Source organism: Spinacia oleracea, chromosome 3, assembly GCF_020520425.1.
Source record: "Spinacia oleracea cultivar Varoflay chromosome 3, BTI_SOV_V1, whole genome shotgun sequence".
In the NCBI taxonomy this organism is placed as follows: domain Eukaryota; kingdom Viridiplantae; phylum Streptophyta; class Magnoliopsida; order Caryophyllales; family Amaranthaceae; genus Spinacia; species Spinacia oleracea.
The window spans coordinates 97,478,431-97,550,519 of NC_079489.1; the positions used below are offsets into that span (position 1 = coordinate 97,478,431).

General features: G+C 39.9%; 2 protein-coding genes and 1 non-coding gene across 3 annotated transcripts in view; 2 read left to right on the forward strand and 1 right to left on the reverse strand.

Annotated features, from left to right (window-relative positions):
* The first annotated feature begins 27,984 nt into the window (after positions 1–27,984).
* Positions 27,985–28,317, forward strand: LOC130469907 (uncharacterized). Its single transcript, XM_056839428.1, has one exon. It carries the CDS (start codon positions 27,985–27,987, stop codon positions 28,315–28,317), a length of 333 nt encoding a protein of 110 aa, XP_056695406.1.
* A 6,249-nt stretch (positions 28,318–34,566) lies between these two features.
* LOC130470978 (small nucleolar RNA R71) lies at positions 34,567–34,673 on the reverse strand. Its single transcript, XR_008931687.1, has one exon. It is a non-coding gene; the product is annotated as a small nucleolar RNA R71 (small nucleolar RNA).
* Positions 34,674–69,374: 34,701 nt separating this feature from the next.
* LOC110795928 (LOB domain-containing protein 41) overlaps positions 69,375–72,089 on the forward strand; it is a 4,997-nt gene continuing 2,282 nt past the window's right edge. Inside the window, exon 1 of the mRNA XM_022000964.2 lies at positions 69,375–69,853. Coding sequence (XP_021856656.1) covers positions 69,664–69,853 — 190 coding nt within the window. The 5' untranslated portion in view covers positions 69,375–69,663. The remainder of the gene's footprint in view (positions 69,854–72,089) is intronic.

The window sequence follows — 72,089 nt, forward strand, 5'->3', positions numbered from 1 at the left end:
CCTGACCCATCATTGACCTGACCATATCGAGTAAGATCCTGTTTCTCCGTTCCGACACTCCATTCCATTGAGGTGTCCCCGGAGCAGCCAATTCAGAAAGAATACCGCATTCTTTTAGATGGTCATCAAACTCGTGGCTAAGATATTCACCTCCTCGATCCGATCTTAGAGCTTTGATTTTCTTGCCATGTTGATTCTCTACTTCATTTTGAAATTCTCGGAATTTCTCAAAGGATTCAGACTTGTGCTTCATTAAGTAAATATAGCCATATCTACTGAAGTCGTCTGTAAACGTGTTATGAAATAGCTGAACTCACCTCTAGCTTTCGTACTCATAGGCCCACATACGTCCGTATGTATTAGCCCTAGTAGTTCGCTTGCTCTTTCTCCCACCTTTGAGAAAGGTTGCTTTGTCATTTTGCCAAGTAAACAAGATTCGCAATTATCAATCTTCTTTAAGTCGAATGATTCTAAAATTCCTTTCCGTTGAAGTAATTCCATGCGCTTTATGTTTATATGGCCTAATCGACAATGCCACAGAAATGTGAGATCCGAATCACCAGTTTTAGCCTTTTTGGTATTTATGTTATAAATGTGTTTGCTCGTATCCAGCACATAAAGACCATTTTCTTGTTGTGCTGAACCATAAAACATTCCATTCAAAGCAAAAGAATAACTATTGTCTTTAAATTGAAAACTAAAACCTTTAGAATCCAAACTTGAAACGGAAATGATGTTTCTGGTGATACTAGGAACATAGTAACAGTTTTCTAGTTCCAAAACAAACCCACTAGGCAAAGAAATAAAATAAGATCCTACGGCTAATGCAGCAATCCGTGCTCCATTTCCCACGCGTAGATCCATCTCGCCTTTATCAAGCTTTCTACTTCTCCTTAGTCCCTGCGAATTGGAACATAAGTGTGAGCCACAACCAGTATCTAATACCCAAGAAGTAGAATTAGCAAGATTACAATTTATAACATATATACCTGAAGGAGAAGCAACTTTTCCGTCCTTCTTCTCTTCCTTTAGTTTGGGGAAATCTCGCTTGTAATGACCAATTTCATTACAATTGAAGCATTGCGATGTAGATGGAGAACGATCCTTCTTCATCTTCTTCTTGCACTACTACAAAAATGGCCAAAGAGATCTATAAGAAGAGACCCTTGCCCTCCTGAAGTAGATGGAGATGCACCCTTGCTTTGGATCTTCCCCGTAACCTTTTTCTTGATTTTCTTACTCTTTACTTTTAGTGATGCTTGCTTATCACTTAAAAAATCCAATTCATACTGATGAAGCAAGTAAATTAGTTCACTAAGAGTATTCCCCCTTTTCTTGGAAAAATAGAGTAGTTTGAATTTCTTATAACCAGGGTGAAGAGAATTCAAAAGTATTCCCGCAGCTGCAGAATCTGGGAATGGATCACCAAGTAACTCAAGCCGGTTGAGAAGCCCAACCATTTTCTTTGTATGAGTTCTGATTGGCGTCCGTTCTGTCATTTCAAGATCAATGACCCTTTCCCTTGCTTTTTGTCTTTGGACGTCAAAGCAACAACCCAGTGGAGCATTAAGCTTTAGATCCTCACATGAATTTACCAATTCAAAAACATTTTGGTCGACATGTTGACCACCATGTTCGAATCTACCACGACATATATCCCTAAGATGCCTTAGGAGTGCCCATGGCTCGTATGCAACGAACCTTGCACTCCAATCTTTGGGGGTAGAGCCAAGAATAAGATCCATCACTAGCGACATGTGGTTCGCCCACGCACAGTGCTTTTCTGGAGTCATATCCTTTGAGTAATAGTTGGGGATGGGATGGTCAACTACATATTCAATGTTGTTCCACCTGAGGACTTGCCGAAGCTTCCTCTCCCAATCAAGAAAGTTTGATAGGTTCAATTTTACATCCAGAATTTCAGTTACTTTGAGTTGTGTTTTGATTGCGGCCATTTTGATTACTACAATCGAAAAGAATATGCAATAAATAACCATTCATAGAATTCAATAACTTTGAAATAAAAGCAAACATGCAATCATTAAAGCTATTAAAACATTTCATTCATGTAAAAGCAAAAACATGGTCCAAAATGAATGAAACGATTCCAAGACCCCAAAAGTCCTAAATCCTTAAGCAGCTTTAGCATGTCTTAATTAGTTTAAGATTTTAGGTAAGCAAAACCTATTGCTAGTAATCTACAAATTACTCTTGGTTAATAAATTAATGCCATAATTTATCCCATTGCCACAACTTAATGCCATTGTTGTTTAAGTTGAAACCACAATCAACGTGCTCCTTTAGGACGCCTTACCACCTAAGTCAACTAAAATAGCACCTTGCTTTAGCGTAAACCTATTATCTTAGATCCCTAGATTTTTGTAAGTGCTTCATTTGGAAGGCAATTTTTAAACTCAATATTACTTGGACCTAGTTGTAACTATGTTGGTTCGATTATTTAGTGAACTTATTCTAATCGATTCATAGGAAACAACCTGTTCATGCAAAGCATACATACATTCATACATTCACGCATAATATATATATTAAATTGCATAAAGAAATGGTGATCTAGTATGGCCCAAAACATCTTTTCTTGAAGCATCCAATCTTCATCACCTCCTTGTTAGCTTGGCATCGTCTTGAATCTTCGTTCAAATGCTAACTTAAAGTTCTAAACTTAGAAATACTTGAAAATAATAAAATTACATCAAAATTTCCATGGTACGCAGACCATATTTAAAACTTTACATTCAAAGATAGAACGGTACGCCGACCGTATTTAACTATCCTAAATGGCCATACTAGTCACTTGGAGTACCTGCATTACATAAAATATACATTCTATGCATTCATCCATTCGTGTACTAAAACGAATGGCCCATGTAAATATGCAAGTATTTACGTGAATTAATTAAAATTCACGTTCACATAAACGCGTCCTAAAAGATTAATCAATTTCCAAATTATTAATCCTTAGACTTTATTCTAATTAAAATTGAATTTAATTAAAATAATGCGACCTACGAAAATAATTAAAAATAATTATTTCATTTTAATTTCATTTAGTGGCTCCCACTCAAACCAATAATTATTTCGGATAATTAATTAAGAAATATTAAATTAAAACTCGCGGCCCGGCCCAAGCAAATAAAATATTAAATTAAATATCCCGTTAGCCCCAATTAATGCAAATATACGAAGCCCAACGAAATAAACAATTTTCAACGAAAAAAGTCCGATTACGTAGTTGGGCTTGGCTTGCGCCCAGCCCAATCCCTTGCGTGTGGCCTATGAGGCGCACGAGCAAGCTCGCACACCCCCAGGCCTTCGCGCGCGCGCATGCCCGCAGCTATCGCTGCCCCTGCGCTGCGTCGTTGTGCCTTCGTGCGCTGGGCGTCGCATGGCCTTGTGCCTTGCTTCGTCGCAGCCCCCGCAAGCAATCGCCTGCCCCTTTCCTCGCCCAGCGCGCACGAAGCACGCAGCAAGCTTGCTGCTGCCCGTGTCGCTGCGGCTCGGCCAACCATAGCAGCCCGTATGGCTCGACGAGCCATACGTCCACCACACTTGTGTTCGTGCCTTTGGTTCGTGATACGGACCAACTCAATTAAAATTAATATTATTTTTGAAAAGTTACGATTTTTATTTTCGAAAAACAACGATTTTTAACGATTTGATAAACACCAACGACAATCCAATTTCGTAAAATTATTAAATCAAGGGCTAACATTATTCAAACTTTTAAGAACGAACGAATCAACATTAAAGTTTAAACTTTTAATTAATAAAATCCGAAGCTTTAAATCGTTCATTAAAATTTAAATTTCAGATTTTTAATAATTTGGTTTAAGTGCGATTAAAATTAACGAAACCATTCAAAATTTTAATCCAATAATTTTAAAATTAGCCACTGACCCATGCAATTATATACCCTTTCCCAATTAACCGAATTATTAAACCAAAATTAATTAAAATTCAATGAGGGTTTCAAATTTTACGAATTGGGGAAAGGCAAAATTAGGGTTTATACTTATCGGAAAAATCTGAAATTTTTACTATAGATCAAGAATATACCCAGTAGCATTGTGTCAAAATGTCAAGAAATTCCGAGTAGTTTAGGTCCGACACTTTTAATTGTTAATGAAACGTTAACAAAAACGCCGAAAAAACGACACTTCGAGGCCTGTTTTTGCAATTCCGTTCTCATGAGTTGATCTTAGAAAATCCTTTTCAATCAGATTAGGGTTTTAAAACTCGAAAAAACGAATATTTTTTATTTCGGACCTGATTAGTACGCAATTCATCCAATAATTCGTAAAAATTCCGAAAATTCAACAAAAAATTCAAAATTTTCGACAGATGCAAAAACAACAAAATCATGCTAATTCATGCTTTGAATACATAAGGCTCATAATACCACTGCAGGGGAATACAGTTAAACATAATAACATGTGCGGAAACAATCCCCAAAGCCAGGAAACATGTTTAAAGCACAGATTAAACAAACTTACATTCGAAGCGTGTTTTCCACAATAATCTGTCAACGAACACAAACTTAGAACTCTAGTTGTCGTTCCTCTACTTGGTTCACCGACACGATCAGATCCGTCTTGATTATCGTAGCTTAGACAATCGATCAAGATACTTTGCTTTTGGGATGAACACACTGTGGAGGCACAGAGAGAATTAGGGTTCCCTGTTTTTCTCCTAGGGTTGTGTGTATGAATTGTGTTATGTTGGAAAAGAGGTTAGAAGGTTATTAACATAACCTTACTAACCGACCAAGCCATAAGGCAAGGACGGCCAGCAAGCCCCGCGTGAGACAAGCACAGCGAGCTGGGCCATGGGCCTTGCTGTTGTGGCTGTGTCGCTGCTTCGGCCCGCGCGCACACGCGCAGCTCGCTCGGCCATGGGCCAGCGCTGCCGTGGCCTTGCTTGCTTGCCCAACGCGGTCCCATGGGCCTCGAGTGCTTCGTGCACTCGGCTCGTGGGCCGCTCTTCGTATCCGCGTTTAAATATATTTCCGAGATATTATTTATCGTTTCCTATACGACGAATCACCGTCGTACGATACGATTTAAACGTTTCGCCTAGCTTACGAATATTCGCAATACGATATACGATTCCGATGCAAGGTCGTATCGTATAATTCGTTTTCCAACTAATTCCCGAAAAGCTATTAAATGAATTTCCGATTCACTTAATCCGGTGATCTGTTACGTGTCATTGTTGTGACCTTGTAGGTTCAGTCAAGAGTAAGCTGTGAGTTCAATATCCATTAGAACTCACTGATCGGAAGCATTTCTCCAGCTAGCTGTTCCAATCACTTGATCTCACTGAATTAATTGTTCGCAATTAATCTGAACCTTGGTATTAGACTTAATGCACCTTGGGTGAAGGACATATTTCCTTCACTAAGAGCCTCTAAAGGCCGAGCTTCAAGTCAAAACAGTCGATGTAATGATTGTTGATTTCAATAACACTTCAATTTCTACTTACTCTTCGAGTCCTAATTCTAAACACAATCCTAATCCAAACAACTTTGCTTTACAAGAAACTGACTTTGAATTTCTAAAAGATATCGAAAATCATGAAAACAGGACACCCATAATTGAGGAAACAGAAAAAATCAACCTTTCTAACAGCAGTGATTCAAAACTAGTTCAGATTAGTTTAACTCTTTCGCAAGCAGAGCGGGACGATCTTATCAAGCTACTTTCAGAGTATGTAGACGTCTTCGCATGGTCCTATCATGATATGCCAGGGGTTGATCCAAGCATCGGTCAGCACACAATTCCCCTTATTCCAGGTTCAAAACCCATCAAGCAGAAACTCTGTCGCACGAAACCGGATGTTTCCCTCAAAATTCAAGAAGAGGTCTCCAAGCAGCTAGAGGCCGGGTTTATTCGAGAAGCAAAATATCCAGAATGGATCGCAAATGTCGTCCCAGTTCCAAAGAAAGAGGGCAAAGTACGAATGTGTGTGGACTACAGGGATCTTAACAGGGCCAGCCCTAAAGACGGTTTTCCATTGCCTCACATCGACATCTTGGTCGACAACACCGCAAATCACGCCTTACTCTCTTTTATGGACGGGTACGCGGGCTACAATCAGATTTCCATGGCAGAGGAAGACATGGAGAAGACAACCTTCATCACTTATTGGGGTACATATTGCTATACAGTTATGCCGTTCGGACCAAAGAACGCAGGAGCAACTTATCAATTAACAGCCACCGCCATCATGGGCGATATGATTCACAGGGAAATTGAGGTATATGTCGATGACATGATTGTCAAATCCAAAGAGAGACACGAGCATACCTCAGTACTTCAAAAGTTTTTCAACAGGCTCAGACAATACAACATGAGGCTCAATCCTCAAAAGTGTGCATTTGGGGTAACGTCAGGCAAGTTACTCGGATATGTTATCAGCTCTCGAGGCATAGAGGCTGATCCTTCAAAAATCAAAGCAATTCTCGAGATGCAACCACCAACGAATGAAAAGGAAATTCGGGGTTTTCTCGGCAGACTACAATATATCAGCAGGTTCATTTCAAGACTCACAATGATCTGTGAACCAGTATTTCGAAAGCTCCGAAAAAGCGAGCCCAAAGTGTGGGATGTCGATTGTCAGCATGCCTTCGACACAATCAAGAGCTACCTTTCCAACCCACCAGTACTAAATCCATCCATGCCAGGGATTCCCCTCAGGCTCTACCTCACAACAACCGATTCAGCAGTGGGGGGTATGCTTGCCCAGGAAATTGAAAGCAAGGAGAACGCCGTATACTACATAAGCAAAAAGATGATCGAGTACGAGACCAAATACACTCAGCTCGAGAAACTCAACATCGTGTTGGTTTGGGCCACAAAGAAACTACGGCATTACATGCTCTCCCATACAATACATGTGATCAGCAAAGCGGATCCTTTCAAGTATCTATTCGAAAAACCAGCACTCAACGGACGGTTGTCCAGATGGTTGGTCATGCTAGCATAATTCAACCTCAAATACATTCCACAGAAGTCTATCAAGGGTTCAGCAGTTTCAGATTCCCTAGCCGACTGTCCTGTCGAGGCAGAAGAGGAAGATTACGACTTACCCGACGAGTAAATCTTAATGACCAGTGATGACAGTTGGTCAATGCATTTTGACGGTGCTTCCAACCAGAACGGATGTGGTGTTGGAGTAATCTTAGTAGCTCCAGACGGCACACACATTCCGATACCAGCAAAACTGCAATTCAACGTCACAAACAATGCGGCAGAATATGAAGCATGCATCATGGGCCTGGAAGCCGCCTTAGCACTAGGCGTCCAGAAACTTCGAGTGTACGGGGATTCCTCCCTAATCATCAATCAAGTTTCCGGCAAATGGAAAGTAAGAAGCGACAGCTTGGCCCCATACCAGTCCTACCTCGAACAGCTGTCTGAACAAATAAAAGAGCTTCTCTATACATACCTCCCGAGAGAGGAGAATCAATTCGCCGATGCACTGGCAAAACTGGCTTCAATGATTAACATTCCAAGCAGCATGGCTGAAATGCCACTTACAATTGAAACACGTCAAGAAGTAGCATGTTTCCATGCTATTGACAACGTCGAGCAAGACGAAGATGAGCCTTGGTTTACAGACATTCAAAGGTATCTACAAAATTCAGAGTATCCCCCACACTTTTCAAGCAAGAATCAAAGGGCTCTACGATTACAATCAGCCAATTTCGTCATGGAAGGCGACATTCTATACAAAAGGTCCCTTGGCGGTCCTAACCTCCGATGTGTTGACAAGCACGAAGCTCAAAGAGTCATGGACAACATACATGCTGGAGTCTGTGGCACCCACATGAATGGGAAAATGCTAGCCCTCAAGATCACCAGGGCTCGATACTACTAGACTACCGTCGAACACTACATGTCAAAAGTGTGCGAATCTGAAGCACATTCCTCCATCAATTCTATACTCTCAATCATCATCGTGGCCGTTCTCAGCCTGGGTATCGATGTCATCGGCAAAGTTACTCCAACAGGCACCGGGGGTCATGAGTTCATACTGGTCGCCATCGACTATTTCACCAAATGGGTCGAGGCCAGGTTATTCAAGGCATTGGGTTCCAAGCAAGTGGCCCAGTTCATACAAGAAAACATCATATGCAGATACGGCGTTCCTTACGAGTTCATCAGTGACCAGGGAACCCATTTTCAAGGAGAGTGTGAAGATCTATTCACCGAGTACAAGATTCAACATCATCGCTCTTCGCCTTATCGCCCACAAACCAACGGGGCAGTCGAAGCAGCCAACAAGAATGTCAAAGCCATCATCATGAAAATGACTACCAATTACAAGGACTGGCCATAGAAGCTGCATTTCGCATTGTGGGGATATCGAACTTCAATTCGCACTTCAACTGGTGCAACTCCATTCTCATTGGTCTATGGAATGGAAGCAGTACAACCTATCGAGCTGGAGATACCTTCTCTAAGGATAGTCCTCCAAAGCAAAATCCCAGAAGCTGCATGGGTATAATCAAGATATAACGAGCTAGTCATGCTCGATGAGCGTTGGCTTCAAGCCGCTCACCATGTACAAGTCTATCAGCGCCGAGTGGCCAGACATTTCAACAAACGGGTCAGAAACCGAAACATCAAGGAAGGCGAGCTTGTCCTAAAATCCCTTCGCAAAAGCACCATGGACCCAAGGGGAAAGTTCAAACCCAACTGGGCAGGCCCATACATTGTCAAGAAGATCCTCTCCGGGGGAGCAGTCGAACTAACAGACATCGACGGAACAGAATTCAGATCTCTGATCAACCTCGATCAACTCAAGAAGTTCTATGTCTAAGTTCCATGTTCAAATTCAAGAATGCAAATTCGAGTCCTGTAAGGTAGTCAGAACTACGTCCGGCCTGATTCCCTAACGGGACACGTAGGCAACCTCATTTCGAGGCCCTAACACATTAATACAAAAAAATTCAAAATTTCCTCAATTAAGGGCATCCTAAAAATCAAATCAAATCTAAATTCAAAACTAAAATTGTTGTTGTCTTTATTCCAAATGTGCCAATTCAAAGCAAAGCATGTTCAAGCGGAATTTAACACAACAACTTTTTTATTTGGGCCCTAAGGTCTTCAAAGCTAATTCAAATACAAAGTCAGGATCAAGTGAAGCAAAGTTCAAAAGCCTTCTCACTTCCTAAACACATCTCCTAAACACATCTTCTAAACACATCTTACAAACACATTCCAAACACAATTCATTCCAATACAACTTCAAACACATTTAGCCTACAAGGATCTAGGGTTTGGCGACTATGCTCTCGAGTCTTGGCACCTTGAGTACTATCCCCTGACTCCTCCCGCGATTAATCATAAATCTTCCCCTTGCCCAAGCGGCGGGAGAAGGAACTTGCAAGCCTTCCAAGACGGGAGGACGACGAACCTCCTATTGATTCTGAACGGTCAAGCACCGGATGGGCCACACTCCCGTCACCTTCCTCATAGTCAGTTGATGCAGGACGTCTAGCTCTAGAACCTGAGACTCTAGCTGGTCTAGAGAAAGAAATGTCCCTCTGGCTTAGGCCTCTCATCCATACAAGGTACCCCGCAGACAGAGTACCTGACTCAGGTGGGGACTGGATACTCAAGAATGGTTTGGCAACCCAATACCGCCTCCAAACTCCAAGTCGATTTGCATTCAACACAACAGGTTTTGGGTTCTCTTCAGTACAGTCCGGGATCTCCTGTTTCAAGCCATACTGTCTCATCACTCGAGCAGGCGAGTAGAAGACCAGCATTGTGAGGCTTAGCACCCTCAAAGCAGTAGAACCAGGGGCATGTCTCATGGCAGCAATTCCCCACCAAGGAACTACCCACCTTATACAAGATTCAATCCCACAGAGTACGCATCTCCACTCGTCTAATGAAAGTCCGCCATACAACATGGGTCGCACAGTGAATCCTTTTCTATTATAGCTCTCCATGTTCTCCGGCGGTGTCACCAACATGAGCCTCTCCATAAGCCAAACCTTAGGGAGTATACAAGAGACACGTTTCAAAATTCAACATTCAAAATTCAAAATACAAGTACAAATTCAACATATAAGAAAGCTCCAGATCCTTACTTGGAGTAACACCGTGTTAGGTTATGATACATATGACATTACATAGATCATGCGGAAACAACCATTAACCCAGGACAACATATTATTTACACATAATCATATAGCATAATTTAGATGCATACTCTTTGTTGCGTGCCTTCCCTAGCTGCGCCCGAACCGAACAAGAACAAGTCTTTAGGACTCCAAGTGTCGTCCCTCCGTAGATAGTCCACAGAACGTCCGGATCCGCCTTAAGATTGACCAACTAGAATCGCCCTTAAGGTACTATTATTTTCGGCACTTTATAGGCAAATGTGTGACTGAATTTTTCTCTCAAAAACTCACTTTGAATACTTTTTAAACTTGTTATAAATTGTGAACCCAGGCCACATATTTATAGGGGTATGGAAAGGGAATTGGAATCCTATTCAGATACAAATTAATTAAACCTAGAATTCTACAAGAACTCTAATTTAATTAATTTATCAATTAGAATTAGGAATTTAATCATTAACCGAACTCTGCATGTTTTAGGAAACGTGCACGAACACAAACACTTGCACACACACGCACGGCAGCCACGATGGGCTCCCATGCGTGCGCGCGAGCAGCAGCCCACGCAGCGCCCGCGCGCGCTGCGCGCTGCGCGTGCTTGCGCGCGCTGTGCGTGCTGCGCGCGCTGTGCGCGCTGCGCAGCCTGGCCTTGCGCTGGGCCTGGCGTGGCTGTTTGTGCGGCGCGCTTGGCTTGCTGGGCGATGGCCTGGCTTCGTGCTGGGCCTCGTCCGGCAGGCCTCGTCCGATGCTTTTTCGTACGATGCGCTTCCGATTAAATTTTCCGATTCCGGAATTCATTTCCGATACGAACAATATTTAATATTTCCGATTCCGGAATTAATTTCCGTTTCGAACAAATATTTAATATTTCCGTTTCCGGAATTATTTTCCGATTCCGGTAATATTTCCGATTCTGACAATATTTCCGTTTCCGGCAATATTTCCGATTCTGGCAATATTTCCATTTCCGATAATATTTTCCGATACGTACCATGTTTCCGTTTCCGGCAACATCTACGACTTGGATAATATTTATATTTCCGATACGATCCATATTTCCGTTTCCGGCAATATCATCGTTTCCGGAGTATTCATTTCTTGCCTGTGACGATCTCAGCTCCCACTGAAACCAAGATCCGTCGGTTCCGAATATTCATAGATGGAGTATTTAATGCCATTAAATACTTGATCCGTTTACGTACTATTTGTGTGACCCTACGGGTTCAGTCAAGAGTAAGCTGTGGATTAATATCATTAATTCCACTTGAACTGAAGCGGCCTCTAGCTAGGCATTCAGCTCACTTGATCTCACTGAATTATTAACTTGTTAATTAATACTGAACCGCATTTATTAGACTTAACATAGAATGCATACTTGGACCAAGGGCATTATTTCCTTCAGTCTCCCACTTGTCCTTAGGGACAAGTGTGCATTTCCTAATTCCTTTGTCGCTCGATGCTTGCTCTTGAACATAAGGTAAGAGTTGTCATCCTTATTACGTCCAGAGGTGTTCCTCGGTTTCAGAGTTCAACTGATCAAATAAACAGATAATCATAGCCTATGATTCATCCGAGCACGGCCATGCATTTCACAGTTTCTAGCTCTCCGAGTGGCCTTGTACAACTTTTAAGCATCTCATCCCGATTTATGGGAGGACAATCCCAATCTTGCGATCTTGAGATTAGACTTCGTTTGATAGGTGATTACCTGAGCGTTGCCTTTATAGCCTCCTTTTACGGTGCGACGGTTGGTCAACGTCAAAGCAACCAGTTCTCAAACAAGTAATCTCAAATCACTCAGGTATTGAGGATTTAGTGTCTAATAATTTAATGAAATTTACTTATGACAGACTTTCATCTCTTACAGTAAAGTTTCATAGGTCTTGTCCGATACTAGTCTTCCCAAAGTAAGTATCTATGCAAATGATTATAACATTGCCATGTCCACATAGTTCAAGAAACAGAACTACTAGTCATCTTGCATTCTAATCGTCTAACGTTTTCTATGCGTCCAATTTTATAGAAAACTCCGACTAGGGACCATTTTCAACCTTTGACATTCAAGTTCACTTGATAGACATTTCTTAGTCACAGGACTGGTCCTGACAGTCTATCTTGAATATATCGTCAAATTGAAGGGACTCATCATTTAATAAACCACAAATTAAATGGAAAAATGAATTCATTTCATTTATTGTGAATGATTAACCAATAATGTTTTACAAAGATTTAAACTCTAAAACTTTAAAACATTAAACAGAGACATCAAAGTCATTCTCCAATATGCTTGATTCCCATAGCTGCAGTGTGCGAGTTGTGCTTCGCCTGCGGCAGAGGTTTAGTTAATGGATCTGATATGTTGTCATCAGTTCCAATTTTGCTTGTCTCGACTTCCTTTCTTTCAACGAACTCTCGTAGAAGGTGAAATCTACGAAGTACATGCTTGACTCTCTGGTGGTGTCTAGGCTCTTTTGCCTGTGCAATAGCTCCGTTATTATCACAATACAGGGCTATTGGTCCTTTAATGGAGGGGACTACACCAAGTTCTCCTATGAACTTCCTTAGCCATATAGCTTCCTTTGCTGCTTCATGTGCAGCAATGTACTCCGCTTCAGTTGTAGAATCCGCAATGGTGCTTTGCTTAGCACTTTTCCAGCTTACTGCTCCTCCGTTGAGGTAGAAGACAAACCCAGACTGTGATCTGAAATCATCTTTGTCGGTTTGGAAACTTGCGTCCGTATAGCCTTTAACAATTAATTTATCATCTCCACCATAGACCAGGAAGTCATCTTTGTGCCTTTTCAGGTACTTCAGAATATTCTTGGCAGCAGTCCAATGCGCCTCTCCTGGGTCTGACTGGTATCTGCTCGTAGCACTGAGTGCGTACGCAACATCTGGGCGTGTACATATCATAGCATACATTATTGAACCAATCAATGATGCATATGGAATCCCATTCATTCGTCTACGCTCATCAAGTGTTTTTGGGCACTGAGTCTTGCTTAGAGTCATTCCATGAGACATGGGTAGGTAGCCTCGCTTGGAGTCCGCCATCTTGAACCTATCAAGCACCTTATTGATATAAGTGCTTTGACTAAGTCCAATCATCTTTTTAGATCTATCTCTGTAAATCTTGATGCCCAATATGTACTGTGCTTCTCCTAGATCCTTCATCGAAAAACATTTCCCAAGCCAAATCTTGACAGAGTTCAACATAGGAATGTCATTTCCGATAAGCAATATGTCGTCGACATATAATACTAGGAAAGCAATTTTGCTCCCACTGACCTTCTTGTATACACAAGATTCGTCCGCGTTCTTGATGAAACCAAAGTCACTGACTGCTTCATCAAAACGTATATTCCAGCTCCTGGATGCCTGCTTCAATCCGTAGGTTGACTTTTTTAGCTTGCATACCTTTTTAGCATTCTTTGGATCCTCAAAACCTTCAGGCTGTGTCATAAACACAGTTTCTGTTAAAACGCCGTTTAAGAAAGCAGTTTTGACATCCATCTGCCATATTTCGTAATCGTAATATGCAGCGATTGCTAACATTATTCGAATAGACTTTAGCATTGCAACTGGTGAAAAGGTTTCATCGTAATCCACACCGTGGACTTGCCTGTAACCTTTTGCGACCAATCTAGCTTTGAAAACCTCAAGTTTCCCATCCTTGTCCTTTTTCAGTTTGAAAACCCATTTGCTTCCAATGGCTTGGTAGCCATCTGGCAAATCGACCAAATCCCATACTTGGTTTTCAGACATGGAGTCTAATTCAGATTGCATGGCTTCTTGCCACTGCTTGGAGCTAGGGCTCGTCATAGCTTGCTTGTAAGTCGCAGGTTCATCACTTTCAAGTAATAGAACGTCATAGCTCTCGTTCGTCAAAATACCTAAGTACCTCTCCGGTTGAGATCTATATCTTTGCGATCTACGCGGGGTAACATTTCTAGATTGACCATGATTCTCACCAGATTCTTCTAAAGATCTCTGAGTTTCATCCTGAATGTCATCTTGAGCATTCTCTAGAGTTTATTGTTCGACTCGAATTTCTTCGAGGTCTACTTTTCTCCCACTTGTCATTTTGGAAATGTGATCCTTCTCCAAAAAGACACCATCTCGAGCAAGAAACACTTTGTTCTCAGATGTATTGTAGAAGTAATACCCCTTTGTTTCCTTTGGATAGCCCACAAGGATACATTTGTCAGATTTTGGATGAAGTTTGTCTGAAATTAATCGTTTGACGTATACTTCACATCCCCAAATCTTAAGAAAAGACACATTTGGAGGCTTTCCAAACCATAATTCGTATGGAGTCTTTTCGACAGCTTTAGACGGAGCTCTATTTATAGTGAGTGCAGCTGTATTTAGTGCATGTCCCCAAAATTCTAATGGAAGTTCGGCCTGACCCATCATTGACCTGACCATGTCTAGCAAGGTTCTGTTCCTCCGTTCTGACACACCGTTCCATTGTGGTGTTCCAGGAGGAGTCAATTCTGATAGAATTCCACATTCTTTCAGATGGTCATCAAATTCATAGCTCAGATATTCACCGCCTCTATCAGACCGCAGTGCCTTAATCTTCTTGCCTAATTGATTCTCTACTTCACTCTGAAATTCCTTGAATTTGTCAAAGGATTCAGACTTATGCTTCATTAGGTAGACATAACCATACCTACTGAAGTCATCAGTGAAAGTGATAAAGTAGCTGAAACCACCTCTAGCATTTGTACTCATTGGTCCACATACATCTGTATGGATTAAACCCAATAGTTCATTTGCTCTTTCTCCAACTTTAGAGAAAGGTTGCTTTGTCATTTTGCCAAGTAAACATGATTCGCATTTACCATAATCCTCTAAGTCAAATGGCTCTAGAATTCCTTCCTTTTGAAGTCTTTCTAAGCGTTTCAAGTTTATATGGCCTAATCGACAATGCCACAGATAGGTGAGATCTGAATCATTCTTTTTGGCCTTTTTGGTATTTATGTTATATACTTGTTTGTCGTGATCTAATAAATAAAGTCCATTGACTAATCTAGCAGATCCATAAAACATCTCTTTAAAATAAAACGAACAACTATTGTCTTTTATTATAAAGGAAAATCCCTTAGCATCTAAGCAAGAAACTGAAATGATGTTTTTAGTAAGACTTGGAACATGGAAACATTCTTCCAGTTCCAAAACTAGCCCAGAGGGCAACGACAAATAGTAAGTTCCTACGGCTAATGCAGCAATCCGTGCTCCATTTCCCACTCGTAGGTCGACTTCACCCTTGCTTAACTTTCTACTTCTTCTTAGTCTCTGTGGATTGGAACATAAGTGTGAGCCACAACCTGTATCTAATACCCAAGAAGTTGAATTAGCAAGTATACAGTCTATAACGAAAATACCTGAAGATGGAACGACTGTTTCGTTCTTCTGATCTTCCTTTAGCTTCAAGCAATCTCTCTTCCAATGCCCCTTCTTCTTGCAGTAGAAGCATTCGGATTCAGAAGTGGGTTGACTGACCTTCCTCTTTGCAGATTTGGCGCCAGTTTGCTTAGTTGGGCTGGCCTTGTTGCCACCTTTCTTAGCATTCCTCTTCTTTCCAGATTTCTTGAACTTGCCCCCACGCACCATAAGCACATCCTGCTTATCACTTTTGAGCGTCTTTTCAGCGGTCTTCAGCATACCGTGAAGCTCAGTGAGCGTTTTGTCCAGACTATTCATACTGTAGTTCAGTTTGAACTGATCATACCCGCTATGAAGAGAATGGAGGATGGTGTCTATAGCCATTTCCTGAGAAAATTGCTGATCCAGCCGACTCATATTCTCAATGAGTCCAATCATTTTGAGAACATGTGGACTTACGGGCTCGCCTTTCTTAAGCTTGGTCTCAAGAATTTGCCTATGAGTCTCGAATCTTTCGACTCGAGCCAGATCTTGGAACATGTTCTTTAACTCACTGATGATTGTGAAAGCATCTGAGTTGATGAACGTTTTCTGCAGATCCGCACTCATGGTGGCGAGCATTAGACATTTCACATCCTTGTTGGCATCAATCCAACGATTGAGGGCTGCCTGAGTGACCCCGTCGCCTGCAGCTTCGGGCATCGCCTCATCCAGGACATACTCCTTTTCTTCCTGCATAAGAACTATTTGCAAGTTCCTTTGCCAGTCAAGGAAGTTTTTCCCGTTCAACTTCTCCTTTTCGAGAATTGATCGAATGTTGAATGAATTGTTGTTTGCCATATTAAAAACTACAATTGAAAAGAATAAACAAATAAATAACCATTCACAGTTTCTCTTAATAAACTTAAATTCTAGCATACATGCATAATTCAATGTTTATTAAGCATTTTATTCAAATTATGTGTTCCGGCAGGTGCGAATAAAATGATTCCAAGATCCTAAAATCATTGAAGAACTAAGCACAGTTTGTCGACTTAATCCTAGAACATCTTAGGTAAGCAAAAGCCTTTTGCTAATAGTCTAGAAACTATTCTTGGTTGATAGGTACGTCTAAGAACTTATTAGGTAAACCTATCTGTTTGCCACGACATAAAAGGACTCCTTACTTATATCGTTGAGTTTCACCAAAACTAACATGTACTCACAATTATTTGTGTACCTTGCCCCTTTAGGACCAATAAGTAACACCTCGCTGAGCGAAAACTATTACTAGATTGATGTAAAGGATATCCAAGCAAGTGTATATTTTGGCATGGCACCTTTTAACTCAATTTTTAAGTTTGGAACTTAAGGCTCTTACTATGTTGGTTAGATTTTAAGTGAACTAAAATCCTTAATCATGCAACATAATCAAGCTTTTGATCTCATGCATTTTAAGACATATTTAAAAGCAATAAATAACTTAAAACATGCATAAGATATTTGTGATCTAGTTTGGCCCGACTTCATCTTGAAGCTTTGACTTCAAAGTCCGTCTTGAAAATCTCCGTGGGAGGCACCATTTTCTTCAAATAGGATAAGCTATAACTAATTACAACTATTTGATGGTACGCAGACCATATTTGAATTGAAAAATAACTTTGGTACTTTAGACCAATTACATTCAAATTAATGGTACGCAGACCATATTTTCTATCCTATTTGGGCCATACTAGTCACTTCATAACCTGCAAAACAGTACATATACAATATATACCATTCACCCATTCATTATCATGAATGGCCCACATAGCTGGTTAGTAAAACACATTATGCATCACGTTAACATTTGCAGCAATTAATCAAGGGCACCAATAATCTACCAATTATTCAGTCCTTATTAATTCTAATCAAGTTGTTTTAACCTTAAGGATTTGTAGACCTAATCAAGAGGTTATGACTAAAAAGCGCTCCCACTTAAACCAATAAATTTATATGCTTTACTAATTTTAAACATAAAAATGTATTTCTAGTCCAACCGGAAACATACAAATTTAATTAAAATTTAAAGCTCATATCAATTTATAGTTGAATCCAAAAATTTAATTTAGTTTCAGTCGTATTTAAATTAATTCATGATTTTAATTTCAGTAAAATAATTAGAATAAATAACATTTATTATAATTATAATATTCAAAATTAAAATCCAAGAAAATAATTTAAATTATTAATTTTAAAATTAATTAAAATTACGTGAACTGAAATTTTCAAATTAAACATTCAAAACGATCTAATCGTAACGCAAACACCCTACGCATTGCACGCCCATGAGCCGCACGCACACAGCCATTGCTGGCCATGTGCGCGCAGCCCATGCGCTCGTCGCATAGCTGCTGCATCCCCATCGCAAGCCTCCGCACGCATTGGTGCTAGCTGCGCGCGCCAGCGCTCATCGCACGCGAGCTATCGCTCGCAGTGCGCGCGCGACATCGCTCGCTGGGCGCGCGACATCGCTCGCTGGGCGCGCGCGAGCCATCGCTCGCTGGGCGCGCGACATCGCTCGCTGGGCGCGCGAGCCATCGCTCGCTGGGCGCGCGACATCGCTCGCTGGGCGCGCGAGCCATCGCTCGCTGTGCGCGCGAGCCATAGCTCGCTGGGCGCGCGACATCGCTCGTTGTGCGCGCGAGTAATGATGGGCGCAGCGCTCGTGGCACGCGAGCTTGCGCTCGCTGCGCGCGAGGCTGCGCGCTCTTGTGCGAGGCAGCGCGCGTTGTGGCGCAGCTCGCTTGCTGCCCACACGCGACTGCCTTGGCTCGCCCTTCGCCCATGCCCATTCGTTCATTGCTCGTGGCACACGACACAAGGCAGGGCTGCTGCCTTGTGCTCGTGCACTACGCCCTTGCTCATTGCATTCGTGCCGCACGGGCGACGAGCTCCCTTGCTCGTCGTCGCATGCCCGCATTATACAACACCCCTTAAGGGTAACACGAAGCGTCCATTGCTTCGTGCGTGCAAGTTTTATGAACGAATCGCATAAAAATTTAAAATTTATATTTAAAATTAATGACAAATTAATAAATAATATTAATTTCATAATTTTAGGGCGAAAAAATCGAAAATTTATTATCCAATTGATTTTCGATTGTTATGGATTCAAGTCTAGGTCATAAAAATTTAAAATTTATCATAAATTTACAATTTTTATGGTGGTTTTTAATCTTAGGTTTCTAATTAAATTACAATTAGTTATGAAAATCAAATTAATTCTAAATTATTCTAATTTTCAACAAATTAATCATAATTACAAATTAGATTGCATAATTAACAAGACTAGGCATTCAAACTTGTTAAACATATGCAGTAGGTCAATCAAAAATTCAAGATTTATCAACAAGAATCGCAAATATTTAATTTAACATCTTAAATTTACGAAATTTTGCATTCGAAAAACTAAAACCTTCGAAAAGTCATAGTTAGGCTTCGAATTTGAGAATTCTGGATTTGGCAGAAAAAAAATACTTTTGTCAAAATTTTAGAATGCCTTTTACATGCGGAATTGACACAAAAATCACTCAATTCGGATGAGTAACGAAGAAACTGCCGAAAAACTGCGTACGTATAATTAAATAAACGCAATTTGCAATTAATTAACAATTACGAAAATTAATCACCCCTTTTAATTCTTGCAAATTTGTAATATTTAACCATGTTCATGCAATTTAGATTATGAAAATAATAAGGGGCTCGTGATACCACTGTTAGGTTATGATACATATGACATTACATAGATCATGCGGAAACAACCATTAACCCAGGACAACATATTATTTACACATAATCATATAGCATAATTTAGATGCATACTCTTTGTTGCGTGCCTTCCCTAGCTACGCCCGAACCGAACAAGAACAAGTCTTTAGGACTCCAAGTGTCGTTCCTCCGTAGATAGTCCACAGCACGTCCGGATCCGCCTTAAGATTGACCAACTAGAATCGCCCTTAAGGTACTATTATTTTCGGCACTTTATAGGCAAATGTGTGACTGAATTTTTCTCTCAAAAACTCACTTTGAATACTTTTTAAACTTGTTATAAATTGTGAACCCAGGCCACATATTTATAGGGGTATGGAAAGGGAATTGGAATCCTATTCAGATACAAATTAATTAAACCTAGAATTCTACAAGAACTCTAATTTAATTAATTTATCAATTAGAATTAGGAATTTAATCATTAACCGAACTCTGCATGTTTTAGGAAACGTGCACGAACACAAACACTTGCACACACACGCACGGCAGCCACGATGGGCTCCCATGCGTGCGCGCGAGCAGCAGCCCACGCAGCGCCCGCGCGCGCTGCGCGCTGCGCGTGCTTGCGCGCGCTGTGCGTGCTGCGCGCGCTGTGCGCGCTGTGCGTGCTGCGCGCGCTGTGCGCGCTGCGCAGCCTGCTGGGCCTGGCCTTGCGCTGGGCCTGGCGTGGCTGTTTGTGCGGCGCGCTTGGCTTGCTGGGCGATGGCCTGGCTTCGTGCTGGGCCTCGTCCGGCAGGCCTCGTCCGATGCTTTTTCGTACGATGCGCTTCCGATTAAATTTTCCGATTCCGGAATTCATTTCCGATACGAACAATATTTAATATTTCCGATTCCAGAATTAATTTCCGTTTCGAACAAATATTTAATATTTCCGTTTCCGGAATTATTTTCCGATTCCGGTAATATTTCCGATTCTGACAATATTTCCGTTTCCGGCAATATTTCCGATTCTGGCAATATTTCCATTTCCGATAATATTTTCCGATACGTACCATGTTTCCGTTTCCGGCAACATCTACGACTTGGATAATATTTATATTTCCGATACGATCCATATTTCCGTTTCCGGCAATATCATCGTTTCCGGAGTATTCATTTCTTGCCTGTGACGATCTCAGCTCCCACTGAAACCAAGATCCGTCGGTTCCGAATATTCATAGATGGAGTATTTAATGCCATTAAATACTTGATCCGTTTACGTACTATTTGTGTGACCCTACGGGTTCAGTCAAGAGTAAGCTGTGGATTAATATCATTAATTCCACTTGAACTGAAGCGGCCTCTAGCTAGGCATTCAGCTCACTTGATCTCACTGAATTATTAACTTGTTAATTAATACTGAACCGCATTTATTAGACTTAACATAGAATGCATACTTGGACCAAGGGCATTATTTCCTTCACACCGGACTTCCCGACGGTAGAAAAGAGGGGTCCGACTTCAGCATGTCAAGGCACATCAACGTTTCGCCAATCACGAGCGGCATTGGGTCCCGACCATTAGCAAACTGCTCTACAATTTCTATTAGGGAGGCATCACCATTGCCAAACCCCTCTTTCGAAAAGAGAAAGCGAGCGAATATACAAAAACTCAAGGCTCTCAGGCGGAATACTTTGGGAACATCAAGCCCAGCAAAGTAGGTGACAAAGAGGGATAAATCCACCCCTCTGCCATATACAACAGCACTCAAAAGTGAGGGCTTCAAGCCCAAATACCTTTCAAAATTCAAGAAAAAGTGTTCTTCAACACTGGGCACGAATGGCTCCAGCATAATGGGCCACCCCAATATAGCGCTAAATTCCTCAGGGAGGGGACATACCTTATTATTTCCAGAGCGGAAGACATGATGATTGGGATCCCAAGCCTCCAGAGCAGCAAGAATGAAGTGCAAATCCAATTTTACAAACCGGAAAGAGACGAGCACCCCAAGATGCATGCCATCAAGCTTTCTTTTCTCCAATTTGCCTAGCGAACCAAGCCACGAGTTCAAGGCACTCTCGAAGGACACATCCATATTCTCTTTTCTTTTCGAGAGGAAGCAGTATGCAATGATAGCAGGGAAGGATTGATACAAGACGTAATTCGACAACCTCTCTATTTATACAAGAGTCGACCCACAGGCGCCAGGCGCCAAGCCCGCGCCAGACGCAGGGGCCTGCATCAAAGGACGAGGCCACCGTCCTCTTTTATGACTCCGAGTACACACTCTTTAGTGTTTCGGACAGCAGAGTACAACCTCCATTATTCAAGATTCCAAAGCCGCAAGCCGCGCAATTTCAAGCAGTCCGGATCACCGCTTCAGGCAGATTTCGGGTCATTCTAAAATTCAAGCATTCTAGTCCTAGATCGGCGTCCTAAGTCGAGTCTGCATATGCATAGAAAGAGTTGAATATACTTTGACTTGCGCTTTTCCTAACCAAAAAATCTCAGTCAAAGTGGGGGCTTATAGTGGGTATATACACCAGAAAAAATGGGGCAAATTTTTTCAAATTTTTTGCAAAATTCTCATGCATGCATCTAGCCACAAATTTCAAAGCACACACAACGCATACAATTCCAAACATTCAAGCATACAAAAACCAATCTTTAAATCTTACAAACCAATTCATGTTCAAAACCATATAACCATACAAAAATTCAAGTTTCAAATCCATACAAATACAATCCAGCCTATACAAAATCAACCTAGGCAAGCTGGAACTCGCTACCATGCAGGGTCAATCTGAGTCATCATCAACAGTGACATCAACCACAGGCGCCTTGTCCCTGTTCCGCCTCCTGAGGCGCTCCAGATCCAGATCCAGCTCCGTCCCAGGGGTACTAGGATCCTGCTCCGATATACGAAGTGTGCCAGTGGAGGGATGAACTCCCTGCTTAGGAGAGGAATACTGATACGGCGGCGGCATCGGCATATACTGGTACGACCCAAACATCTGAGCCTGGCGCATCCTCTCCATCTCTGCATAGTAAGCCCAAGAATCTGCACCCCAAGGCTGAGGACCACTTCCTCCGAAATAGTAACCAGGGGAAGAAACATAGGGCCGTGAACCGCCTGCACCTCCAAACGAATGCCTGGTGGGATCAACATGTACAAAAGGGGAAGCTCCCCGCTCAGCATCAGAATGCCTCTGACGAGCACCATCACCGGACCCCTGTCCCAGATTCAAGCTCGGCCCCTCCTGCCTCAAGGATGTCTCCGCCTGGGGTTCTCTGTCAACGGATCCTCTACGGTCTCGACGGCACTCCTATACAAAATACAATTTCAAGAGTCAACATCCAAGTTCGGATTTCCATAATACAAATTCCAAGATCAAGAAAGACACCTCTCTGTCCCGGCCAGAGAGCTTCCGGGTCAGCTTGGCACAATGCCTCTTCCAAGAATCAAGCAAGAGCATCCAGCGACGCAATTTCGCCCGAGGCGCCTGCGTACAATATCCAAGATCAATTTCCCAATACAAGATTACAAACAGTTTCAAGAAAATGCAACAGTACTCACAACAGCATAATGCTCATGTACAACATCATATGATTTCCAGTGCGGAGGAGAAGCAAAAGGGATGATCTCCACCACCTCTTCCCCGTCCGAGTTCTCATAGCGGAGGATCCTATCAGCATGGGGAATGTCCTCAGGATCAACCTCCTCCTCCTATATACGATCATACAATCATACAATCATCCAATCAATACAAGAATACAAGAATACAAGATACAAGTTCTAAAGCTCACCGGCAGTACGAAGGGTACTGGTGGAGCCAACCTCCTCAGGAAGTCGTCATAGCTCCCCTTCTTGTGTACAAAATCCCTCCAAGAGCGGCAAACAGCATCGCCCCTAGCCTCCACATAGAGCCGGGCCAGCTCTTTATCCAACGCCAGCATGGACCCCGGTGGGTCCTTGGGGATAAGTCTTTCCCCCGAATTGTGCTGAGGGGACACTCGCTCCCCTAGGTACCACATGTGGCAGTACACCCCTGGAAGAAAAACCCGCCGCCCAGACAGGAAATGGGCACGAGCAGCCGAGGCAGGTATGAGCGCGTTGGGAAAAGGACGCCATACCACCTGCAAAACAGACAACTCAAGCAACAATACAAATACAAATACAAGAGGACACAACAGTACAAGAATATTACCTCGTCAGCAGGAAGGACTCTCCAAGCTTTGCGAGAGGCCGCCAGAGGCACACTCTTGCGCACCGCTCCTATCCAAGAGGCAGCATACGGGTAAGCCGCATCTCTAGTACGATCCGACGCCAAAGTCGAAAAGTGCTTATATATCCAAATCTTTCGAGAAGCAAGCAAAATATCAGTCAAGTTCAAATACAAGCATACAAGTACAAAATACAAGGTACAAAGAGTCTTAAATACCTCCAGCGCACTCTATAGAGCAGCCATGCTCGGGTCACTCCCCAACGTAGTCCGGGAAGCCCGCTTCATCTCGTACAAGAGGTGGCTATATGCCAAGCCACCTGAGTTATAGCTCGAAACAGCTCTCAAGTCCCTCAGAACGGACAGAAACCTGATGTGCACCCGACTGTTCCTACTCGGGACCATCACTCTGCTCACCAAGGCTAGGAGAAAGAGCCTAACCCTCTGCTCCGCGGATACACCCACACCGCAGATAGCCTCCACAATCACCATCACGGAAGCGTGGGAATCATCGTCTGACAAGTCAACAACAGGGCCAAGCAAGTCCCTGGCAGCGGCAGAGCGCCACGTCAGCTCCGGATCAAAGGTCACGTTCCTCTCAGAAAAAGGATGACCCGTGATCATAGCAAACTCAAATGGGGTAATGGTTATCTCCCCCCAAGACATGTGGAAAGTGTTGGTGGTATCCCACCACCGCTCCAAAAAGCCCACAGCCGGGGCTTAATCCCTGTTCTCCTCGAAGTACCTCCCATGGTACGCCAGAAGTCGGCCAGGCCCGTCTGCGACCAAATCTCCATGGCCTCCTCATCAGCACGAAGAGCTTTAACAGCCCTCTGAACATCCACCAAGGACCAGAAAGTACGAAACGGCTTTCCATCGGCCTATAGGTGAACGAGTTAACTCCAAACCTATAGAAATACAAAATACAAATTCAAAACGCAGTACAAGACTCACCATACCAGCGCGAGGCCGCTGAGACAAGTGCCACTCCGGCCGAAACACCAGGTCGGAAGGGCTCCAACCAGTACCAGCAAAAGTAGGCGCATCCTGGGGAACCATACCCCCGTCTAGCGCGTTTATTGCAGCCGCTTCATCATCCGAAGCGTCCTCCTCAGCAGCTCGAACCACCGACGATTCGGCGAGCTTCCTCCGAGTGTGACGAGGCATACTAAATCAAGTGGAGTACAAGGTGTCAAAATTCTAAACTGGGGGCTATCCTATACTAGCCTAAACAAAGTCAAAAAATTCAAGACAAATCCCCGGTGGACCTCTAGTTCAAGGTACAAGTTCAACACCAACGCCTAGGCTACCCACGCCGAAGCACGTATACAAGTTCAAACACCAACGCCTAGGCTATCCGTGCCGAAGCCGATACAAAAATATACATTCAAGAAAACTTTCAAAAAATTCAAAACTACAAGTTCCAACAGTTCAACTTCAAGTGGCTATCAAACAATTTTCTACAAGATTCAAGAAGCTTAAGCATACAAGCATCATTTCAAAGTACGAGAAAATCAAAACTACATGCAATCCTAGAGTTATTTCATTAGCAAAAACATGAAATACTTACATGGATAAGGCAAGAACAAGACCAAGGGAAGATAATTCGACCTTTGAAAGAGAAATAAGAAAGCAAGATATTGCTACTCAAAATGGCACGGCAAGGGGCACTTATATAGTGCAGCCCCGCACCGTACGCCGCCCCAGCGCCCAGCGCTGCCCGCTGCATGCGCGAATCTTCAGCGCGCGGTCTTCGTGCTGATTGCATGTCCTTTGCTGCTACGGTCTTCCGCACCAAGCATCAAACGTCGCATCGGACCATCCATCGGAAATGCTGGTATACACCCGTATCTCCAAGTACAAACAGATGAATGTTTCAAGAATACAAAGTCCAAAAAAATACAACGACTCAGGCTTTCAACTCCCAACGGACCCAAGCTCCGGGAAAGTCAGTCGAAACTTCAAAATTTTAAGGTCCAGTAAAAAGCTCTTATCCCCAGCAAAGCACATCCACAACGGATTAACTCTGGTTATTCAAAAATTCAAGATTCAAAATTTTCGACGCCAAGCTCTGTCCTGAACTGAAGGCGGAAAAGTACAAGTACAAATCAGAGTCATCACCAACCGCACCGAGGTAGACTCTATCCTTTTTTCTAACGCTTGTTTTATGCAGGTACCGGCGTACAAAGAGTGGTCTCGATTGCAGAACATCTTGATCATTCTCCGTCCCTTTCGAAATACTTTGACTTGCGCTTTCCTAACCGAACGCTCAGTCAAAGTGGGGGCTTCTGTAGACACCTAATTTGTGTCTCCCCTTTGGGATGATGATGATTCCATTATCCTTATTAGGTGATTGGAATAACTCCAGTCAGAAATCCCAATTGCTAAGAATACTTCCAAAATTCAAGATCCAAAATCCAACCCCCGAGACTGTTCCCCTTTCGGTTCTCTGTACAAAATACAACTTTCCAAATCCAATTTCAAAATCCAAGTACAATCTCATCTAGTGGACCATCCCATTGGTTTTACTAGGCCTTTTCCACTGAAAATCATATAAGGCAAGTCATATTCGGGCGCCGACCCACAAAACCGAGCATGTCGGGCCCCGTCCCGTGAAACCGGAATTCAAAACCCGAGAAAGGCTTGTTTTTAGACGCTAAATGATGCTTTAACCTCCAAGAAAATACAAAACGCCAAACCTAGTACTATTCGTACAACAGGTACAACACTACAAGACGAAACAAGGACGGAGCCGCGTCCTTGCTTTGGCGGCATTCAAGCCACATCAGCAGCGCACTGCGCTGGTCCAGCGTGCTGCGCTGGCGTGTGCTGGCGCCTTGCACCCATTCTTCCTATAAATACCCCTCATTTTTAGCATAATGGGGAGGAGAACAACAATACAACATCATAATTCTGCCATTACGCCTCAAAATACAACTCAAAAACTCCTCAAAAACACATACAAAATTCCTAAATTCAAAAGCAATTGGGACCTCTTGCCTAAACCTAACTAGGTAAATCCGAATCCCATTCTAATCAACTATGTTGCTTTGATTTCAAAATGATTAGCAAGTTTGTGTTTTTTTCAATCATTAAAAACACCACTTGCAACAATCATACATGTTTTCCAAAAATACAAACTTTTTCAAAATACAAAATGCAAACTTTCAAGATTCAAGGATGTCCAAAGTTGTTTACAATCACCTCTTTGGACTAGAATCACCATCAAGTATGGGGTAATGAAAGATGTCTCCTTTTAACATTTAAAGGTTTAGTCTTTTGAGATTCAAAACTCCATTTTTCAATATACAAGTTCAAGTTTTCAATTTTCAAATATCTCACCATGTTTAGGGTTGTCCATGGTTACTTCCCTAAACTAGCATCCTTTCAAGTTCAAATTTCAATTATTTCAAGTTCAAAACTTCAATATTCAAGCTTTCAAATTCAAGTTTAACATGCAAAATCTAGGATATTTGGGTTGAGCAACCTCTCCCAAGTTAAGATTTTTGGCTTTGAATTCGTGTCGGGCGCACTTATTTTTAAGGAGCCGCTTGGCGTTCGAATCTCATGTGCCCAGTACAAATTCCAATTATGCACCTTTCAATATTGCAATTTCAATATCGCACCTTTCAATACCGCAATTTCAATATCGCACTTTCAATACCGCAATTTTAATACCGCAATTTCAATACCGCAATTTCAATTCCGCACTTTCAATTCCGCATATTTACTTGCCTAGTCCATTTCTAGGCAATGTGGACCTACTCCCTAGTCCTTTTCTAGGGGGTCTTGTATTTACTAATTCCGCACTTTATTTAGTATTGTGATGTTGCTTTATTTGCTTTATTGCTTTCATTACCGCACATGCTAAATACAACAAAATACAAAGGTTACATCACGCTTAACAAAGATAATTTCTTGGACAAACCGGCCTTAGGTTCCTTAAATTAATCTTTAAAGCAAAGTGACCACCATACAATTAGAGATTCTATTTGCTCTAAATTCAAACCCACATAGTCTAATCTAGGGTATATTTTCGAAAAAATGTTGTGCCAACGTACTTGAATATTTCTAAAGCTCGCGGAATAAGCATTTCGTTCCCGTGCCCGGATCTCACCCATCCGTTTCGAGGATTCAAAGCCTTATCCAAAATAGAGTCACTTGCGGTCTTTCCAAACGATACTTTAAACAATGTTTGGTGGCGACTCCTTCGAGGTACAAAAATTCTATGGTTTTCTAAAGAACCGCCCCTCTTGTAGAACGGGAAACAAGTTTTGCACACAAAAAAAAACCCTACACTATGGCAAACAACAATCAAAACATCATCATGGGTTCTGAGCTTATGGTCAAGCTGAACCTAACAAATTTTCTTGAATGGGAAGCTAAGCTAGTTGAAGTAATAAGACTAATAGAGAAGTATACACTATAATTTGGCATAATAGAGAAGTATTTCTGCAGGCTAATGGAGTTGATCAGTTTGTGCAGGCTGGAAAATTTAGAATTCAGAAAATGTATAAGTTTCTTCATCCAGTTGGAGCTCGGGTGGGATGGAATAGATTGATTTGTAATAGCCATGCTAGTCCAAAGAGTACCTTCATTATGTGGCTAGCAGTGCAGAATAGGCTAGCTACAAAAGACAGATTGATAAGATGGCAGCTGAATATTGATGGTACTTGTGGCCTGTGTCAGTTAGAAAGTGAAAGCTTGGAGCATTTGTTCTTCTCTTGTTCTTATTCTAAGGAGATTTGGAGACAGGTTCTGCTTTATCTAGGTGTGACTAGAGCTGTGTTGCCTTGGCAAGAAGAAGTACAGATTGCAGTGAAGAGAAGCAGAAGTAAATAGAAGAAGGCTTGCAAGTATAGTATAGTTTTCATTGAGTCGGTTTACTGTATCTGGTTGCAAAGAAATTCTAAGGTGTTTAGGGATCATGTTGATCCAGTCAAAACTGTTGTTAGCAACATTATGTTTAATGTTGAGTGTAGATGTCAATAGTGGCTGCTGTTGAAGGAAATAATGCCCTTGTTCCAAGTATGAATTTAATGATAAGTCTAATATATGCGGTTCAGTATTAATTAACAAGTTAATAATTCAGTGAGATCAAGTGAGCTGAATGCCTAGCTAGAGGCCGCTTCAGTTCAAGTGGAATTAATGTTATTAATCCACAACTTACTCTTGACTGAACCCGTAGGGTCACACAAATAGTACGTAAACGATCAAGTATTTAATGGCATTAAATACTCCATCTATGGATATTCGGAATCGACGGATCTTGGTTTCAGTGGGAGCTGAGATCGTCACAGGCAAGAAATGAATACTCCGGAAACGATGATATTGCCGGAAACGGAAATATGGATCGTATCGGAAATATAAATATTATCCAAGTCGTAGATGTTGCCGGAAACGGAAACATGGTACGTATCGGGAAATATTATCGGAAATAGAAATATTGCCGGAATCGGAAATATTGCCGGAAACGGAAATATTGTCTGAATCGGAAATATTATCGGAATCGGAAAATAATTCCGGAAACGGAAATGTTAAATATTTGTTCGAAACGGAAATTAATTCCGGAATCGGAAATGTTAAATATTGTTCGTATCGGAAATGAATTCCGGAATCGGAAAATTAATCGGAAGCGCGTCGTACGAATTAGCATCGGACGAGCTTGCTAGACGAAGGCCCAGCACGAAGCCAGGCCCACGTCCAGCAAGGGAAACGCGCGCCACAACACGCCAGCCCAAGGCTGCGCCAGGCCCACCGCAAGGCAGGCCCAGCGCGCGCCCAAGGCTGCGGCAGTCGTGGGCTGCGATGCTCGGGCTGTGCGCGCGCGCGCATGGCGCCCCTCGTGGGCTGCTGTGCGTGCGTGGGTGTTTGTGTTCACATACGAAACCTAAAACGTACAGGATTCGTTTAATGATTAAATTCCTAATTCTATTTGATAAATTAATTAAATAAGAGTTTCATTAGGATTCTAATTTAATTAATTCGTATCCTAATAGGATTCCAATTCTCTTTCCATACCCCTATAAATATGTGGCCTGGGTTCACAATTTATAACAAGTTTTTCAAGTATTCAAAGTGAGTTTTTGAGAGAAAATTCAGACACATTCCTTGCTCAAAAGTGCCGAAATTTTTAGTACCTTAAGGGCGATTCTAGTTGGTCAATCTTAAGGCGGATCCGGACGTGCTGTGGACTATCTACGGAGGGACGACACTTGGAGTCCTAAAGACTTGTTCTTGTTCGGTTCGGGCGCAGCTAGGGAAGGCACGCAACAAAGAGTATGCATCTAAACTATGCTATATTATTATGTGTAAATAATATGTATTCCTGGATAAATGGTTTTTCCGCATGATTTATGAATTGTCATATGTATCATAACCTAACAGCTGTTAGCCTTAGCTAGCTTGTGTTGGTTAGCTTGTTGCTTCTATTGTGTCTGGTGGACAGTTGGTGTTTTCAGAGTTTGTTAATACTCTGATTACTTGGTAAATAAAGCTTATTATTATTTGCCAAAAAAAAAAGTACTTAGACTCAATGGATTTGAGTATGTATTGTTCAATCCAATGCCAAGCTACTATGCCAGAGACATGATCCCTGAAAGACATGCCGCCTGGGATGCGGATCTCAAAAAGGTTATGAGTCTCATGCTGAACAATATCCCTGATGAATGGGCTAGGAGGTTTTTAGCCTACGAACCTTTTATGCTCATCAAGAATCTGAGGGATATCTGTCGTGGAAACACGGAGGACAGGGACCTAAATGTCCATGAGTTGATTGAATCAATGTCAGGCCTGAAGGTTAGTTCTCATAACAGATGTTTTAGGATGGAAGTCCAAGAAACACATGTTCAGGTCCTTCGCACTAAACAAAGGGTGGGTGTTCCACCAAGGTTCCATATAGACCATATGCTTTCATTGTTTGATCGATTAAGTCTGCTAGGAACACCAATAAGCGAAAGGATGGCAGTCTCTGTCTTGCTCAATTCACTGCACAGTGGGTTTGGTCGCTTTAAGAAACTATACCTAAGTGAACCAAGAGAAGAAATAGTTGCAGAGTTTGTTCACCTAGTCAAAAAGGCTGAGATAATACTCGACTGTGAAGCCAAGGATTTACTCAAGGCTAAAGGGAGACCCTTCAATAAATGTGGAAAGTCCAAGGGCAATGATGAGTCAAGAAAGAAGACAAAGGAGGACAAGTCCACATCAAGCTGTCTTTATTGTGATGGAATTGGCCATTACAAGAGAGAATGTCCAAAGCTTAAGGAAGATCAGAAAAACAGAACAGTCGTTCCATCTTCAGGCATTTTCGTTATAGACTGTATACTTGCTAATTCAACTTCTTGGGTATTAGATACAGGTTGTGGCTCACACTTATGTTCCAATTCGCAGGGACTAAGAAGAAGTAGAAGGTTAAGCAAGGGTGAAGTCGACCTACGAGTGGGAAATGGAGCACGGATTGCTGCATTATCTGTAGGAACTTATTATTTGTCGTTGCCCTCTGGGCTAGTTTTGGAACTGGAAGAATGTTTCCATGTTCCAAGTCTTACTAAAAACATCATTTCTGTTTCTTGCTAAGATGCTAAGGGATTTTCCTTTTTAATAAAAAACAATAGTTGCTCGTTTTATTTTAAAGAGATGTTTTATGGATCTGCTAGATTAGTCAATGGACTTTATTTATTAGATCACGACAAACAAGTTTATAACATAAATACCAAAAAGGCCAAAAAGAATGATTCAGATCTCACCTATCTGTGGCATTGTCGATTAGGCCATATAAACATAAAGCGCATAGAAAGACTTCAAAAAGAAGGAATTATAGAACCATTTAACTTAGAGGATTATGGTAAGTGCGAATCATGTTTACTTGGAAAAATGACAAAGCAACCTTTCTCTAAAGTTGGAGAAAGAGAAACTGAACTATTGGGTTTAATCCATACAGATGTATGTGGACCAATGAGCACAAATGCTATAGGTGGTTTCAGCTACTTTATCACTTTCACTGATGACTTCAGTAGATATGGTTATGTCTACCTAATGAAGCATAAGTCTGAATCCTTTGACAAATTCAAGGAATTTCACAGTGAAGTAGAGAATCAATTAGGCAAGAAGATTAAGGCACTGCGGTCTGATAGAGGCGGTGAATATCTGAGCTATGAATTTGATGACCATCTGAAAGAATGTGGAATTCTATCAGAATTGACTCCTCCTGGAACACCTCAATGGAACGGTGTGTCGGAACGGAGGAATAGAACCTTGCTAGACATGGTTAGATCAATGATGGGTCAGGCCGAACTTCCAATGAAATTTTGGGAACATGCACTAAACACAACTGCACTCACTATAAATAGAGCTCCGTCTAAAGCTGTTGAAAAGACTCCATATGAGTTATGGTTTGGAAAGCCTCCAAAAGTATCTTTTCTTAAGATTTGGGGTTGTGAATTATACGTCAAACGATTAATTTCAGACAAACTTCAATCACAGTCTGACAAATGTATCCTTGTGGGCTATCCAAAGAAACAAAGGGGTATTACTTCTACAATACATTAGAGAACAAGGTGTTTGTTGCTCGAGATGGTATCTTTTTGGAAAGAGATCACATTTCCAAAATGACAAGTGGGAGAAAAGTAGACATCGAAGAAATTCGAGTCGAACAACAAACTCTAGAGAATGCTCAAGATGATATTCAGGTTGAAACTCAGAGATCTTTAGGTCAACTTCACCCTTGCTTAACCTTCTGCAGCAATCCGTGCTCCATTTCCCACTCGTAGGTCGACTTCACCCTTGCTTAACCTTCTACTTCTTATTAGTCCCTGTGAATTGGAACATAAGTGTGAGCCACAACCTGTATCTAATACCCAAGAAGTTGAATTAGCAAGTAAACAGTCTATAACGAAAATACCTGAAGATGGAATGACTGTTCCGTTCTTCTGATCTTCCTTAAGCTTCAAGCAATCTCTCTTCTAATGTCCCTTCTTCTTGCAGTAGTGATATGCATGTTTTATATAGTATTTTTACCCCCGTCCCTTAGTACTTTTATGTGTCAAACGTGCTCTTAGGAGCCGTTTCTAGTACTAATGTGTGTTATTGAGTGTGCCTTGAGTTTCAGGTTTGATTATGAGAAATTGGTCTTTTTAGACCCGTTTCATGTTGATCTAGGCCACTATATTAGCCCGAGGAAGTTCGGGACCTCCATCGTCGACTTTCGGGAGCCTTGGATGCTTATGGTTGAGCCCCAAGAGTTAGACTCAGTGATATGGGCGAGCTACATTGAAGATTGCAAATCGCCCTGTAAGCTGAGGGCGAAATGCAACCATCGGGCGGAATTTAGGCCATTTGGATTCATCAACGCGCGCCCGATCGGGCGCAGCTCGCCCGATCCGGATCGGGCGGTCATCTTAGAGCCTATGTGGAGAGTTCACAAACCGCCCGATCGGGCGGATTTTGGCCCGATCGGGCCGACTATCGAGTGGATCGCCCGATCGGGCGAAGCGACGCCCGATCGGGCGACGCCAACCTCCTGCACTTATGCGCGAGTTTTCTTTCCGTTTTTTAGGCTTTATTTTGGTAAACTATATAAACAAGCTTTAATTATTTTTAGAGGACACTTTATTTTCTAGTATTGAACCTTAGTATTATTTCCCTTAGCCTAGTTTTCTCTCTAGTTTATGCAAAAACACTTAGTTTAATTCTCAATAAAAATTCAAGCTTTCACTTTCCTTTGTTCTTCAAATAGGTATTATTTCTTATTTCAATTCATTGTCTTGCTTTAATAATGCTTTCAATTATGATTATTGCTTTGTTTATTGTCAACATGCTTGAGTAGTTTAATTTCTAGGGTTGGGGATCCATGAATAATATGAAGGGATGATTGAATGATTATGATTGTTGGCATTGTAATTGATTCCTATTGATTGGTTTATTTCACTATACAAGTAGATTTGCGCAGGTTTAATTGTGGTAGTTATGCAATATCAAATTAAGATTCGAGAGATGCAATTTGATGTTTAGGCTTGTGTCAATAGGTGGAATTAGAGTTAATACGTAGCGAGAGCCCGTTAATTCTAAGTCTATGATTAGTATCGACTTGAGAGAGCATGCTAATCTAATTAATTACTTTGTTGATTATCGTGATTGTTCAATGTCCTGGATTATTATTTGTTGGCGAACCTATACCCTAGATTCCTTAATATATTGATTCATTCGTGTTTAATATTCGTTCGTAGTCTTAGCATACAAACCATCAACCGACTTTTGTTCACAATAGTCTAGATTAATTAATTGATAGTAGAAAGAACGCCTGTTTCCCTGTGGATTTGATCCTAACTTCCCTTGCTACCTAGCTAGTGGACCTTAGGTTATTTTTGATTAGGTGATACGACTTTAGCCTGTCAAAATTTGGCGCCGTTGCCGGGGAAACGGTTTTATTTTCTGTTGTTGATTTCTTATCCTAGATTATTGTTTGTTACTACTCAAGGAACTCACGTTCCTTGAGATCGGATCTCACATTGTTTTGTAGTCTTTGTCTATGCCCAGGACCGTAGGTACTAGTAATCTTACTCCATTCGATCCTGAGCCCGAAAGAACCTTTCGTAGACGAAGAACTTTCATTGCACAGTGTGGGAATTACTCTGATTCTGATCATAATATTGGCGATCTTTTTCCTTCAGATACAGATTCAGTTTCAGAGATAGAGATGGGTGACGAAAATCTGATACCTCCACCTACCCCACGGCTTACAGACTATTCTAAGCCAAGTCTGTCCGTGCTACCAAAGGCGATCATGCCTTCTATTGCAGCTGAGACCTTCAAGATTGAGCCTGCATTGATTAACATGATCGAGAGACGCCAGTACGGTGGGGAACCAGGTGAAGATCCGAATCTTCACATTCAGTCCTTTATCCAATATTGTTCCACCATCAAGCAAAAGGGATTGACTCCGGAGCAGACTATGGAGATACTTTTCCCGTTCTCTTTGAGTGGGAAAGCTAAACTGTGGATTAATGGGTTGAATCGGGCGGCTTTGAAAATCACTAATTGGGAATCCTTGGCTCTTGCTTTTATGTTAAATATTTTCCACCTGAGAAAACGGCTCGTCTGAGGGGTCAGATATTAGGTATCTCACAACAAGCGGATGAGAGTTTGTTCGAGGTCTGGGAGAGATTCAAGAATTTGCAAAGAGAATGCCCGCACCATGGTTTAGAAGATTGGTTCTTGATTCAGCAGTTTTATAATGGTCTGGGCAATGAGTCTAGATGTTTGTTGGATTCAGCTGCCAGTGGGAGGTTCATGCAACTTGAGGTGCCTAGAGCTATGGAGGTGATTGAGGAGATAGCCATTCACAATGCCCAGTATGGAAATCCTAGAGGTCTATCTAATAGGGGTGGTAAGCATGATTTAAATTCTATTGAACAATTAACTACCCAATTGACTGCTTTACACTATATGTTTGATAATATGCAAGCAGCCAATACTCAATCTGCCAAACCTGCTAGTGTAGCTGCTATGAGTGCCCAACCTGCTACTGTTTGTGAAAGTTGTGGAATTTCTGGTCATTATGCACCGGAATGTAGGAGCTCTGTTGAACAGTGTAACGCATTTCAATCCTACAAACAAAATAACCCATTCTCCAACTCTTACAATGAGGGCTACAAAAACAACCCTCTACTATCCTACAGGAGCAACAATATCCAGAACCCTCACCAAGTCCAACATCCACCACAACAACCATACCAACCCTACCAACCACGGAACAACTACAACCAACAGTCTAGTGGACCACCTGGGTTCCCTAGACAACACACATCACCTCCACCACCACCACCTCAAACCACACAGCCTGACCCTATGCTAGTAGAGATGAGAAACATGATGCTACAAATGCAAAAATCTCTAAGTGAAAAGGATGCAAAAATCGATGCTCTGACTGCTCACAACAAGATCATTGATACACAGTTGGCACAGATGGCTACTACTATTGTAGGGAGGCCACCAGGCCAATTTCTTTCACATCCCGAAAATAGGGAGACTGCTAATGCAATTACATTGAGGAGTGGTAGGGATTATGATGGTCCTTCTATGCCGGTTGAGGTTGATTCCGGGGTGTCTGCTAATGATCTGGTCAGTGAGGAAATCCCGAAGATAGTTATGGATGAAAAGGAAGCTGAAAAGGTAGTCAATGAGAATGAGGCTACAACTGAGGTTAAGAAGGGGGCGGATATTCAAGTACCACCTATTGCACTCCCCTTCCCAAACCGACAACTCAAGAATAAGCTAGACAAGTAGTTTGGCAGATTCTTGGAAGTGGTAAAAAATTTGCAGGTAACGGTTCCTTTTACTGAATTAATTTTACAGGTTCCTGCTTATGCTAAATTCATGAATGATATTTTGACCAAGAAACGTGCTTTTTGTGAGGTAGAGACTGTAGCTTTCACTGAGGAATGTAGTGCTTATTTGCAAAACAAGTCTCCACCTAAACTTAAAGACCCCGGGAGTTTTTCCATCCCATGTAACATTGGCACCGTATTTATTGATAAAGCTTTATGTGTCTAGGTGCTAGTGTGTCTGTCATGCCTTTGTCTGTCTGTACTAAACTGAATATGGGTGAGCTTAAGGTTAACAATATCACTCTACAAATGGCCGATCGTTCTGTCAAATACCCCTTAGGTGTTTTAGAGGACGTCCCTGTTAGAGTAGGTAAATTCTATATACCTGTAGACTTTGTAGTATTAGACATGCAGGAGGATTCTCAAATTCCCATAATCTTAGGTAGACCCTTCCTTCACACGGCGGGGGCGGTAATTGATGTTAAAAGTGGGAAATTGACATTTTCTGTTGGGGATGATAAGGTGACTTTTAATCTGAATAGTGCCTTAAAAAGTCCCATGCTAGAGGAGGAACAATGAAATCACATAGATGTAGTTGATTTCATTACTCATGATAACGTCTCCCAAGTTCTCGAAAGAGATCCCTTGGAGGCAGTGCTTTGTTGTGAGTCTTCTGCAGGTGATAGCAGTTCTTGGAGTGCTGAAGTGGATGCTCTGGAGTTGGCTCTTAATGGTGGAGAATCTGAGCCGGAGAGCACCAAATTGAAGAGGTTAGTTCGGCCGATTTGTTCTGTTAAAGAGGTAAAGAAACCCGAACTTAAGCCTCTTCCTGCTAACCTTAAATATGCGTTTTTAGATGATGAACAACTTTGCCTTGTGATCGTCAGTACTGCACTTGATGCAGACCAGTTATCCCAACTTCTTATTGTGTTGAAAAGGCACAAAAAGGCCATTGGGTACAGTATTGATGATTTAAAGGGTATTAGCCCTGACTTTTGTATGCATAGGATACATCTAGATGAAAATCATAAACCATGCATCCAACCTCAGCGTCGTTTGAACCCTGTCATGCAAGATGTTGTAAAAGCTGAAGTTATGAAATTGCTTGATGCGGGTATTGTGTATGCTGTGTCTGATTCTAAGTGGGTGAGTCCTGTTCAGGTAGTGCCTAAGAAAGGGGAGACAACTGTGGTGAGAAATGAAAAAAATGAGTTGATACCGACTAGGGTAGTCACAGGTTGGCGCATGTGCATTGATTATAGGCGTCTTAATGTTGCTACTAAAAAGGACCATTTTCCCCTTTCCTTCATTGATCAAATGTTAGAAAGGCTAGCCTGTCACAAGTTTTTCTGTTATCTGGATGGTTATTCTGGTTTCTTTCAAATTCCCATACATCCAGACGATCAGGAAAAGACCACCTTCACCTGTCCCTATGGTACCTTTGCATATCGTAGGATGCCTTTTGGTCTGTGTAATGCACCTGCTACTTTTCAACGTTGCATGATGAGTATCTTTTCTGATTTTATTGAGTCTATCATGGAAGTGTTTATGGATGATTTTAGCGTCTATGGTACTTCTTTTGATTCTTGCTTGCTAAATCTGACTAAAGTCTTGAAAAGATGTGAAGAATGTAATTTAGTCTTGAACTGGGAAAAGTGTCATTTAATGGTTACTGAAGGGGTGGTTTTGGGACATTTGATATCTGATAAGGGCATTCAGGTGGATCGAGCTAAGGTCCAAGTGATTGAACAATTACCCCCTCCAGTTAATGTGAAGGGTGTTAGAAGTTTTCTTAGTCATGCGGGGTTTTATCGCCGCTTTATCAAGGATTTTTCTAAAATTGTTAAACCACTTACCCAGCTCCTCCTCAAGGATGCCCCGTTTGTGTTTACTGATGCTTGTCTTGAGGCCTTTGACAGGATTAAACAGGCACTGATTTTGGCTCCCATCATTCGTTCTCCCGAATGGGATCTTCCGTTTGAGATAATGTGTGATGCAAGTGATTATGCAGTTGGGGCAGTTTTGGGTCAGAGAAAGGAGAAGGTTTTACATGCCATCTATTATGCAAGTAAGACCTTATATGAAGCTCAAGTTAATTATGCTACTACTGAAAAGGAGCTTCTAGCTATAGTCTATGCCTTGGATAAATTCCGCACCTATCTGATTGGATCCAAGGTGATAGTCTATACTGACCATGCGGCCCTTAAGTATCTGCTCTCTAAGAAGGAAGCCAAGCCTAGGCTTATTCGATGGATACTACTGCTACAGGAGTTCGATCTAGAGATCCGCGATAAGAAAGGGGCTGAGAATGTGGTTGCAGATCACTTGTCTAGATTGAGGTATGACGATGGTAAGGGATCTACACCGATTGATGATTCATTTCCGGATGATCATTTACTTGCACTTGCCAGTCAGTCACCATGGTTCGCAGATTTTGCTAACTACATTGTGGGGAGAATTCTTCCGGCCGATCTTTCATATCAACAGAAGAAGAAATTCCTACATGATGTCTGGTTTTACTTTTGGGACGACCCTTATTTGTTTCGTGAGACTGCTGAAGGGTTGTACGAGCGTTGTATTCCAGAATGGGAAGTTCAAGGTGTTATCAGTAGGTGTCATTCTTCACCTTATGGTGGTCACCATAGACCGTCTAAAACAAACGCTAAGTTGTGACAATGTGGTTTTTACTGGCCTACTATGTTCAAGGATGCACAGGCTTTTATTATGGCTTGTGATGCGTGCCAGAGGGCCGGCACTATTTCGAGGAGGTATAAGATGCCACAGAACGGGATCCTCGAGGGTGAGATTTTCGATGTGTGGGAAATTGATTACATGGGACCATTCCCATCGTCCAAGGGTAACTTGTATATCCTTGTTGCTGTAGATTATGTGTCAAAGTGGGTGGAAGCCGTTGCCTCACCTACTAACGTTGCTAAGACAGTCATCTCCCTGTTCAAGAAGATCATTTTTCCTAGATTTGGGGTTCCGCGCGCTTTGATCAGTGATGGAGGGTCACACTTCCATGAGAGGCATCTGGATGCGCTCCTGCGTAAGTATGGGGTTTATCACCGCACTTGGCTAGCCTACCACCCTCACACGAGTGGTCAAGTTGAGGTCTCCAACCGAGAGATCAAATCTATCCTTGAGAAAGTGGTGGCGAAGTCTAGGAAGGATTGGAGCGATAAGCTAGATGATACTCTATGGGCATACAGAACCGCCTTTAAGTCACCTATTGGTACCTCCCCGTATCGGGTTGGTGTATGGCAAGGCGTGTCACTTACCAGTAGAAATGGAGTACAAGGCTTATTGGGCAATCAAACAGCTCAACATGGATGCAAAGCTAGCCGGTGAGAAGCGGTTACTTCAATTGGGTGAGCTCGATGAATTCCGACTACAAGCTTATGATAGTGCCCGGATTTACAAGGAAAAGACCAAGAAATGGCACGACAACCACATTTTGCATAGAGAGTTCGCGGTGGGCGACAAGGTTCTACTTTTTAACTCTAGGCTTAAGTTATTTCCTGGAAAACTTAAGTCTAGGTGGTCTGGGCCGTTCACCGTGACTATGGTAAGCAAGTTTGGGTCTGTTGAAGTAGAGAATGAGAATGGTGAACGATTCAAGGTCAACGGGCAACGTCTGAAGTTGTACCATGATGGGGCTACTGTAGGAGTGGTTGAGGTCCATCACCTCAATCCCTCCGCCTCATAGACTGCATATTCAAGGTAACAAGGTCGAGCGGGACCTAGAAATAAACCAGCACTTTGCGGGAGGCAACCCGTATTTTATCGCTTTAGTAGTATAAGTTTGATTTTTTATTCTATTTTTGTGTGTTTAGTTAGTATTTCCCATACCTAAGTGTGTTTAAGTATTGTTTTTGGTGTTAGTGAGGCGAGAAGAGGGCATTACGCTGTTTGGGTGTTTAATAATGTGCAGGCCTAAAGCTCCAAGTTCAGGAAAGTGAAATTACGTACAAGGCCAAGCACGCTGCAAACCGCCCGATTCGAATCGGGCGAGGAGCGCCCGAACGGGCGCGCACAGACGAGATTAATGCAGCTTATCTTCGCCCTATCGGGCGCAGCATGCCCGATCGGGCGATCTGGCGAGTGGAATGCCCGAGTCGGGCGATTGTCTGCCCGATCGAGCGCAGAAGGCGAGTGGTATGCCCGATCGGGCGAAATTATTTTGCCCGATCGGGCGGTTGATGAAAAGTTCGTGAAAAAGTTAAGGAAGATTCTGAGCAGAAAAAGTCAAGAAAAATGGCTTTCGCAAATCGCCCGATCCGGATCGGGCGAGGTGCGCCCGATCGGGCGCGCACGTATGAGAAGAAAAGGATCGCAAACCGCCCGATCGGGCGGAAAGTCGCCCGATCGGGCGAGACGCGATTTCAGCGATTAATACACGGATTCTCTTTTCTTTCTTCACTTCCTCTTCATCTTCAACCTAACTTTCTCTCACTTCCTCCATTAAACCCCAACCTCCAAAAACTTCCAACCACCATATCTCCCTCAAATCTTCACCAAATTCACCAATCTTTTCACCAAAATCATCCTCACACCATCCTCTACAACCTACACCTAACCGATTTGAGTTTTCTCCAATCCCCACAAAATCCCCAATTTCACCCAAAAAGCTCAAAAACCTCAAAAAAATCAGATTTTCATCAATGGCAAACCGACCACAAAGGAAATGCACAAGGGTACCAAGAAATCAACATGAAGCTTCCAGGAGCCGAGCTCGGAAACCGACACCACCACCTCCGTCGCCGCAATTCGAGCCCGACACGGATTTTCCGGATGTCATCTTTGTTACAGAGGAGCAACGAGCACGATTCATCCACCTCAAATTGAGGGAGGTAATCCTTACTCGCTTTATATGCCAAAAATCTTTACATGAAATGGGTATTGAGCGTGATGTCAAGCGTGTCTTTGTTGGTGTTGGTATAAGTAACATGTATAGTATGCTCCGTCTCACATTTAGACGGTTGACTCTAGAATTTTTGAGTAGTTTCAATGTGCGTAGGGATGGTTATCGAACCGTGTCGTCGGTTCAATTTCGTGTGATGAACCGAACCTACACCATGAGTTTAGCTGATTTTGGTAGGATTTTTGGATTGTCTACCACCTATAGTAGGAAACCTAAGGAGACCCATAATAACTGCACCATGTGGGGAAAGCTTACGGGTAATGCTAATCCCGGGAGTATGCAACATTTGCATGCTTCCAAGATACAACACCCGGTACCCATTGTCTTTTACAGGTTTCTAGGATTTACGATCTTTGGTAGGGATGAGACCCAAAATATTAGGAGTACGGAGCTAGAGATTTTAGGTGGCTACGTTTCAGAAGGGGAGGAGGGATACAAAATGAACCTTGCACATCATATGGCCTCTCAATTCTACTCCATAGCCACTTCCACACATACTACCAAAATTACCATTGGTGGGTTGATCACCCACATAGCCATGGCCACGGCCAACTTTACTGAGGCTAACCAGACTCCAGTTCTGGGTAGCAACTTTCTTGATTTGGCTTACTTTGCTGGACTCCGTCGGCTACATGGGGAGCATGGGTTGTTTAGGCCGGGAGCCATGTATTGGATGTTCGAGGGAAACAGGCTTTTCACCTTGCCTGACCCTCAGGGCCGCACTAGTTTCAGACCCGGTCAGGCTCATTACTTATTTGTTGGATTTGGGCAAGAGCCTCAGCCTGACCCCCAGCCTCAGCCTGACCCACAGCCAGAGCCCTATCAGTACCAGCCAGAGCCTCGCACCTACTTTAGGAGAGGGCGTCGAGACGCAGGGAGGCCCCAGGGTGGCCCGGTAGTAGATGAGGAGCAGGGGTCCATTCATGAGCGGTTGAGCAGACTTGAGCTCGGTTTCCAGGAGTTCGCGGCTAATCACCAGAGGACCATGTTCCCATTCTATGATCAGTATGCCAGGCAGGGCTACATTGCCCCAGATTATGAGCACCCTACCTGGTATACCTATCCCGCGGAGGGATATGGAGCTCCGGGTTCTATGGGCACCTTCACACCTACCCAGTACGGAGGGTGGGGAGCGGGTCCTAGCGGGCATGGTGGCAGAGATGATGGTGCTGATGATGATGATGGCGGCCATGGCCGTCAATGATGGAGATGAGATCGAGTTGGTTCGATACCCTTGAGCCAATGAGGACATTGTCTGATTTGGTTTGGGGAGGGTTTCACATTACTTGTACATTGTAGGTATGTTTTTCTTTTCTTTTCGCATTTCTTTATTTTGGTGTGTTTCTTTGGTGTGTTTAATGCTTTCTAGATTAGTTTATTGCTTTGAAAAAAAAAATACAAAAATACGTTCCGATGAATACAATATCATGCTTCCCTGTGCCCCTTGAGCGGAAATTGTTTTCATTCTTGGTATTTGATGATGAGCAATGTAGATGTGTTAGCCATGATTTGATATTCGATTGCTTTGATGCCTAAACATGAGTCAACTCCGACTAACTACTTGTGGACTTGGTGCTTGACTAGTTGACTTGGTTAGGATGTGTGATAGCTTCCTGGTGTGTCATTGATTTTGAGTATTGGTTTGCAACTATTAGTAATGTTTTATGACTCATATACATGCACATTGTGGAGGACGAAGGCTTTTTTCTATTATAATAAGTTATAAGTATATATCATATTAGTTTGAAATGGAATGATACTTCTAGGTCTTAGGTTGGACAATGGACAGGGATTATATATCAGTATATCATATTGGTTTGAAATGGACTCACGAGTATTGATGTAAAATTCCAAATTTGAGATACTAGTTATGACATCGACATGCTGGTATTAGATACATATGTTCCCTCTTTTTCTACCCATGTTGTGCTTGTGCCCTTTATTCGGTGACTAACCACATTACAAGCCCGTAAATTCCCCATTGGTTACTAGTCCCAAGCCTAGATTGGGGGAGCTAATAGTAGTGAGGTGAGGGAGTTGTAGTGTGGTACATTTTGAGCATATTGAGTATTGAAAAGGGAAGTTCTTCTTATCATGATTGTTGTTGAAAAAATGAGCTGAAAAATGAATGAGATGAGGAGAATAAAAAAAAAATTGTGAAGGTTCCAAAAGAAAAAAAAATGAGATTGAGCAAGAAAAAAAAAGAAGAAAAAAAAATCGTTATTCTCAAGATAATTCAAGCTTTTGTCACTCCGGTATTACAATTTCTTATCTTCATGAGTGATTGGTTATAATTGTGAAATCAAGGCAAGAAAGTATAGTGTGGTTGTTTGTTGTTTTTATTCATGGGTTGAGTGGGAGATTATGGCCATTATGTTGATTGATCACGGTTGTTTTTAGGATTTATGCTCCCCAAAGCCAAGGCTTTAAGCTCACATTTTACCAAAATTTACCATACCCTTACCTAAGCCTGTCATTACAAGCTTGAAAGACCTTCCGACCTTTGTGCATAGAGTTGTATTAATGTGAAAGTAGTTGTTTATCAATGCAAGTTATGACATGACACATTCCGAGTCGACTATTAGGTTGAGTGCATGTTTTTCTAGACACACGAGTGTTGTGAGTTTGGGAGGGCATTGTACACATATATGTTGGGAGGGGAGCGAACGGGTACATTTTTTATCCGCCACATAAATGAGTGACGAGTGTGTGAGCACTAGTCTTGAATTCCATTGTACACTTGTGGTTCGCTTTGCGTGACGATTGTTAAGGTGGATTGGCGATTGAATGAATTTGATTGGTTGACATTGATGCATGCTTGTTGGATTTTGCCTCGAATTATGTTTTTCATTTTGAATTATATCGGGGGTGAAGTTGGTTTTGTGTTCATTGATGATTTCCTTGCTTAGGGACAAGCAAGGATCTAGCTTGGGGAGGTTTGATATGCATGTTTTATATAGTATTTTTACCCCCGTCCCTTAGTACTTTTATGTGTCAAACGTGCTCTTGGGAGCCGTTTCTAGTACTAATTTGTGTTATTGAGTGTGCCTTGAGTTTCAGGTTTGATTATGAGAAATTGGTCTTTTTAGACCCGTTTCATGTTGATCTAGGCCACTATATGAGCCCGAGGAAGTTCGGGACCTCCATCGTCGACTTTCGGGAGCCTTGGATGCTTATGGTTGAGCCCCGAGAGTTAGACTCAGTGATATGGGCGAGCTACATTGAAGATTGCAAATCGCCCTGGAAGCTGAGGGTGAAATGCAACCATCGGGCGGAATTTAGGCCATTTGGATTCATCAACGCGCGCCCGATCGGGCGCAGCTCGCCCGATCCGGATCGGGCGGTCATCCTGGAGCCTATGTGGAGAGTTCACAAACCGCCCGATCGGGCGGATTTTGGCCCGATCGGGCCGACTATCGAGTGGATCGCCCGATCGGGCGAAGCGACGCCCGATCGGGCGACGCCAACCTCCTGCACTTATGCGCGAGTTTTCTTTCCGTTTTTTAGGCTTTATTTTGGTAAACTATATAAACAAGCTTTAATTATTTTTAGAGGACACTTTATTTTCTAGTATTGAACCTTAGTATTATTTCCCTTAGCCTAGTTTTCTCTCTAGTTTATGCAAAAACACTTAGTTTAATTCTCAATAAAAATTCAAGCTTTCACTTTCCTTTGTTCTTCAAATAGGTATTATTTCTTATTTCAATTCATTGTCTTGCTTTAATAATGCTTTCAATTATGATTATTGCTTTGTTTATTGTCAACATGCTTGAGTAGTTTAATTTCTAGGGTTGGGGATCCATGAATAATATGAAGGGATGATTGAATGATTATGATTGTTGGCATTGTAATTGATTCCTATTGATTGGTTTATTTCACTATACAATTAGATTTGCGCAGGTTTAATTGTGGTAGTTATGCAATATCAAATTAAGATTCGAGAGATGCAATTTGATGTTTAGGCTTGTGTCAATAGGTGGAATTAGAGTTAATACGTAGCGAGAGCCCGTTAATTCTAAGTCTATGATTAGTATCGACTTGAGAGAGCATGCTAATCTAATTAATTACTTTGTTGATTATCGTGATTGTTCAATGTCCTGGATTATTATTTGTTGGCGAACCTATACCCTAGATTCCTTAATATATTGATTCATTCGTGTTTAATATTCGTTCGTAGTCTTAGCATACAAACCATAAACCAACTTTTGTTCACAATAGTCTAGATTAATTAATTGATAGTAGAAAGAACGCCTGTTTCCCTGTGGATTCGATCCTGACTTCCCTTGCTACCTAGCTAGTGGACCTTAGGTTATTTTTGATTAGGTGATACGACTTTAGCCTGTCAAGTAGAAGCATTCAGATTCAGAAGTGGGTTGGCTCACCTTCTTCTTTTCAGAATTGGTGCCGCCAAATTGCTTAGTCATGCTGGCCTTCTTGCCACCTTTCTTAGCATTCCTCTTCTTGCCAAATTTCTTGAACTTGCTCCCACGCATCATAATCATATCTTGCTTATCACTTTTGAGCGTCTTTTCAACGGTCTTCAGCATACCGTGAAACTCAGTGAGCGTTTTGTCCAGACTATTGATACTGTAGTTCAACTTGAACTGATCATACCCGCTATGAAGAGAATGGAGGATGGTGTCTACAGCCATTTCCTGAGAGAATTGCTGATCCAGCCGATTCATATTCTCAATGAGTCAAATCATTTTGAGAACATGTGGACTTACGGGCTCGCCTTTCTTAAGCTTAGTCTCAAGAATTTGCCTATGAGTCTCGAATCTTTCGGCTCGAGCCAGATCTTGGAACATGTTGTTTAACTCACTGATGATCGTGAAAGCATCTGAGTTGATGAACGTTTTCTGTAGATCTGCACTCATGGTTGCAAGCATTAGACATTTTACATCCTTGTTGGCATCAATGCAACGATTGAGGGCTGCCTGAGTGACCCCGTCGCCTGTGGCTTCGGGCAGCGCCTCTTCCAGGACGTACTCCTTTTCTTCCTGCATAAGAACTATTTGCAAGTTCCTTTGCCAGTCAAGGATGTTTTTCCCGTTCAACTTCCCATTTTCGAGAATTGATCGGATGTTGAATGAATTGTTGTTTGCCATAGTAAAAACTACAATTGAAAAGGAATAAACAAATAAATAACATTTCACAGTTTTTCTTAATAAACTTAAATTTTAGCATACATGCATAATTTATCATTTATTAAGCATTTTATTCAAGTTATGTGTTCCGGCAGGTGTGAATAAAATGATTCCAAGATCCTTAAATCATTGAAGAATTAAGTACATTATGTATTTAGACTCGATTCTAAACTATTTTAGGTAAGCAAAGCCTTTGCTAATAGTCTAGAAACTACTCTTGGTTGATAGGTACGTCGAAGGACTTATTAGGTAAACCTATCTCATTTGCCACGACATAAAAGTACTCCTTACTTATATCGTTGAGTTTCTCCAAAACTAACATGTACTCACAATTATTTGTGTACCTTACCCCTTTAGGATCAATAAGTAACACCTCGCTTAGGCGGAAAACTATTACTAAGATTGATGTAAAGGTTATCCAAGTAAGTGTTATTTTGGCATGGCACCTTTTAACTCAATTTTTAAAGTTTGGAACTTAAGGCTCTTACTATGTTGGTTAGATTTTAAGTGAACTAAAATCCTTAATCATGCAACATAATCAAGCCATAATCTCATGCATATTTAAGACATATTTAAAAACAATAAATAACTTAAAGCATGCATAAGATATAAATGTGATCTAGTATGGCCCGACTTTATCTTGAAGCTTCAACTTTAAACTCCGTCTTGAAAATGGATTGAAAATTCCGTCTTGAATTTCACCATGGGAGGCGCCATTTTCTTCAAATAGGATAAGCTATAATTAAAACTAATTACAACTATTTGATGGTACGCAGACCATATTTAAATTAAAAAACTTTGGTGCATTAGACCAATTTTAAATTCAAATTAATGGTACGCATACCATATTTAAATTAAAAAACTTTGGTGCATTAGACCAATTTTAAATTCAAATTAATGGTACGCAGACCATATTTTCTATCCTATTTGGGCCATACTAGTCACTTTCCATAACCTGCAAAACAGTACATTTACAATATACCATTCACTCATTCATTTATCAATGAATGGCCCACATAGCTGGTTAGTATAACATATTATGCATCACATAAATATTTGCAGCAATTAATCAAGGTTTCCAATAATCTACCAATTATTAAATCTTTATTAATTCTAATCAGGTTGTTTTAACCTTAAAGGAATGTAGACCTAATCAAGAGTTTATGACTAAAACGCTCCCACTTAAACCAATAAATTTACATGCTTTACTAATTTTAAACATAAAATTGTATTTCCTAGTCTAACCGGAAACATACAAATTTAATTAAAATTTAAAGCTCATATAAATTATTATTTGAATCCTTTAATTCATTTTCAGTTTATTAAATTAAGGTAAATTTGTCAAAAACTACCTTATAAAATATGATTTTTGCGAAAAACTACCTTATAAAAAAAATGTTGTAATAAACTACCTTATAAAAATTTTATGTTGTAAGATACTACCTTTGGCCATATTATGAGCATTAATTCAAAATTACGACGTTGACTTTACTAGGTGCATATTACGCGACATCTAACGGGAAAGACGTAATTAAATGGCACGTGACATATATATGGTAAAGTCAATCCCGAAATTTCAATCAAACGTTCGTAATTTGGGAAAAGGTAGTATCTTACAACATAAATTTTTTATAAGGTAGTTTATGACAACATTTTTTTTATAAGGTAGTTTTTCGCAAAAATCATATTTTATAAGGTAGTTTTTGACAAATTTGCCTTAAATTAATTATTTTAAATTTAATCAAGGTTTTAATTTTAGTAAAATAATTAGTATATATAAAATTTATAATAATTAAATTATTCAAAATTAAATTCCGAGAAAAAAATTAAATTACGAATTTTAAAATTACTTAAAATCGTTTTTCCAACTGAAAATCAAAATTAAATTCAAAGCGTATCAATCGGGTCAAGACGAGGCCATGGGCTTGCGCCCATGCCCCGTCGAGTCCACGAGGCAGCATCGCCCCACACGAGTGATCGCACGGCAAGGCACGAGCACGAGCAAACGCAGCAAGCCAAGCAAGCCACGCTTGCGCGCAGCAGCTTGCTCGTTGTGTCGTAGCGCAGCAGCTGGCTTGGCCAGGCAGCACTCGCTGTGGGCGAGCCATCCCTCGCTGGGCGAGGCAGCGCTCGCTGCTGCGAGGCATCCCTCGCTACCCGCGCGCGCCCGCCTGCTCGCCTGTGCCTTGCCTCTCGCCCATCCGCCCATGCCTTGTCGCGGCACTCGACGCAAGGCAGGGCTACTGCCTTGTGCTCGCGTGCTACTTGCTTGCTTGCTGCATATGTACCGCATGGGCGACGAGCTCCCTTCCTCGTCGTCGCATGCCCGCACTATACAACACCCCTTAAGGGTAAGACTTAGCGTCCATTGCTTTGTGCGTGCAAGATTCATGAGTGGATTACATAAAAATCAAAACTTTTTAATTTAAATTTATAGACGAATTAATAAATCATATTAATTTCATAAATTTAGGGCAAAAAATTGAAAATTTATCATTGAAATTAATTTCCGATCAAGTTTATTTTCATGGATTCAAATCTAGGTCATAAAATTTTAAAATTTAACAAATTTTATGGTGGTTTTTAATCATGGATTCCTAATTAAATTGTCAATTAATTATGAAAAACAAATCAAATTCTAAATTATTCGAATTTCAACAAATTAATTACAATTAGAAATTAGGTTGTATAATTAACAAGCTTAGGCATTAAAATTGTTAAACATATATAGTAGGTCAATTATAGATTCAAGATTTACAAACAAGAATCGCAAATATTTAATTTAACATCTTAAAAATTACAAATTTTGCGTTCGAAAAACTAATACCTCCGAAAAGTCATAGTTAGGCTTCGAATTTTGGAATTCACTATAAAATTATACGATTTCGACCATTATTGACAAAACTGCCGAAAATTCTGCGAACATATAATTAAATAATCGCACGAATTTGCAATTAATTACAAAAAACGAAATTAATCACCCCTTTAATTCATTGCAAATTTATAAAATTTAACCATGTTAACTATAATTTATTATGGAATTAATTAGAGGCTCGTTATACCACTGTTAGGTTATGAAACATACACTAGAGGAAAAATTGTCATGTGCTTCCCTTCAAGTGCGGCTCATTTGATAAATTGGCAGCACTTGAGAGCACAAAAAAAATATATATATATATATTTTTTCACAAGTGCAGGCTCATTTTAGAAAATTGGCAGCACTTGAGTTCAAGTGCGGGCTATTTTACGAAAGAGCAGCACAAAATATTTCTACATTTTCGCATTTTCCCGCTTATTGCTTCTTTCCTTCTTTGGTTTCTCTTCTTCTTCCCTTCTCTGATTCTATGGGCGCAAAATTGAATACTCAAAACACACCGAACGAGTCGTCGCTGTTGTTCCCCACCGCGGTGTCGCCGCTGCTGTTCCCCCACCGCGGTGTCGCCGCTGCTGTTTCCCCACCGTCGCGTCATCGCTGTTGTTCCCCCACCGCCACTGCTCATTCCCATCTCTGGTTCTTTGCGTCCTAGTTTTACTTCTAGCTTCTTCCAGATCGAATTAATTCAGGTTCGTTCTTCGATTTTTTATTTTCGTTTTTTATTTTGGCGATTCGTTACATATTTCTGTCGAAATTAGTTTGCGAATCCCTTTTCGAACCTGGGTTTCTTATTAAAATTAGTGTTTCAATCTCAAATTCGCGAAAACTAAATGTAATGTTCGAATTTTCATATGAAGTTGGGGCTTATACGTTGTTACCTTCTTTCTCCTTGGGCGATTGCGACCATGACATCAAAGTTCTAGTAAGTGTTTGTACCTTCTTTCTCTCTTGGTGCATATTCTAATTGAAATCATTCAATTTTTCTTCTTATTCCATACTATTTAAGTAATTATTTGTAGTTCTTAATTATTTAATTTGTGTATTTTTTGGTTGACAATTTTCAAGTTTATTTTATTAATTATAGAGTTCATGCCAGAGAGAAAAGAAAACTATATTTGCATATTCATCCTCTGGTTTCACGTTTATGTGCATCCATATGGTACAGACCCTGCTGAATGTCTGGGCTTGATGCATAAGGTCAAAGTTTTTTGTTTACAATGTGCTTAAGTTGCTTATGCTCTCGCCTTGCCTTCCTTGTTGACATTCAATGATTGTGATTCTTAGTTCCATAGTAATTTGAAGCACCCCTTGTTTGTATACTAGATAAAGAGAGGTAAAGATATGATAGTTCTCTTTTTAATACTCATGTAGTCCTGTTTACCTGAAATCATTTTCAGTGTTTACTAAAACTCTCTCATAGATATGATAATGGTAATACTGTTGTCAACGTTGTTTATTTTGATTTGAGTATTCGAGGCAAAGAACTACTGTAAATTCAATGACTGGATTACTGGTACTGTTTTATAAGTCTAGAAAAATAATAGATATTGTGTTTTTAGCCATGGTGGTTTGTGTTCTTCTTGGTCCTTGTTGGATTGGCGGCATAATTTGATTTGTAATCATGTGAGCTGGGCTTTAAATAGGTATGTGGATGACCAATGAGTCTAGTCAATTGATTGAGACAATCATTTGAGTTTGCAGGTACCAAGGTTGTGAACCTTTAGTCCTTTGTTGCCCTATATGGTCAAGCACATTTGAATTCCCAAGAGTTAGCTTCTCACCTGAAATCCACAAGTCCAATGAGGAGTAGTCAGAGGGATTAAACCGCAACTTCTAGAAAGAACTGCAGTGCCCGCCCCAAGTGCCATAAGAGGGGACACGCTGGCAGAATGTCTCATGTGATGGTAGCCAATCAGGTAACTTTTGTAGCTTTAATACCATTACCTGTAAACATTAGGGGTTTCTAGTGTTGGTGTATGTAAATACATATTCTAAGAGCATGATGCATAGATGAAACAGTTATTAATTGTTGTTGAGCCATTTACATAATTAAAACTGGAAACATTCTAGCAGTTTTTTGTTTTCATATGTCCATCGTGCAAGAGCAAGCAAATAAAAGGCTACATGCTAAGTAATATCATGCTTAATGTATTGTTTGAAGGTACATGGCAAGGGATGCACCTCGTATAATCAGCGAGATTTGAGATCAATGGGCTATGTTTTTTAGAACTACTTATTTCTTAAAAGAATAAACTTTTTATGTGACATTAGTTGTGATGATTTTTTTTAGAGGTGTAATTACATATTATATATGTTCAAAAACATAGGAATCTTTATCTACATTCAGTTTATGCTAGATGGGCTTGATTTTTATCTGTGTTAGTCATGTTCTTGTTTCTTAAGTAGCATACATTATAAGATTTTATAATGCATTCATGAATTGTTTTTTATGCTCATCTATAACTACACTAAAAAGAAATGTACTTAAAAACTTCACTTTGTTCTAGCTTGTTTCTCTTATCAATTTTTTATGTCCATCTTTTTCTTTAGTAAAATCAAATGAGGGCATTAGAATAACATTAGGAATCTGTTTTCCTAACTACTCTTACCCAATTAGATGCATGTAAAAAAGCCTTGAGTATGCATGTTGGGTATCATTCGTATCAATGATTCAAAGCTATGGTTTTCTCTATTCGGCCAATTTCTTGTTTTTCCTGTTAATTTTGCTTTATTTGATTTGGTTTACATGGTTAAATTTATTTTAGTATAAACATGTAAGAGTTTAAAACACTTATTTAGGTTCATTAGTTGAAAGTTAGGAGCGAAATAAGCCATTTTAGTCAAAATATGAACTATAATGATCAAACGAGCATTAAATCTATATAACTTGACCAAAGTAGGTGAGAATGAGTCTTTGAAACATAAAACCGAGTGTATTAAACATGTAAAGACATTAAAATACTCATTTAGGTTCATTAGTTGAAAGTTGGGATCAAAATAAGCCAATTTAGTCAAAATATGACCTATAATGATCAAACGAACCTTAAATGTGTATAATTTGACCAAAATGGTTGATAATGAGTCTTTAAAACATGAAACAAAGTGTATTAACTATTTAAGAGTTTAAAAACTTATTTAGGTTCTTTAGTTGAAAGTTAGGAGCGAAATAAGCCATTTCAGTCAAAATATGACCTATGATAGATCAATCGAGCCTTAAATGTGAATAACTCGACCAAAATAGATTATAATGATTCTTTGACACATAAAACTAAGTGTATTAAACATGTAAATAGTTTAAAATAATCATTTACGTTCATAAGTTGAAAGTTGAGACCGAAATAAGCCATTTTAGTCAAACTATGACCTATAATGATCAAACGAGCCTTAAATGTGTATAACTTTACTAAAATGGGTGAGAATGAGTCTTTGAAACATAAAACTAAGTGTATTAAACATGGAAAGACTGTAAAATACTCATTTAAGTTCATTAGTTGAAAGTTATGACCGAAATTAGCCATTTTAGTCAAAACGTGACCGATAATGAACTAACGAAGCTTAAATGTGCATAACTTCACCAAAATGATGAGAATGAGTCTTTGAAACATAAAACTAAGTGTATTAAACATGGAAAGACTTTAAAATGCTCATTTAAGTTCATTAGTTAAAAGTTGGGACCGAAATTAGCCATTTTAGTCAAAACGTGACCGATAATGAACTAATGAAGCTTAAATGAGCATTACTTCACCAAAATGGTGAGAATCAGTCTTTGAAACATAAAACTAAGTGTATTAAACATGTAAGACTCTAAAATACTCATTTAAGTTCATAAGTTGAAAGTTGGGACCGAAATTAGCCATTTTAGTCAAAACGTGACCGATAATGAACTAACGAAACTTAATTGTGCATAACTTCACCAAAATGGTGAGAATGAGTCTTTGAAACATAAAACTAAGTGTATTAAACATGTAAAGACTATAAAATACTCATTAAAGTTCATTAGTTGAAAGTTGGGACCAAAATCAGCCATTTTAGTCAAAACGTGACCGATAATGAACTAACGAAGCTTAACAGTGCATTACTTCACCAAAATGGTGAGAATATGTCTTTGAAACATAAAAATAAGTGTATTAAACTTGGAAGACTTTAAAATACTCATTTAAGTTCATAAGTTGAAAGTTGGGACCGAAATTAACCATTTTAGTCAAAAAGTGACCGATTATGAACTAACGAAGCTTAAATGTGCATAACTTCACCAAAATGGTGAGGATTAGTCTTTGAAACATATAACTAAGTGTATTAAACATGGAAAGACTTTAAATTAAATACTTATTTAGGTTCATTAGTTGAAAGTTAGGATCGAAATTAGCCATTTTATTGAAAACATGACCGATAATGAACTAACGAAGCTTAAATGTGTATAACTTCACCAAATGGGTGAGAATGAGTATTTGAAACATAAACCTAAGTGTATGAAACATGTAAATTTTTTAAAATACTCATTTAATTTAAGTTCATTATATGAAAGTTGGTACCGAAATTAGCCATTTAAGTCAAAATGTGACCGATAATGAACTAACGAGGCTTTAATGTGCATAACTTCACCAAAATGGGTGAGAATGAGTCTTTGAAATATAAAACTAAGTGTATTAAACATGGAAAGACTTCAAAATACTCATTTAAGTTCATTAGTTGAAAGTTGGGACCGAAATAAGCCATTTTAGTCAAAACGTGATAGATAATGAACTAACGAAGCTTAAATGTGCATAACTTCACCAGAATGGGGTGATAATGAGTATTTGAAACATAAAACTAAGTGTATTAAACATGGAAAGAATTTAAAATACTCATTTAAGTTCATTAGTTGAAAGTTGGGACCGAAATTAGCCATTTTAGTCAAAACGTCACCGATAATGAACTAACGAAGCTTAAATGTGCATTACTTCACCAAAATGGTGAGAATGAGTCTTTTAAACATAAAACTAAGTCTATTAAACATGGTAGACTCTAAAATACTCATTTAAGTTTATAAGATGAAAGTTGGTACCAAAATTAGCCATTTTATTCAAAACGTGACCGATAATGAACTAACGAAGCTTAAATGTGCATAACTTCACCAAAATGGTGAGGATTAGTCTTTGAAACATAAAACTAAGTGTATTAAACATGGAAAGACTTTTAAATACTCATTTAAGTTCATTAGTTGAAAGTTGGGACCGAAATAAGCCATTTTAGTCAAAACGTGACCGATAATGAACTAACGAGGCTTACATGTGCATAACTTCACCAAATGGGTAAGAATGAGTATTTGAAACATAAACCTATGTGTATGAAACATGTAAAGTTTTTAAAATACTCATTTAATTTAAGTTCATTATATGAAAGTTGGTACCGAAATTAGCCATTTAAGTCAAAATGTGACCGATAATGAACTAACGAGGCTTAAATGTGCATAACTTCACCAAAACGGGTGAGAATGAGTCTTTGAAATATAAAACTAAGTGTATTAAACATGTAAAGACTTCAAAATACTCATTTAAGTTCATTAGTTGAAAGTTGGGACCGAAATAAGCTATTTTAGTCAAAACGTGACCGATAATGAACTAACGAAGCTTAAATGTGCATAACTTCACCAAAATGGGGTGATAATGAGTATTTGAAACATAAAACTAAGTGTATTAAACAGGGAAAGAATTTAAAATACTCATTTAAGTTCATTAGTTGAAAGTTGGGACCGAAATTAGCCATTTTAGTCAAAACGTCACCGATAATGAACTAACGAAGCTTAAATGTGCATTACTTCACCAAAATGGTGAGAATGAGTCTTTGAAACATAAAACTAAGTCTATTAAACATGGTAGACTCTAAAATACTCATTTAAGTTTATAAGTTGAAAGTTGGTACCAAAATTAGCCATTTTATTCAAAACGTGACCGATAATGAACTAACGAAGCTTAAATGTGCATAACTTCACCAAAATGGTGAGGATTAGTCTTTGAAACATAAAAATAAGTGTATTAAACATGGAAAGACTTTAAAATACTCATTTAAGTTCATTAGTTGAAAGTTGGGACCCAAATAAGCCATTTTAGTCAAAACGTGACCGATAATGAACTAACGAAGCTTAAATGTGCATAACTTCACCAAAATGGGGTGATAATGAGTCTTTGAAACATAAAACTAAGTGTATTAAATATGGAAAGAATTTAAAATACTCATTTAAGTTCATTAGTTGAAAGTTGGGACCGAAATTAGCCATTTTAGTCAAAACGTCACCGATAATGAACTAACGAAGCTTAAATGTGCATTACTTCACCAAAATGGTGCGAATGAGTCTTTGAAACATAAAACTAAGTGTATTAAACATGGTAGACTCTAAAACACTCATTTAAATTCATAAGTTGAAAGTTGGGACCGAAATTCGCCATTTTAGTCAAAAAGTGACCGATAATGAACTAACGAAGCTTAAATGTGCATAACTTCACCAAAATGGTGAGAATGAGTCTTTTAAACATAAAACTAAGTGTATTAAACATGGTAGGACTTTAAAATACTCATTTAAGTGCATTAGTTGAAAGTTAAGGCCGAAATTAGCCATTTTAGTCAAAAGGTGACCGATAATGAAATAACGAGGCTTAAATGTGCATAACTTCACAAAATGGGTAAAAATAAGTATTTGAAACATAAACCTAAGTGTATTAAACATGTAAAGTTTTTAAAATACTCATTTAAGTTCATTAGATGAAAGTTGGGACCGAAATTAGCATTTTTGTCAAAATGTGACCGATATTGAACTAACGAGGCTTAAATGTGCATAAATTCACCAAAATGGGTGATAATGAGTCTTTGAAATATAAATCTAAGTATATTAAAAATGGAAAGACTTAAAAATACTCATTTAAGTTAATTAGTTGAAAGTTGAGACCGAAATTAGCCATTTTAGTCAAAACGTGATCGATAATGACCTAACGAAGCTTAAATGTGCATAACTTTACCAAAATGGGTGAGAATGAGTCTTGGAAACATAAAACTAAGTTAATTAAACATGGAAAGACTTTATAATATTCCTTTAAGTTCATTAGTTGAAAGTTGGGACCGAAATTAGCCATTTTAGTCAAAACGTCACCGATAATGAACTAACGAAGCTTAAATGTGCATTACTTCACCAAAATGGTGATAATTAGTCTTTGAAACATAAAACTAAGTGTATTAATAATGGAAGACTCTAAAATACTCATTTAAGTTCATAAGTTGAAAGTTGGGACTGAAATTAGCCATTTTAGTCAAAACGTGACCGATAATGAACTAACGAAGCTTAAATGTGCATACCTTCACCAAAATGGTGAGAATGATTCTTTGAAACATAAAACTAAGTTTATTTAATATGAAAAGACTTTAAAATACTCATTTAAGTTCATTAGTTGAAAGTTAGGACCTAAATTAGCCATTTTAGTGAAAACGTGACCGATAATGAACTAACGAATTTTAAATGTGCATAACTTCACCAAAATGGGTGAGAATGAGTCTTTGAAATATAAAACTAAGTGTATTAAACATGGAAAGACTTTGAAATACTCATTTAAGTTCATTAGTTGAAAGTTGGGACCGAAATTAACCAATTTTATTATTATACGGTTCATTATGTCTTTGTTATGAACAAATTAAGTCTTAATTTTTTTTATGATTCAATTTATAATATAACTAAAGTGTATCTATATTTTTTGATGGTCCATCTTTTTAAGGTATTCAATAATCCGAGGGAGCGGCCTTTCACCTTTGAGGAGATAGATGAAGTTCGAGAAATGTTGGCAAACTTCATTACCAGTGATTGTCTTTGATATTTTCTTGTACTGAATCTTAAATTATGGATGCTAGCTAGTTTTTCATATGATTGTAATGTAATCGACTTTTATATTTACAATTATATACTATTTAATTTAATTATCTATAAAATTGGATACTTTTTATATGACGTATGGAGGTTAATCAGTGGCGTGGTCCAATTGTAATATGTAGCAGGGAAATCGGTTATACAACAAATCTATCATGTGCGGCTCATTTATAGGCCAAGTGCGGCTCATTTTTATGTTTGTGCTGCCCATTTCTATGTCAAGTGCGGGCTCATTTTTAAATTTGGCTGCACCAAATATGTCAAGTGCGGGCTCATTTTCAATATTGGCAGCACCAAATATGTCAAGTGCGGGCTCATTTACAAAATTGGCAGCACCAAATATATCAAGTGCGGGCTCATATTCAAAAATTGGCAGCACAAAATATGTCAAGTGCGGGCTCATTTTCCAAATTGGCAGCACTTGAGAAACATCAAGTGCGGGCTAATGCGTGACCTCGTCCCTCATGGGTGTGACACTTCTTTTTGTCAAATCAAGTGTAATTGGATTTCCTGTGAGTTTACACCCAATTGACTAGTAATATAGGAGTCGCCATTCAGTTTTTAACGACAATGAGAAAAACTGACAAAACCCGGTTATCGTGACATAAAGGGAGTGCAATTATGTTTGACCACGACGGCCGTAGGTTCCCTTGTGATCCCTGGTGGTGGGGATCGCTCAACGTACACCCGCAGGGTAGAGATTGAGGGTTCGGGGGACTGTAACTACCGAGAGGAGTACTCGCTCTTCGATAACTCCAGAGGCAGGATATCCTTACAAGCTCAGCATACATAATTGAAGGGACATGCATTAACTATTAAACTAATCTGAGTCGATTTTAGCAATATGCAACATATAATACTAGATCTAGCGCGATTATCTGATTTAGATTGTATTAAGGGACCTAGCATGATAATCCAATTTCCCAAAAACATAATCTTTATTAGGCGTGATAGAACAATCGGATTTAATTAGTTTAACAGTTCATAAAAGGGCGAGGAAAGCAATTAAATCATAGAAAAGGGACACATTACGACGCACCCTTGAGAGGTACGTCACGGTTCTCAGAAAATTAACCACTTTGACTTTGCTATTTCTCCTTTTATTTAACGAATCTCAAGTTATGGGACAGGATACGTTCTGTTCGATTTATGGATCGATTGCGACAGAACGCGTGGTCAATTTCGCAGCGTGAGGCTTAGGCTTAGGCTTAGGGGTTGGAGTCAATACTCAGAATAATAATTGTGTGTTGTCCTTTTCACGTCGAACTTAAGGCCCTATTTATAGAAAAGAGTTCGTGGAACGATAGAATTATAGAGCTCTAATCCACGAGGAATTAGGAAAGAATATGTCCCAGGTAATTTCAGCGCCCAGGCCTAGGCGTTGAAGATTTCGGCGCCCAGAACCAGGCGTTGAAAATAGGATCTGGGCTGTTTTCTTAGTCAGATTCGGATTCCTAGCATCCGGAGTGTTTGAGACTTAATCGAGTCTTTTAGTGCGTATTAACCTTGTGACGGGATGCGTCTGGGCCGGTTACGAACTCTAGGCTCGTTAGGATTTTAATTAATACGTGACTCTTATTTTCGAATTATATTAGGAATAGGATTCTCTCATAATCTCTATCTCATTTAGGATTTATGTTGGAGTGCAACACCTAATTCTGACAGGTTTCTATCTTTTATGACTTGCCACTTTTAACAACTACCCATTACGACAGTTACTATTTTTTAGCAGGTTTCCATAAATAGCAGGTTTCTATAAATAGCAGGTTTCGGGTGAAATGAAAAGGGGAATTGAGATTCGTTATTTTATAGGAGATGCGTTGTCAAGTGGAGATTTATGTTTTCATCACCGAACCTTCCCTTTCGGGAATGGGGACAAAAGTAGGTGTCTACAGTTAGCCCCCACTTTGACTGAGTCTTGGAGTAAGACGATGGTCAAAGTATTAGACGGAGTGCGTCGCACAAGCCACGGTGACCTGTTTTGGCGAGGGTCTCACGAGCCCCCGAGTGATAACATTTGACTTAAGGGTCATCACTTGAAGTGTCGACATATCCCTCACGTGTCATTGGGATCTGTCAACGGATAGTATAGAAACTTCCTCACTTTTTCATTGGAAGGATCTAAAGGAGCGTAGAAACTCCCTCACTTTGTCATTGGGAGTAGCTACAGATATTTTCGAAATCAAAGCTATAAAGTGTAATTGGGCCTGGCCAAGTCCAATCACGAGGTAAAAATATTTTTAAAGATTCTCATTTTCAGGGTTAGCTAAACGAGAAAACCCCCTTGTTTTTATGGGACGTAAAACGAAGGAAAATCCAGCACATCGTTCTTTTTGGAAAAAACGGAAAATCATTCTTTTAAATTTTGGAAAAAAGGGAAGGCTATTCACATCGTTCTTTTTTGGAAAAAACGGAAAACCAATCTTTGGAAAAAGGGAAAGCTACTCACATCGTTCTTTTTTGGAAAAACGGAAAACCAATCTTTGGAAAAAAGGGAAAGCTACTCACATCGTTCTTTTTTGGAAAAACGGAAAACCAATCTTTGGAAAAAAGGGAAAGCTACTCACATCGTTCTTTTTGGAAAAAAGGGAAAACCAGAAAAAAGTTATCGCTGTAGCGATTAAGGACCTGCGCGGTTAGTGACGCAGACCCCGCCGGCTAAAGATGGCGAGCCTGTCCTCTAAGGGTGGACACCCCGTCCGATGGAAGTGGACAAATCTGTTTTTGAAATTTGAAAATAAGGACCTACGCGGTTTTGTGACGTAGACCCCGCCGGCTAAAGATGGCGAACCTGTCCGCTAAGGGTGGACACCCCGTCCGATAGAAGTGGACGAATCTATTTCGAAATTTGTTTTGTGTTTATTTTTTGAAAATGAGGACCTACGTGGTTTGCGCCGTAGACCCCGCCCGCTGAAGGTGGGCGAGCCCTGTCCGCTAAGGGTGGACGCCCCGTTCGCTGGAGGTGAGCGAACCTGAATTCGTCTTTTTGATTCGGGATTCGCGTGTCGCGGTCTTTCCTGATTGAGGTGGACAAGCCCCTATTTCTTTTGTTCATCGTGATTTCTTTTGAGAATTTCTTTTATTCATTCTTGTAAGAGCGAATTCTTTCGAGGGGGATTTAGTTGTAACCTGAATGTGGGTTGACAACGTGCTTAGACGGACCATTGTCTCGTGGTCATCATCTTTCATGGTTCTGAGCTAGTCTTTTTGGCTCAATTTTGCCACTACCTGGGTCCTTGATTAGGGGACTATGTATAAGTATCAACGGCGACCTTTGTCTTGAGGTCGTAAACCGGTTTTATTTTTTGAGACATCCAAACACGGGACTTCGTACAGCGTAGTCTGGGAATATTGTTTTAACTTTGCATAATATATATTTTCTTTTGAGCCCCAAGCATTCGTGCTTGACGGTCATTTCTTGTCAAAGCGGTTCCTTGGGGATACGCATTCTGTAATGTCCTTGATTGTGTTTGGGATTGTGCTCGTAAGTGCGAGCGATCTTTGTAGTGATGTGCTACTCTTATCAAAGCCGTGAGGTGCGACTTTCAGTAAAGGAATCGGCAATTTTCAAGTCGAATAAATATGGCAGGGCCCTATAGAAGTCAGAGCTGCTTTTTGGGTTTGGGATCATTTTCGGCGCCCAGGCCTAGGCGTTAAAGATTTCGGAGCCCAGCGCTGGGCGCTGAAAATAATTTCTGGCGAGATTTCTTGATGACACAGCTGGCCTCTTTGTTCGTTTGTTTTCCCTCTTTTTTTTTTCTTTTGAACGCTTTCGTAAATGTTAGATACTTAGAAAAGATGATATGTATGTGCGAACGAGCGTTCATAGAATGGCCGTTGCGTGCGGTCCATTAATCAGTTTGCTTGAATCATTTTTTTTTAGCAATGACTGATTTTGAATAGTTTGCTTAGAAGCTTGGTAGGGTTCAGGCCCATTCATGAAGTGGGCTCAAACATCATGCCCTTTCGATTGTCCAAACATTTGCTTCGAGATTTTTTTATTTTGCTATGGTTATTTTGTAGCTTGGAGCCCCCAAGTATGCATGTTGGGATGCTTCCTTTTGGCGTACGATTTTTTGTAGGTTCTTTCGAGAAGGATGCCTTGGGGTTCCACTCGTGTAGGTGCGAGCTATCCCTTCCGTGGTAGGTAATATTTTGCTACCTTTAATCCTTAATGTAGAAGTCGTGTGGCTTGCATTTGGGCGATAAGTAGTCTTTGCCTCTTACTTTTGGTCGTGCCCGCATTAGTGCAATGTGCCTTACTTTTTTAGACTTGTACTGTGGGATGGTTGAACTTATGGTGCAACGTAGGCTTGTGTGGCCTAACATCGTGTCTTAGAACATTCCTCCAGGTGTTGGGATATCATTATTTTTTGCATTGGAGTACTTTCTCACGCCTCGTTCAGGTGCTCGAACAAGTGTAGCATCTTCTGCGTGGGTTTGCACGGCTTATTAGTTCGTTCGATGCGAGGATTCATAGTTGTTTCTTTCTTATTTTTATATCTGGGCAAAACTTGGCTAGCAGAAAGATTCAGCGCCCAGGCTGGGGCATTAAAGATATCGGCGCCCAGCTCTGGGCGTTGATAATGATTTCTGGGTATATTTTGACAGTTCTTATCCTTGATTTTTTCTTTCGCTTTTGCTTTGGAACGAGGTATACTGTGTAACGGGTGCTTGTAGGGCGAGCGTTATGTGCAGTAGTTTGATCGGAGTTTTGGTGACTCGCGATTTTCAGTTACCCTTGTTAGTGGGGTGACTTTATATATTCTAAGTAGCGCTTAGAATTTGGGAGGGGTTGTAGCCATTCTAAGGTTCGTTTTACACGATTAAAGCTTAGAATTGAGCCCCTATGACATATGTATAGCATTAGCGTCGAGAATTTGCGATGAAATCGTCATTTCGAGCATTTTTAGAGTGTTTTTCTCAAGCCACCAACTGTAGCTACGGGATTGGCTTGGTGCTATAATGCCTTGCATACGTTTTTGTGCATTCATGGTGACATGGATCATGAATAGTTTGAACCAGACTCGTTTAGTGCGAGGTACGTTCGAGCAGTGATCTGCTACTTCTCTTGTAAATGTCGTATTGTGCGACATTGCCATGGTCAAGGTAATCACATGTTGAAGTGTGCCTTGACCAAAAGCTAGGTGCCTTTCTTTACCCATAATCATATTTAGAAATATCTTTGACTCACTTGCAAAACGCATACTTAGATTAAACCAATGACACTTTATTATGTTCGAAGAAGCCTTTGAAAATTATTTGAAATCCGAGTCCTACTGTGTACAATCCGAGGTGTCCTAAGTAGGTTGACTTATAGAAGGGTTCGTACAGGATTACATGAGTGAATCAAAATACTGTTACGATTTTGGAATGCTGTCTAAGGATTTGCTGGAAGCCAGGGTGCAGGTGTCAAGATATTACTTGTGCCCGTTTGGCATATGCTTTTAGGCTTTTAGGGCCATCTTTTCCAGAATTGCGGGAATATAAACCGTTTTCAAATTGACTTAGATTTACTTGGTGTATGTCTGCACAAAAGGTCAAGGTATACTTAGTTCTTTCCCTAGCTCTTTCATTTCAATTTTTAGCCCCCAGTTGCTGTTATGTCTTCCCATTAATAATGCTTTCAGATTTCGATTTTAGATGCCCGTGTCACATGTCTGAGTAGGGTGAGCCTCGGTTAAGTGCCAAGTCCTATTGACAATGTCTTATTTTTTTCCAAAGGGTATTAGCAAGCATTTGAATTACCATGAACGGGTGCCCTGAGTTCGAAGGAACGATGGGGTGATGCCGTAGAACAATCCTCTTTATTGCAAGCTTACTGCCTTTACTACTTGTCGGCGACTATGACTGTGTCTAGGGGTGAAAGAAGGTCTTTAAGCGAACGACTATGTCTAGTGGTGAAAGAAGGTCTTTAAGTGAGTTAGTTAGCTTTAGGGAGGGTCAAGTCGAGTATTTTAGAGGTCATGGACGCTTGCGCTAGCTCCCATTCAATTGAGGCAAAGCGATCTTTTGAGTCTTGGCTAAGTGCCTAGGAGTGTGAGTGCTCCTTCTGGCAAGGGTACGTGCCCTTATTATTTTTCGATGTGTGCTCGTTTTGGCATTTTGATGAGTTGGATTCTTCCTTTGACTTAAATTTTTCTTTCGACTTGGATTGCAAGTAATTAAATTTCAATAAGGGACTCTATTTCTTATTCTTGTTATTCTACAGGCTCTAACATTTTTGCAAATTGGTTGGACCGAATCATGGATTGCCTACGTATCCGCCTTAAATAGATTAAATTTGGAATCAGGTCTTGCGTAGTTCTTAGCCTAGAAAATGGTTTCTTAGAATGCCGATTTTAAACAAGTACGTTCTGAGGTGGAAACATATTATTTGAAACGGTAGAATAAGTGAAGTTTATTATTATTTTAATCTGCTGCCTTGCCGTAAGCCAAAAATTTGTTTTATATATTTTTTTTGAGTACATGTATTTTTTGGTGGTACGTATGTCTGAATACGTGTTGTACCCCCCCCAAGTGTTCGTTATTGTTCCGTGTATGTGCGGATAAAATGACGAGCACTTCTGGACAAATTTTAGCAAGCTGAGAGATTCAGCGCCCAGGCTGGGGGGCTAAAGATTTCGGCGCCCAGCTGTGGGCGCTGAAAATGATTTCTGGGCGGATCTTTTTTTTTGGTGCGCTAAATGCTTCTTTTTCCTTTTTAGACTAACTTTAGAGGCGCTTTGCAAAGTTTCTTTTTTACTATTCACATTTTTTTATTTTTTTATTTTTACGTTCAACGTAAAATGTACTCTTCATTTGTCTCTTGTTTATTTGTGACTCAAGACGGCTTGAAAGATGGGTTGAATGAGATAGGATAAGTTGTATAGGTATTAGTCGAGCATGAGGATTACATCAACCAAGGCCAGTGAATAGCATGGGGACAGCTCAAGGGTATAGGATGTATCCACACAAGTTACATCCAAGGTTATTTCGATTAGCGTGCTCGGTTTTGGAGCCGAACATTGTTGTCATAGGAGGCCTAACAACGACACAAAGAGTTATTTTATTTTTTTACAAGTCGCTTTTAGAATCGAGTGCCTTTTCATACGCCCTTGCAGCAATTTTAACGAAAGGTTTTTTTTTTTTGCTACGTGTATTTTTTTTTACGCGGGCACCGAGGCTGTTGCGCCTGACCAAAAGGCCAGGCAGCAACTTCAGCGCCCAGCGGTGGGCGTGGGAAATTTTAGCGCCCAGGCAGGGGCGTTGAAAATGCGTCTCTGGCTGGTTCTCGTTTTCAGTTTTCGTCTACTTTTGTTTTTGCGACTTTAATTTTGCGTGCTTGCCTTATAACGTCCTTTACGCGTTGTGCAGCGTTTGTGGGATTCGTTACGGCCATCCCGAGCGTCGCTTATTTTTGTGGCGATCGTTCGTGCTTGCGGAACACGTATTTTGGTATAACTCTTTAGCCAATTGGTTCATGAATGTTTGGGCAATTTTTAAGGTCGTTGGTTTTCTAGCATTATTTGTCTAGCATTATTCGTAAGCACAATCATAACATAGTCACATAGTTCGCTACACATAACTACATTACAAACAGGGATTTGAAAATTAAATATGTCACGTAGTTTATGATAGGCTTCTATGGGTAGTATTTGCGCCTGGCTTGGTACCGCTTCTATCGCAGATCCGACACATGCCCCGGCCGAGGTAGTGCCTTCAACAGACGAATTTCGTCCCAGAAGGCCAACCCGCAAGTGCAAGCCAAGGGGGCATGCAGGCGAGAGGGACCTAATGAGCGAGCGATTGGGTTCGGGATAGGTGTACTACCTGCACAAGTACCGAGTGGGCAACATGCGCGGCGTGTGCACCCCCCTATTGGCGAAAGAAGGTATCCTTAGTCCCAACTCCCGAGATAAAACACCAAGGGAGCCAAGATTCGTTATGCGGTTCTGTCCGTTCACATTAATATGCTGATTTTCAGGTCGTCCCAACTTGATGGGGAAATAAACGCGGGGTAGGATCGTTTCACCCTTCGGCTATTTTGATTACCTACGAGCACGAGTATTTCCTTCACTATCCCCAGTGGATTCGCCACTGTAAGGGGGTCGAAAAAGCACGAGGCTAATGCGTGACCTCGTCCCTCGTGGGTGTGACGCTTCTTTTTGTCAAATCAAGTGTAATTGGATTTCCTGTGAGTTTACACCCAATTGACTAGTAATATAGAAGTCGCCATTCAGTTTTTAACGACAATGAGAAAAACTGACAAAACTCGGTTATCGTGACATAAAGGGAGTGCAATTATGTTTGACCACGACGGCCGTAGGTTCCCTTGTTATCCCTGGTGGTGGGGATCGCTCAACGTACACCCGCAGGGTAGAGATTGAGGGTTCGGGGGACTGTAACTACCGAGAGGAGTACTCGCTCTTCGATAACTCCAGAGGCAGGATATCCTTACTAGCTCAGCATAAATAATTAAGGGACATGCGTTAACTATTAAACTAATCTGAGTCGATTTTAGCAATATGCAACATATAATACTAGATCGAGCGCGATTATCTGATTTAGATTGTATTAAGGGACCTAGCATGATAATCCAATTTCCCAAAAACATAATCTTTATTAGGCGTGATAGAACAATCAGATTTAATTAGTTTAACAGTTCATAAAAGGGCGAGGAAAGCAATTAAATCATAGAAAATGGACACATTACGACGCACCCTTGAGAGGTACGTCACGGTTCTCAGAAAACTAACCACTTTGACTTTGCTATTTCTCCTTTTATTTAACGAATCTCAAGTTATGGGACAGGATACGTTCTGTTCGATTTATGGATCGATTGCGACAGAACGCGTGGTCAATTTCGCAGCGTGAGGCTTAGGCTTAGGGGTTGGAGTCAATACTCAAAATAATAATTATGTGTTCTCCTTTTCACGTCGAACTTAAGGCCCTATTTATAGAAAAGAGTTCGTGGAACGATAGAATTATAGATCTCTAATCCACGAGGAATTAGGAAAGAATACGTCCCAGGTAATTTCAGCGCCCATGCATGGGCGTCGAAGATTTCGGCGCCCAGAACCAGGTGTTGAAAATAGGATCTGGGCTGTTTTCTTAGTCAGATTCGGATTCCTAGAATCCGGAGTGTTTGAGACGTAATCGAGTCTTTTAGTGCGTATTAACCTTGTGAAGGGATGCGTCTGGGCCCGTTATGTACTCTAGGCTCGTTAGGATTTTAATTAATACGTGACTCTTATTTTCGAATCATATTAGGAATAGGATTCTCTCATAATCTCTATCTCATTTAGGATTTATGTTGGAGTGCAACACCTAATTCTGACAGGTTTCTATCTTTTATGACTTGCCACTTTTAACAACTACCCATTACGACAGTTACTATTTTTAGCAGGTTTCCATAAATAGCAGGTTTCTATAAATAACAGGTTTCGGGTGAAATGAAAAGGGGAATTGAGATTTGTTATTTTATAGGAGATGCGTTGTCAAGTGGAGATTTATGTTTTCATCACCGAACCTTCCCTTTCGGGAATGGGGACAAAAGTAGGTGTCTACAGGCCCACATCGCTGCTCGCAGCCCAATGCTTGGGCGCGCCAGTTGCCTTGCGGGCTGGGCCTGGCCTGCGTGTTGCTTGGCTGGGCCTGCGTGCCTTGCTGCGTTGCCTTGTGCGCATGGGCTTGCTAGGCGCAGGCCTGGCTTCGTGTTGGGCCTTGCGTCTAGCAGACTCTTCCGATGTTTATTTCGTACGACGCGCTTCCGATTAATTTTCCGATTTCGGAATTCATTTCCGATTCGAACAATATTTAATATTTCCGATTCCGGAATTAATTTCCGTTTCGAACAAATATTTAATATTTCCGATTCAGGAATTATTTTCCGATTCCAATAATATTTCCGATTCCGACAATATTCCCGTTTCCGGCAATATTTCCGATTCCGGCAATATTTCCATTTCCGATAATATTTTCCGATACGTACCATGTTTCCGTTTCCGGCAACATCTACGACTTGGATAATATTTATATTTCCGATACGATGCATATTTCCGTTTCCGGCAATATCATCGTTTCTGGAGTATTCATAATTTGTCTTTGACGATTTCAGCTCCCACTAGAACCGAGATCCGTCGATTCCGAATATCCATAAATGGAGTATTTAATTTCCTTTAAATACTTGATCCGTTCACGTACTATTTGTGTGACCCTACGGGTTCAGTCAAGAGTAAGTTGTGGATTAATAATATTAATTCCACTTGAACTGAAGCGGCCTCTAGCTAGGCATACAGTTCACTTGATCTCACTGAATTATTAACTTGTATAATTAATTAATACTGAACCGCATTTATTAGACTTAGCATTGAATGCATACTTGGACCAAGGGAATAATTTCCTTCAAGATTTACTTTAGAATTTGTGTTAGAGTTGGAATGAAATATTGGCGTGAGATAAATCTTGCGCGTGGAAGTAGGCGCGAGAAAACTATCGCGTTGGGCCCTGTGCGCAAGAAAGTTCTTGCACACTTTTATTTTCCACGCGTTTTATCCAGATTAATCCGGTTTTATTTCTGGATTCAAACTCTTTTTTACGCTTTTCATCCTTATTTCGAGTTCTTCTTCAACTAAAACTCTATTTTTCAATCTATTTTAGGATTTTAATTGGAATGCAACTAAAACTCCGTTTTTGTTCCTTTTCTATCTCTATTAGGAGTTTAATTTCAATACGATTAAAAATCTGCTTTTTCAATCTCTTTTAAGGTTTGAGTTGGAGTGCAACTCTGCCCGTAAATCTATCTTGGACGGTTTACTATTTTTAGCAGATACTTAGAACGGAAGCTACAATGAATAGAAATATGGGTTTGGGGAAAGATTCAGTCGGTCTTAGAGCGTTCGTTGTGTGATTAGGAATACGTTTGACAAGTGGATATTTTGTTTCATCACTGAACTTCTCGTTTCTAGCTTGAGGCCAAATGTAGGCGTCTACACATGACACCATGTATATTTTCTTATTGTGAATTGTATTCATCTTGCATGGTTAATGTGTTTGAATATGTTCTACGAGCATTCTTATCCGGTTTTAGCCTGGTCTTGTGATAAGAGTTTTCTTCCGATTTTGTTCATGTGATAACAATTCTAACAAGATATATGGTGGGAAAAAACAAAGGTTCACAATTATAATGGGGTGCTTAATTTTATAATAAATATCTACAATTTTTATTATTTGCTTTTGGAAATTTAAATTATGTAATGACTTATTAACCTAAGAAATATTTAATTGGTTTTTTCTATTGTGCTCAACAGGAAGGGGTATTGAGTGTATTATACGTCAAGGTTTATGTATGACATAATTTACTCATATATTGGAAGTGAAAATCTATTCAAGGTAAAGACTTTTTGAAATATATTTAAGTTAATGAGCTTTTTAAATATTAGATATATGTTAACATTTTTTTTCTAGCTATGATGTTTTGACAAATAAACCTAGCTACTAATGGACAAATTCATGAAGTTTAACTTATTGGGCTCAATACTTATTGGACTTTGTATTCTCATGAAGTTTAGTACTTTGTTAGAAAAAAATCCTATTATTATTATTAGATATCAAGACATTTACTTATAAATGTTAAAGCCTATCTACCATTGTAGTTTTATTTGTTTTGATGTTTTTGACAACTTGTGATATATATGTCATTTTAGGATGATTTTATAGATTTTTAATCGTTATGATTTTGTATTGGTTATGGCTTATATTTTGTGGTAATTGGATATATATTTGGTTGTGATTGCTTATTATCGGGATAAAATGATATATAAGCACTTTGGAGAAAATGATGGTGACTTGTGGTTATCTCCAAGTAAATACACGAAAAAGTCATTTATGAAAAATGACCTCCGGAGTTCCTTTATAGAATAAAGAAGATTAGCTGATAAAAACGCATCCAGTACGTCTGCAATAAATTTATTTTATATCGGATTAACTTTTAACCAGTGTTTTATAATTTTTATATTATGAAAAACGTTTGATGGAGAAACATTTTAAAGAGTTACGTAGTACAATGTTAAGTTTTAATAAAAAAAATTATTAAAGTGAAAAATGTTATCACTAAATATTTATACATGATATCGGGTTAACGTACTTTTAAGCAATTTGAGATAACTTTTACTATGATATATGTACAATATTTATCGTACACCCGCTTTAAAAAAGAATTTATGTGTATATATTATCTTAGAACATGCCTAATATACTTGATCATGACGTGTCCACATTGTGCGTTTTATATCAGAGCGTATCACGTTGATTTTGCTTTAATTTACCAATAATAAATATGGTTTAGAGCTGGACACTTCACAATACACCATGTTGTGTTTTCATGTGCTAAGTAATACGTTGGTGTATGAAAGAGCTATATTAAAGTTAATTGATGTATTTTCCATCATGATTATGAATTGATGTTTTTAATAAGGTTTTAATCTATTGATCAAAATTGATATCATGTGTTCAATAGGTATCAGATTCGAATTGTCCACCCTAATTTGTATCTTATTTGGATTCATTGTTCTTGTTTATTTTAAGACGAAAATAAAATAATCCCATTGAAAATGGAAATTAGGAAGATGGTAGCACAACAAAACGTACGTACGAGTACTACATAAGCAAATAAAGTATTGGGAAGGATGTAAAAGAAGGAGGGCGATGGAATTAAATGCAAAGACAATCCCCCAACATTGAGGCTTGTACACTTGGAAGTTGGAAGGTAGACAATCCTTAAAAACTTTCCATAAAAACACAATGAGAAAAGACAATTATTTAGGAAACCAACAAAAATTAGTAAAGCTTTCCAACACTTTAAACCAGGTTTTCTTCCACAAAAGCACTTGAATTCCATTTCCTTTCATACATTCCTTCCTGTGGGCTAGCTATCACCCAGCTTAAACTAAAACCGCAACTCTCTCTCTCTCTCTTTCTTTAAAACCCTTTTGCAGCAAACTTTTCTCATTTTATTTTCTCATTTTATTTTCTCAAATCATAACAAAACAATGAGAACAAGTTGCAATGGCTGTAGAGTCCTCCGAAAAGGGTGTAGCGATGATTGCGTAATTCGGCCGTGCCTTCAATGGATGAAATCCCCTGATGCACAAGCTAATGCTACTGTTTTCCTTGCTAAGTTTTACGGCCGTGCTGGTCTTATTAACCTCCTCAATGCTGGCTCTGACCACCTTCGTCCTGGTAAACTTTTTTCATTTTTAACATTTTTTTTATTGCTTGCATGTCCGATTAGGGATGTCAATGTGTTTTTTGTTGCATCAATGGTGGATATATATGTGTTTAACATTAAATTTGCCAATACTCATTTTTTCTTCATTTTAATTTGGGCCCCATCAAATTTGGTATAATAATTGTACAAAGCTCATACGGAGTACTTTATTTGGCAATTAACTATTTTAGTGCTCCATTTACAACACGCATTTAGATTTTAGCCCCGTAACTAAAATGTTTAAGAGCCGCTGTGACACCGGGGACATTTTGGGAGAATGAAGAAGATAAATGTGTAGGGGCGTTGGAAATAATCAGAGGATCGGGAAAAGTTTATAACAAATTTGAGTGTCCAACATCTTCCTTCTTTTAATACTTGCAATGTTTGGATTTTTTATATTATTCACATATCCTATTTTAATTATTGTTTGTGATTTATAGATAAGATAAAACATAATTGGGTGAAATTTTGTTAAATTCCTATCGATGTATATTTTTAAAATATTAACTTTTTATAATTTTTAGCTTAAAAAAAATTAAAGATTAATCATCAAAGTTGTGTATTGACAGGGAGAATTATATTGGTTTGTCTTTAATTCCAAATTATTGCTTTAGATCCCCTTCAACGAAATTTAATTTAATTACAGTTACAAGTAAATTTCTAACCTGATAAAGACCTGTCAAAAATCAACCTGACTCGAAAACCGATCCGAACACGCCCCGAAAATACTGCGTCTTGAACAAGATTTTGTGATCGGTAACCCGATTTTATCCGAATCCGAGCAACCCGAAACGTAATGGGTTAAAACCCGACCGAACCTGTTTTGGACCATAACAATTGAAAATCATTGTATTTATAGTAATAAATGAGGTTCTGAGAAAATTTAAGCATAATAAACACGTTGTTTTTACTATTGATACGTGCAATATAATTTTAGTTTGAATTATACGCCATTTTATGGTTGAATTTAACTAAATATAAACTTGTGTTGGAAAACTTGTTAATTTCTCCATATTTTGTACATTTATCACCTAAATTAATGAAAATATAATGCGCGTTCTCAACCCGTTCGGTCGACCCGAACCCTAAGGTTCTGGGTCTTGAACAAGCATTTGTAAACCCTAACCCGAAAATGACCGACCCGATTCAACTCGAACCGGAAATAATTTTTTACAACCCGACCCGACCGACGCGTTTGACAGGTCTACTTAATAATGTAAAAAAAAATTAGGAGATCGTTCTGTCCAAGGTGAAACTTATTTTTTATTTTTATTTTCATTTTTATTTTGAAAAAAATTAAAATTGTACCCATATTAGGGGACAACCGTTGTACTAGTTAATATTTTAAAATATAAATTTTGTATATAAGGTTGCCACGTGTCATTTTCTTTATTTTTTTATTCATAAATTTTCTCAATCTTCTCCTTAATTATCTTTTCCTGAAAATTATTAGGTACATCCGAGTGCACCGTGCATCAAAGGAATTTTTATGTCTGTGGATGGTTCCTTTCATATTTTTTCCTTGCATGTAAGGGGAAAATATAAGAAGGTGCACCGTGCACCCGAATGCACCTAATATTATTATACTTATATTTTCCCGTGATATTAATTTTATTTATTTCACATTCAATTTCATATTTATCAAATGCATTTTTTCCTTTTTTTAAACTTTTTGTATCATAACCTATGATATATACTTATAAGTAAACTCTGTACTTTAAATTCCACAAATTTTTTCTAAATCAATATTTTTGAAAAATGCCCATAGATAATTTTGTTGCAGAGTATGAAGTAGTTGGTTTTTATTTTCCGGTGGTAGAACTACGAGTACTATAATTGACGGAATTTTATAATTTGTTGGTAAATTGAAAGAATTTAATGTTTTTGGTGCAAGAGTCCTTAATTATGTAATGAGTGGAGTGTGACAAATAAATTTAGACAGATATAGACATATAGTACGGGAATAATATTTTATCTTTTTATTAGTGCCAGACTTTGGCATAGGTACAGGAATAGATTCTCCTGGAAATCTAATCTTAATTAGGTAAATTTACCTAAAATATTCGCTATGACTATGATACTATAAGTGCCTTTTCCACTTCATATGTATACGTTTACATCCGTGCGAATTTTTTTTGGTTTTTTTTTAAAAAATAAGTGTCACTTCTCATCATCTCACTCCTTCGTACAATTTCATTAATTTCTCCA

Bases quoted from the DNA above. Each gene is read 5' to 3' on its own strand.
- LOC130469907 (XM_056839428.1), top strand. From the start codon at position 27,985: ATGTATAAGTTTCTTCATCCAGTTGGAGCTCGGGTGGGATGGAATAGA.